The sequence below is a fragment of the Lolium perenne genome, chromosome 5 (genome assembly GCF_019359855.2).
Source record: "Lolium perenne isolate Kyuss_39 chromosome 5, Kyuss_2.0, whole genome shotgun sequence".
NCBI lineage: Eukaryota > Viridiplantae > Streptophyta > Magnoliopsida > Poales > Poaceae > Lolium > Lolium perenne.
Window position 1 is genome coordinate 256,096,727 of NC_067248.2, and position 72,089 is coordinate 256,168,815.

The 72,089-nt window shown below is 42.8% G+C and overlaps 1 protein-coding gene and 3 long non-coding RNA genes across 6 annotated transcripts; all 4 read right to left on the minus strand.

Moving 5' to 3' along the window:
• Positions 1 to 9,474: 9,474 nt before the first annotated feature.
• On the minus strand, positions 9,475 to 12,777 carry LOC139831857 (uncharacterized). Its single transcript, XR_011746154.1, has 4 exons — positions 12,699 to 12,777; positions 11,740 to 11,813; positions 11,475 to 11,587; positions 9,475 to 9,874 (listed from the first exon to the last, which is right to left on the minus strand). It is a non-coding gene; the product is annotated as an uncharacterized lncRNA (long non-coding RNA).
• Positions 12,778 to 26,515: 13,738 nt separating this feature from the next.
• Positions 26,516 to 30,512, minus strand: LOC127302792 (uncharacterized). Of its 2 annotated transcripts, XR_007853108.2 has the most exons (6): positions 30,167 to 30,512; positions 29,982 to 30,078; positions 29,740 to 29,816; positions 28,781 to 28,854; positions 28,516 to 28,628; positions 26,516 to 26,913 (listed from the first exon to the last, which is right to left on the minus strand). It is a non-coding gene; the product is annotated as an uncharacterized lncRNA (long non-coding RNA). The 2 variants fall into 2 exon arrangements; XR_011745796.1 differs by lacking the exon at positions 28,781 to 28,854 and having other exon boundaries at positions 30,167 to 30,509.
• Positions 30,513 to 36,662: 6,150 nt separating this feature from the next.
• On the minus strand, positions 36,663 to 38,767 carry LOC139831136 (uncharacterized). 2 transcript variants are annotated; one of them, XR_011745797.1, is made up of 5 exons: positions 38,416 to 38,767; positions 38,231 to 38,327; positions 37,989 to 38,065; positions 37,030 to 37,103; positions 36,663 to 36,877 (listed from the first exon to the last, which is right to left on the minus strand). It is a non-coding gene; the product is annotated as an uncharacterized lncRNA (long non-coding RNA). The 2 variants fall into 2 exon arrangements; XR_011745798.1 differs by having other exon boundaries at positions 38,294 to 38,327; positions 38,416 to 38,765.
• A 15,789-nt stretch (positions 38,768 to 54,556) lies between these two features.
• Positions 54,557 to 54,913, minus strand: LOC139831824 (uncharacterized). The gene has a single exon (XM_071821168.1). The coding sequence runs from the start codon at positions 54,911 to 54,913 to the stop codon at positions 54,557 to 54,559; it is 357 nt and encodes a 118-aa protein (XP_071677269.1).
• Positions 54,914 to 72,089: the final 17,176 nt, after the last annotated feature.

Sequence of the window (72,089 nt, forward strand, 5' to 3'; positions counted from 1 at the left end):
CTTGTCATTTACTCTTGACAGACTTTCATAATGGACTAGTGGCACATCCGCTTATCCAATAATTTTGCAAAAAGAGCTAGCAATGGGGTTCCCAGCCCCGATTAATCAAACTTCATTAATAATTCTCTTCACATGTTTTGCTCTGATTCATCAGTAAGCAACTTAATTTTGCAAATAGACACTCCTCCATGGTATGAGATTGATGGTAGGCACCCGATGATTCAGTTAGCCATGGCCTGTGTAAGAAAAGGTTGGGGGGAGTGTCACCCATAATAAAAACTAAAGTACATGTGTAAACAAAAGAGAAGAGGGATGATCTACCTTGCTGGTAGAGATAACGTCCTTCATGGGAGCCGCTCTTGAAAGTCTGGTTGATAAGGTAGTTAGAGTACCCATTACCATTCGTTGACAACAACAAACACCTCTCAAAATTTTACTTTTATGCTCTCTATATGATTTCAAAACTTGAAAAGCTCTAGCACATGATTTATCCCTGCTTCCCTCTGCGAAGGGCCTTTCTTTTACTTTTATGTTGAGTCAGTTCACCTATCTCTCTCCACCTCAAGAAGCAAACACTTGTGTGAACTGTGCATTGATTCCTACATACTTGCATATTGCACTTGTTATATCACTTTGCATTGACAACTATCCATGAGATATACATGTTACAAGTTGAAAACAACCGCTGAAACTTCTTCTTCCTTTATGTTGCTTCAATGCCTTTACTTTGAATTATTGCTTTATGAGTTAACTCTTATGCAAGACTTATTGATGCTTGTCTTGAAGTACTATTCATGAAAAGTCTTTGTTTTATGATTCAGTTGTTCACTCATGTCATTACCATTGTTTTGATCGCTGCATTCATTACATATGCTTACAATATTATGATCAAGGTTATGATGGCATGTCACTTCAGAAATTATCTTTGTTATCGTTTACCTGCTCGGGACGAGCAGGAACTAAGCTTGGGGATGCTGATACGTCTCCGACGTATCGATAATTTCTTATGTTCCATGCTACTTTATTGATGATATCTACATGTTTTATGCATATTATATGTCATATTTATGCATTTTCTGGAACTAACCTATTGACGAGATGCCGCAGTGCCAGTTCCTGTTTTCTGCTGTTTTTGGTTTCAGAAATCCTAGTAAAGAAATATTCTCGGAATCGGACGAAATCAACGCCAAAGATCTTAGAATCCCCGGAAGCATCCAGAACACCCGAGAGCCGCCAGAGGAGGGCCTTGTGGGCCCCACACATGCAGGTGGCGCGGCCCAGGCCCTGGCCGCGCCACCCTATGGTGTGGTGGCCCCACAAGCCCTCTGACGCCTCCCTTCCGCCTATTTAAAGCCTCCGTTGCGAAAACCCTAATACGTTCGACGAAACCCACAGAAACCTTCTGTAGCCGCCGCCATCGCGAAGCCAAGATCTGGGGGACAGGAGTCTCTGTTCCGGCACGCTGCCGGAGCAGGGAAGTGCCCCCGGAAGGCTCCTCCATCGACATCACCGCCATCTCCATCAACGCTGCTGTCTCCCATGAGGAGGGAGTAGTTCTCCATCGAGGCTAAGGGTTGTACCGATAGCTATGTGGTTCATCTCTCTCTCTATGTACTTCAATACAATGATCTCATGAGCTGCCTTACATGATTGAGATCCATATGATGATGATTGTAATCTAGATGTCGTTATGCTAGTCAAGTGAATTTTACTTATGTGATCTCCGGAGACTCCTTGTCCCACGTGTGTAAAGGTGACAGTGTGTGCACCGTGTGGGTCTCTTAGGCTATATTTCACAGAATACTTATTCACTGTTATGAATGGCATAGTGAAGTGCTTATTTATATCTCTTTATGATTGCAATGTGTTTTGTATCACAATTTATCTATGTGCTACTCTAGCAATGTTATTAAAGTAGTTTTATTCCTCCTACACGGTGTAATGGTGACAGTGTGTGCATCCGTGTTAGTACTTGGCGTATGCTATGATTATGATCTCTTGTAGATTATGAAGTTAACTATTGCTATGATGGTATTGATGTGATCTATTCCTCCTACATAGTGTGAAGGTGACAGTGTGCATACTATGTTAGTACTTGGTTTAGTCGAATTGATCTTTCATGCACTCTAAGGTTATTTAAATATGAACATTGAATTGTGGAGCTTGTTAACTCCGGCATTGAGGATTCGTGTAATCCTACGCAATGTGTTTATCATCCAACAAGAGTGTAGAGTATGCATTTATCTATTCTGTTATGTGATCAATGTTGAGAGTGTCCACTAGTGAAAGTCTAATCCCTAGGCCTTGTTCCTAAATACTGCTATCGCTGCTTGTTTACTGTTTTACTGCGTTACTACTGCTGCGTTACTACTGCTGCGTTACTACTGCTTGTTTACTTTCCTGGGCAAAGCACTTTTCTGGTGCCGTTGCCACTGCTCATATATATTCATACCACCTGTATTTCACTATCTCTTCGCCGAACTAGTACACCTATTAGGTGTGTTGGGGACAAAAGAGACTTCTTGCTTTGTGGTTGCAGGGTTGCATGAGAGGGATATCTTTGACCTCTTCCTCCCTGAGTTCGATAAACCTTGGGTGATCCACTTAAGGGAAAACTTGCTGCTGTTCTACAAACCTCTGCTCTTGGAGGCCAACACTGTCTACAGGAAAAGGAGGGGGCGTAGACATCATTGCTATGCATGTTCATCTTGTCTGAAGTAAGAGTGATTTATCATGATCAAATGGTTTGAGTATGCATATTGTTAGAGAAGAACATTGGGCCGCTAACTAAAGCCATGATCCATGGTGGAAGTTTCAGTTTGGACAACAAACCTCAATCTCTTATGAGAATATTATCTGTTGTTGAATGCTTATGCATTAAAGAGGAGTCCATTATCTGTTGTCTATGTTGTCCTGGTATGGATGTCTAAGTTGAGAATAATCAAAAGCGAGAAATCCAATGCGAGCTTTCTCCTTAGACCTTTGTACAGGCGGCACAGAGGTACCCCATTGTGACACTTGGTTAAAACATGTGCTATGCTATGATAATCCATGTAAATGCAAGCTAATTAGGACAAGGTGCGGGCACTATTGGTATACTATGCATGAGGCTTGCAACTTGTAGGATATAATTTACATAACTCATATGCTTTATTACTACCGTTGACAAAATTGTTTCTTGTTTTCAAAATAAAAGCTCTAGCACAAATATAGCAATCCATGCTTCCCTCTGCGAAGGGCCTTTCTTCTACTTTCATTGTTGAGTCAGTTTACCCATTTCCTTCTATCTCAAGAAGCAAACACTTGTGTTAACTGTGCATTGATTCCTACATACTTGCATATTGCACTTGTTATATTACTTTATGTTGACAATATCCATGAGATATACATGTTACAAGTTGAAAGCAACCGCTGAAACTTAATCTTCCTTTGTGTTGCTTCAATGCCTTTACTATGAAACTATTGCTTTATGAGTTAAATCTTATGCAAGACTTATTGATGCTTTTCTTGAAAGTACTATTCATGAAAAGTCTTTGCTATATGATTCAGTTGTTTACTCATTACATTTACCATTGTTCCAAATCTCCGCATTCATTACATGTGCTTACAATAGTATTGATCAAGATTATGTTGGTAGCATTGTCACTAAGAAATTATCTTTGTTATCGTTTACCTACTCGGGACGAGTAGAACTAAACTTGGGGATGCTTGATACGTCTCAAACGTATCTATAATTTCTTATATTCCATGCTACTTTTACGATGATACTCACATGTTTTATACACATTATATGTCATATTTATGCATTTTCCGGCACTAACCTATTAACGAGATGCCGAAGAGCCAGTTGCTGTTTTCTGCTGTTTTTGGTTTCAGAAATCCTAGTAAGGAAATATTCTCGGAATTGGACGAAATCAACGCCAAGGGGCCTATTTTCACACGAACCTTCCAGAAGACCTAGGGGGAGACGAAGTGGGGCCACGGGGCGCCGCCACACTAGGGCGGCGCGGCCCAGGGGGGCCCGCGCGGCCCTAGCGTGTGGGGTCCCCGTGAGCCTCCCGACTCCGCCCTTCCGCATACTTAAAGCCTTCGTCGCGAAACCCCCAGTACCGAGAGCCACGATACGGAAAACCTTCCAGAGACGCCGCCGCCGCCAATCCCATCTCGGGGGATTCAGGAGATCGCCTCCGGCACCCTGCCGGAGAGGGGAATCATCTCCCGGAGGACTCTACACCGCCATGGTCGCCTCCGGATTGATGTGTGAGTAGTTCACCCCTGGACTATGGGTCCATAGCAGTAGCTAGATGGTCGTCTTCTCCCCATTGTGCTATCATTGTCTGATCTTGTGAGCTGCCTATCATGATCAAGATCATCTATCTGTAAAGCTACATGTGCGTTTGTTGGGATCCGATGAATAATGAATACTATGCTATGTTGATTATCAATCTATCTATGTGTTGTTTATGATCTTGCATGCTCTCCGTTGCTAGTAGAGGCTCTGGCCAAGTCATTGCTTGTAACTCCAAGAGGGGGTACTTATGCTCGATAGTGGGTTCATGTCTCCATTAAATCTGGGGGAGTGACAGCAACCTCTAAGGTTGTGGATGTACTGTTGCCACTAGGGATAAAACATCAATTCTATATCTAAGGATGTATTTGTTGATTACATTACGCACCATACTTAATGCAATTGTCTGTTGTTTGCAACTTAATACTGGAAGGGGTTCGGATGATAACCTGAAGGTGGACTTTTTAGGCATAGATGCATGCTGGATAGCGGTCTATGTACTTTGTCGTAATGCCCAATTAAATCTCACACTACTCATCATATCATGTATGTGCATTGTTATGCTCTCTTTATTTGTCAATTGCCCAACTGTAATTTGTTTACCCAATATGCTATTTCTTATGGGAGAGACACCTCTAGTGAACTGTGGACCCCGATCCATTCTTTTACATCGAATACAATCTACTGCAATACTTGTTCTACTGTTTTCTGCAAACATCATCTTCCACACTATACATCTAATCCTTTGTTACAGCAAGCCGGTGAGATTGACAACCTCACTGTTAAGTTGGGGCAAAGTACTTGGATTGTGTTGTGCAGGTTCCACGTTGGCGCCGGAATCCCTGGTGTTGCGCCGCACTACACTCCGCCGCCATCAACCTTCAACGTGCTTCTTGGCTCCTACTGGTTCGATAAACCTTGGTTTCTTACTGAGGGAAAACTTGCTGCTGTACAACATCATACCTTCCTCTTGGGGTTCCCAACGGACGAGTGCTTTACCATCACAAGGAAGCTACTACGCTCACGTCTACTGTGCGCAAGCAGTCACTCATATCAATAAGATCAAGGATAGAAAATATTTTGCAAAACACTTAGATTGAAATCAAATATTCTTACAATGGTTTGCAAATCACAAGGAGATCTTAAGGACAAACTGATGGCTATGGCTACAGAGAAGATGTGGGTGAAGGGTGGATCTCCTTTGGGGGTGTTGTGATGCAACCTGAGAACCCTCCTAAAATTGCAAAAGATTGTCAAGAAAATTGACCATCTGCTCTCTATGTTACCATCTCTATATTTTGAATCGGATATTTTGATTGTGATGAGCTCTCTTAGTGGAAACATGGAGGAGATGGTTTTAGCCTTTCTCAAGAGACAAAGGGCTTCGTTTCCCACCTCTGCCTCGAAAGTCATCGCCAAAAATAGGTGTTCTCCTAAGTGATAGGGTTGACCTTGTGAAAATAGTAGACCAGGAGGTGGCAGGTGCACTTGGGCCCATGGGCCTCTGTGGTCGGTCCATATCCCAGAGTAATTTTCCCTATTTTAAAATACAAATTCTAATTATATTTGCTCATTTACAAGAATGCAATGTGTCCTGGTATAATCCTCAAAAATAGGCATTTTGATGTAATATCAATAACATTGTAAATGTTGTGGTGGCCAGCAGGTTTGCTGAGCCGATGTCTTAATGGAATAGCAGGTTCCATGTCAAAAAAAAAAATCATCATGGTTGGTATAATATAATGAAAATTTAAATGTCTACTTGTTAGTTTTATGAAGATAATACACACACTTATCAGAATAAATGATTACCTTTAAGGAACCGTTACATAATTACCTTGTCATCATTAAACTATTTTTGTACAAAAGTGATAGATAGAAAAAGTGTATTTTAGCATTGTGACATGATTGAATGTGTATTTTTGAAACCAAAACATAAGGACAATTTGGCATAGTCACAAAATTTACCGTTGGCCGCTATTATTTCTTCTTGCTAGAAAATTTTATTACTTTCTACAGTACATCCTACGATAGTTGCAACACATTTTTCTTCAACACTCTTTCTTGCAGAAACAAAGTAGGGAAATGTGTCTTCTTCCGTAAGCAATCCCACATACCCCTAGTGTAAAGCCCTCATTGTGGCAGGCCTCACCACATTCACGCTGAACACATGCTGGAGTGGTATATTTCTTACTGAGCTCTTTGCAGGCGTGAGCCTCTGAACCTACAAGACAACAATGAAAATATGGTGCAGGGAAAAAAATAGACCCTACAATATTTTCAAGTGAAACAAGAAAGAAATGTACAACATGAGGTATAAACTTCACGTATATATGAATAGAAACGGATAAACCATACATTGAGGAAGTGCATTGTTTTTCAGGTGATTCTTTTAGAAAATATTTACCAGGAACCAAATGGGGTGGCATGAGTAGTAGCAAGCATAGAAGGATTTTCACGTTGACGGCTCCCATGTCTCAAGTAATACACAGTTAAGTAGGAAAGTAAGATAGCACACAATAGATCCGCATCCAAATGGTTTATGCCATCTCTTATAGCCATGGATGAGGATGAGGAGACCTGAAGAAAAATGAATGTCAACATATCTCATGTCTTGAAGATATGTGCGAAACAGTATTGACATTCTATCTCAAAGACATTGATCTATCTACATGATGCATTTATGTGCTCTACCTTTCTTGGTGATGCACAGTTATCTCCAACCTACTACTAAGTGTATCTTCTATACTCTTGTTCAAAAAAAAGTGTATCTTCTATACTCCTCTTGGGTAAAGATCTCCTTGTCACGTACAAGAAATATGTTGTCTTTCGGCACTCCATTTTTGTCACTGAATCGCCATTATATTTAATCTATGATTTTTTTATGAAAAAATAGATTGTCCAAAAATGGAGCGTGTGGAATTAACCAACATGACCTTCTACTTGAAATCATCATGATCGTCTATGAAGATATTGTATCCTCATAACATCTACGATGATCTAATATCTTCGTGGGCAATCAAGCCATGCGTAACAACCCAACTTTCATAACCTTGTGTCAGCAAAATTGAGGGCAAATAAAAACTTTTTGTGTTAACCTTTTGAAACAATATTTCTTGCGTGTTTGTCTTGTTGGATGTGTTATGCATATCTGTTTGAGTTGAATGTTGAACAAGATTGTGAACCAGCACAATCAAAGCAACACTATCTGTTTGACAAAAAACATTATCTTGGCAACTTCTCTCTTCTAAGTGATTTTACTTTTATTAGAAACAATTAGCCAAGATTTATTTTGACTCAAATGTTTTTCCAAACTAAGTATTTATAAAACTATAAGGATCTATAAATTGGTATGATCCCACCACCTTGCAAGCCTTTGTTTTATAGATATTTTACAAATGGATTTCAAACACCTTTAAAAAAAAATTAGAAAAAGGGAGATGTTACTGTTGTAAGGGTACATGTAGGGCGCGCCACCTGAGGCTCCCTCTCTAAAATCATCTAAAAATATTCTGTGAGGAGTCTCAATATTTTTAATTTTTGTTGGGTCCTATTTGTCGTTATCTTTCCAACAAAATTGGTTTAGGGAGAACCATGGCGCTATTATATCACTTGTGGAAGATGTGCCCGAGGGGAAAACTGTTAGGGAGCACTCTAGATTATTATATCACTTTTGGTGTCTTACCACGACAATAATTTTAAGAAGCCTATACTGCAGCAAACCTCTGGAATTATGGTTATGTTTAAACATGAACACTTCTACCATGACTATGAAACCTTTTTTCCAGTCAATTGGGAAGATTTGTTTGGGTTCTATTTGTCGTTATCTTTCCAGCAAAATCGGTCTCATCTCAATGGGAGTTCGGGAATATCGTGACAAGATCTTTTAGTTCTCGGAGAAAAGTCGCCATTTGAGATATTCATGCAACCCGGCATAGGGCCCGACAGTCCGAGTGCTGCTACCGAGCAGTCCGGCACTCAGCCCGGCATGCCGAGTGGGGTGGCATCTGGCTTGGGTGTGGTGCCGACCTTCCCAGCCTCCTGATCAGCCCGACCTCTGGCCCGACATGCCGGGTGCTGTTGTCGGTAATCCCGCTCCCCATCCCGGCCTACCGAGTGTGTTGCTGAGAGGCCCGACACCTGGTTGCCCGAGTTGCCCGAATCTTCCCCAAACGGCTAGTTTTTCTCCTTGGACTATATATATCCATTCTTCCTCCTTGAGGAGGTAAGGTCAACCACACTATTTGCTCTCTCTCTCTCCTACTCCATTGTTGTACCTCAAAAGCTTGCTTCCTCTCTATCCCTCCCATGATTCTTGCATCTTCTTGAGGGATTTGAAAGAGAAGATCTAGATCTATAATCTCCGCCAATCAATTCCTCCTCTAAGTGAGGGGAAATCTTGAGATCTAGATCTTGGAGTCATTTGTTGATTTTCTCCCTTGTTCTTCCTCTCTAGTTTCTCCATAGCAGTTGTTGCTTTGGTGGAGTTGGAGTGTGAAGGATTCAACCACCGTTGGTGTTCTTGCTTTTGCATCCTTGCATAAGTGTTGAGCTCTCCATTGCGATTTGTTCGAGTGAGAGACCATGAGCTTGTTACTCTTGGAGGGGTTACCTCGTAGTTGGCTTGGCGGTTGTTGCTCCGGTGAGATCTTCGTGGAAGATTGTGAAGAGGTCCGGGCTTACCCTTCGTGGAGCTTGTGAAGTGGTTGTGGAGGTTGTCATCTCCAGAGTGGAGGAAAAGCTAACCATAAGGGAAAGGCCTTTGTCCTTCCTGGTATTGGCTTGGAGAAGAAGGTGAGCATTTGTGGCGTTCGGGAGACCTTCGTGGTAGCCCGCATCTCTCCAACGTGACGTACCTCACCTTGTGTGGGGAACACGGGAATACATCTCCGTCTCCGTGTGCATCGGTTATCTCTATACCCGAGTTTACTTTTCTTGTGATAGCCATCGTGCTTGAATTACATATATCTTGCTATCACTTGTGCTTTATATATCTTGTGCCTATCTTGCTTACCTAAGTTGTTATTGTTGAACTTAGTTGAGCCTAGCATACTTAGGTTTTGTGATTGTAAAATAAATGTTAGTATGATTCTGCATTCTTACAAGCCAAATCCTTAATAGTTTTTAAAATGCCTATTCACTCCCTTCCTCTAGGCGACATCTCGTTCTTTCACCCGCCTCCACTATTTTCTGGAAAATCTTGCCAAAGCTTTGCTCTTTTCTTTAAAACCCTTCTTGGGCCCTACCCTGACATGACTGTGGGGACCCCGGACTAGCTGTCCGAAATTCCCTGTTATGTATACCGTTCACGATCCCATGATCAGTGCGCCGTGAACACATAACCGAACTGATATCAAATTACACCATCCATTACAAAGCGGAATAAGAAAATTACAACATGGTCACATGACCAATACTTACATAATAGCCTCGAAGGGCCTAACTAAACATCAGAGTAGCATCATCACTTCAGCAGCGCAGTACCCAAGTCATCTGCCATAACCCTACAGGCAACTGACTGGGAAGACGTTCCTAGCTCGCATAGACGTCGTCAACTCCTTCTTCATCTGTCGAACTCCTTCAAGTCTGGCCAAGTAAATAGCCAGGGACAAAGCCGTGAGTACATTTGAATTGTACTCGCAAACCACCAAGAGGGTGATAACAATTCTAACTAAAGAAGACAAGAGAGGAAGAGTAGTTTCTCTTGTGGATATAGCATGTGGAAGAGAAGAGATGTTTTTGGTGGAGATAGCATCCCAACTTCTCAATCGAAGGGGACACTCCAAGAATTTATCTAAGACATCTCTATATCTCTATTGAAGAAGAGTTCCTCTACATGAAAACACTAGGAAGGGTCACCCAATTTTTGTTTCATTTTCCTCAACCATCTCCACATGGTCGGCGCAACATCTTTCCCGTACCCTTCCGGTACTTCCAACACACGCATTTCCTTTGGAAATCATTTTCAAAACCAAAACTCGACACAGCTCGGTAACGGCCATCCCAACCGTCCATGACCGCGGACGCGGCTATTCGAATAGTTTTGACTCTGCAGAGTTTGCACACTTTCACCACAACTATCCGGATACCTATCGTGTGGGCATCATCCCCGCATAACGACATATGCCACGACGGATACCCGGACATAACCTTTCGCCCATTCGACTTAACACGAGGTCCTACCCTATGGAGTATGTACCTCCCCGGCACCGTGGCAGCTCACCTCCTCTTGAGCGTGGCTCCACCGCCAAGCCAGGAGACCCATAGTGTCTTCCGGACGGGTCAGCCCGAAGGCCTCCGTTATACTATTGTCCCAACCATGACAACCCGGACTCGGGGGTAACCGTACCCTTGTATAGTTGTGCGGTGCCTCATGCTAAGAAGAACAAACGTCAAGTTAAGCCCCATGCCCACGTTGGAGTAGCTATGGTTGCGCTGTGTAATTGTTCCGGGCGAATACAAAGAACCATGTGTCGTTTTTCTCAAAACTCAACTCACACACACACATTCCTTTTCTCAACCATCTTTGACAAGATCCTTTTTGCCTTTATAAACCATACACTTGGGTAAGGTTAACTCACCCAAGGTTTTCATAAACATTTACAACAAGGTAAACCTTGAGGGGTTCCCAACCTATAGTTTCATGAGTTGAACTAGTATTGCACTACGGCCGAGATGAGAGTCATCCCGCCATAGATGAGGTATAAAGGGGTAGTGGAGTGGATCATACTTGCTTAAGTTAAGCATGTATTATGACAACACAAGGAGGAATATACTCTCAGATTTGTGGTGCTAACTACACAACTTAGATAGTGGAGTGTCACTATCCAACATATTCTCCAAGATGGTACATGGCATACTCCTCTCAAGTTGAGAATACACCAAGATCATGACAATGATACCTCTATACTACAAATGGGGTGGGTGTGGTGTAAGTTACTATCTTGAGATGGAACATGCTCAAGTTGAGCATACAAGATAACCAAGTGGGATAGCACGGCCATGCTACCATGCATCCCATAACACAAAGACAAATAGTGGAGCATCACCACTAGGGAGTACCCCACTTGCAAACACACATAGATGACATAAATAGAGATAATAACACACATAGAATGAAGGTGCTTTGAACATCAACAAATGACATCCAACTAGACACCGGATCAGAGATCAAAAGATGGCTTGCCTTGGCTTATTTGTCCATGTACTTCTTCAACTCTATCAATATAAGAATCCCAACAATATAAATAAAATCCTTGTCCAATTCCACTTCTTCATCTTCTCCGGAATCGTTCGCATCTATCGCCGGAAAATATAAAGGAACACAATCAATCATATTGCACCAACAAAACAAACATACAACAACCATAATTTAACCATTCCATAAAGAGCTACCATACAAAGGACTTATAGATACCACAAACAACTTAAAGAGAACCCATTTTATTTACCTAGTAAAGGTATGAGAGTATCACAACTTAGCAATTGCCTCTCTCGGTATCACCATGGCACAAGCTAAGTACCCCTGGTAGATAACATCATAAAGAGGACAAGAACATTAGTTTGACATCAAATACTTTCACAAAACATTTTCAAACACTTTTGGAAAAGTAGAAAACAGTTTTCCTAATTAAATTTGCTCACTTAATCACTATACAAAAATAGGAAGCAAACCATATACCACATCATTTGAAAACTTAAACAAAACAAAAGAGATAATGTTAGGTTGCAGAGGTTTTGTTTTGCAAGCATAAAACAAAGGTTGCCCATCTCTACTAAAAAGAGATGGTCAAGGGTTTTAAATAAACCGAAAAAGTTTTGCTTCAACAATGCATGTCACACATATACAGTACTAACAACAACAAATATGTATGAACAGAGGCTAATAATATTTTTCCTAGATGGCCAGTACTAATACAACACTAACCCAATTGGAATCACCCAAAAAGGTTAATCCTACCATTTTAGGAATTTCTTTGAATCTGACTGTACAGAAAACAAGATCTGTAAGCCATAAATCGTAGAAAAATCCTAAAAATATGGGACCACCGGCATTTGAAAGATATTAAAACAGAGAAGCATACACAATTGGATTTGGGTTCAAATTGTTTCTGAAACTCTCATAAATGGATTGACAAGTTTACTGCATGTCTGTACCATTTGCTTTCTCACTGGAGTTACAGAACAGATAAAGGTTTGGAACTTGTTTGAAAAGATTAAGAAAACATTCAGTAGTCCTACAGAATTGGAATCACTCAATTAAGTTCAAAAATGGATTTTTGGTGATTTAAAAGCTAACAGTCATGTCTGCAGAATACACAGAACAAGTTTAATTCACCACAAATCGTACACAACTCATAAAAATATGAGGTCAGCTGCATCTGGAAGACATTGAAAAGGTGGTTCTTACCCAACTGGTTTCATTCAAAAATTCGTTTCCAAGCTCCTGGTTTCATTCGACAAAGTCAGATCTGACCAGATCTTGATCTGCGAACCATTTCAGTTTCAGGAGGTCAATCAAAGTGAAACCAATGCCAAAATGAAGGTACAGGAGAGGGCTTTCGCTCACAGTTGAGTTTGCTCAAAAAGGATTTGTAAAACGGAAGAAATCTAACAAACAGTGATTCTGCATGTTTGCAGAACTTTATTTACCATGCAAAATCCGTAACGAATTTGAGGATGAGACCAACGCCAAGTTGTAGATCTTTTCAATACCTATCTGTGGAACTTTGAATCACTGGATTTGGATCTGCACACGAGATTTGGCGGATTTTACAAGTTTGTACCAGAATCTGAAACAGCAAGATACAAAAATTACTGCAAGGTTTTGGACGAACTTTGCTCAAGAACTTCAGATCTGAGAATAGCTCAACCTTCTCCATGCTTGGACCAACATGCACCTGCATCAAGATCCAATCTTAGCAATGGAGGAAGAAGAAGAGGAGAGGAAATCAGCTAGGGTTGGGGGAAAAGAGAGAGAGATGCTCTCATGGTGAGGATGAGCTTGAGGGAGGAGGATAGCTTCATCTTGGGGGATTTCCATGGCCATGGCCAGCCATGGAAGCTAGGGGAGCTGCATTTTCGTGGGGGAGAGTAGGAGAAGAGTGTGAGGGAGTAGATAAGGTGGAGGAGTGAGTGGAGAGAAGAAAATGAGAGCAAGAGGAGTGGAGGTGGCCGGCCAAGGGCCATTTATAGAGGGAGAGGGGGTTGGCTGCCTCCTTTTTGATTGGCTAGGATGGGTGGCTGCCCATTTAATTGTTGGGGTAGTTGAGAGGAAAGTCTTGCAAGAGAAGAAAGTGAGGAGGAAAGTGGTTGTCCGAAATTTCCATGCCAACATAATTGGCCGGCTCCATTCTTGCCAAATACAAGTGAACAATGTGAGGGAGAGGCACAACATCCATGTGAATAGATATGTGCATGATATTGAGGAGAAAATGTCAAAGAGTGACTTTGATGATGATAAAAATAGGAGTAGATACATATAGATAAAAAGGAGTATGAAGGTGACATGTGCCATGAGAATAATCTCCACCACTTTGGTTGAGACCAACTTATGATGAAGATATTTCCCAAGGTATATTTGATGATTAGTAGCTTTTATAAGAATTCAATTTTGGAAGGATTGGGATGGACCACATGCAACAATGCATGTGCATGTCAAGGTAAATGGGATGGTGATGGTGGTTTAGACAATTATAGAGCAAGACTAAGAGACATGGTGAGTGAAGTAACCATGTACTCACAAGGATGAATATGGTGGCAGAAATCACCAATTCATGAGGTCAGGGTGATGATGGAAAAGAATAGAGGATTGAGATGGGTATGATGAGATATAACTTGTTCTTCAAATAAGAGGTAAATTGGAGTGATTTGAAAATATAAAATGATCATCCATTTGATCAAAAATTGGAGGATGGAGGGGATACAATGTGGTGGATCAGAGATGTGCATAAGATGTGCAAGAGTTGCCATTTGAAAAAGAGTTTAATTGAAAGGTATGGGACACACCTCAATTGTCTAGAGACAATTGGGAAAGAACCCAAGTGGAAATGGAATTTGAAAAGGTTGAGAGAAAACTAGTTGGAACATAGGAGTTCAAAATATTCTACTTGCTTTCTCAAGTTAGGTAGAGTTTTTCTCAAATGTAAAATAATCAAGAGGGAAACAAGAAATGGTATAGGTACCATAAACAAGCTTTTTGTTAAAACAAAGCAAAATAGAAATAATGTTTTATAAATCAATACTTGGTAGAAATGGGATGAAAAACAAAACCCATTTCAGTTCCTTGTTTTCTTTGAAGAGAAATCTTGGAAAGTTTTAATAAAACTAGAAGTAGTTTTGTGATTAAAACTAGAGAAGGAAAACTGTAGGATTTTTGAGGAGGGAAACTAATTTAGGGAGGAGTGTTCTCAAGGGTAGATGGTGGCTACAAAATGTATCCATCATTCCCACTCTTGGTTTTGTGAAGATTAAACTTGAATAAAAACAAGAGGTAAAAGTGAAGGAAGTGATCTAGAGTTGAATCATTGGATAGGGTATAAGATCAAGTTGAATATATGTGATGCAAGGGTAGAATGAGACATGCAGGATGTGGAAATTGTAGAGGGAGATGCACAGATGAGATCCATGCATTGAGATCACCAAGTTGTGAATTAAGGATGATTGAGCTATCTTGTACCACAAAGAGAAAAATCAAGATGGCACACCCATGTTGTCATCAGGAGAGAGGTTTGATGTAGTAAGAAGGAAAACAATTCTTCCTAAGCCACACATGTGTTTTATTTGGTGAGTTGCTTGTTTAACCACTAGGGGTGTCGTTCTATGAGGTAGCTCAAGACAAAATTCAACAAGCAAATCAAGACAATTCATCTACCAACAGATCAAGGCAATTCATCATAGCAAACAGATCAAGGCAATTCACCTTAATTAGTCTATGGAAAAAGTTTTTGTTCCCCCTGATTTTTGAAATAAGGACAACTAATCAAGGTTGAAAAAGTTGGGGTGTTACAGGTCTTCCACCCTTAAAATAATCTCGTCCCGAGATTACTAAGCGTAGGACTAGAGGGTGAAGGAGATATGCCCTAGAGGCAATAATAAAGTGGTTATTATTTATATCTTTATGTTTATGATAAATGTTTATATATCATGCTAGAATTGTATTAACCGAAACATTAGTACATGTGTGATATGTAGACAAACAAGAAGTCCCTAGTATGCCTCTTAAACTAGCTTGTTGATTAATGGATGATTAGTTTCATAATCATGAACATTGGATGTTATTAATAACAAGGTTATGTCATTGTGTGAATGATATAATGGACGCACCCAATTAAGCGTAGCATAAGATCTCGTCATTAAGTTATTTGCTATAAGCTTTCGATACATAGTTACCTAGTCCTTATGACCATGAGATCATGTAAATCACTTATACCGGAAAGGTACTTTGATTACACCAAACACCACTGCGTAAATGGGTGGCTATAAAGGTGGGATTAAGTATCCGGAAAGTATGAGTTGAGGCATATGGATCAACAGTGGGATTTGTCCATCCCGATGACGGATAGATATACTCTGGGCCCTCTCGGTGGAATGTCGTCTAATGTCTTGCAAGCATATGAATGAGTTCATAAGAGACCACATACCACGGTACGAGTAAAGAGTACTTGTCAGGAGACGAGGTTGAACAAGGTATAGAGTGATACCGAAGATCAAACCTCGGACAAGTAAAATATCGCGAGACAAAGGGAATTGGTAATATATGTGTATGGTTCATTCGATCACTAAAGTCATCGTTGAATATGTGGGAGCCATTATGGATCTCCAGATCCCGCTATTGGTTATTGGTCGGAGTGAGTACTCAACCATGTCCGCATAGTTCTCGAACCGTAGGGTGACACACTTAAAGTTGGATGTTGAAATGGTAGCACTTGAATTATGGAATGGAGTTCGAATATTTGTTCGGAGTCCCGGATGAGATCCCGGATATCACGAGGAGTTCCGGAATGGTCCGGAGAATAAGATTCATATATAGGATGTCATTTTATGTGAAATAAAATGTCGCGGAAGGTTCTATGGAAGGTTCTAGAAGGTTCTAGAAAAGTCCGGAAGAAACCACCAAGGAAGGTGGAGTCCACAAGGGACTCCACCTCCATGGCCGGCCAGCCCTAGTGGGGGTGGAGTCCCAAGTGGACTCCACCATAGGGGGCCGGCCACCCCCCACATGGGAGGTGGGAATCCCACCTTTGGGTGGGAGTCCTAGTTGGGCTAGGTTTGCCCCCTCCTATGGAAGGTTTTGGTTTCGGGTCTTATTCGAAGACTTGGACACCAACACTTGGGATCCACCTATATAATGAGGGGCCAAGGGAGGGGGCCGGCCACCCCAAGACCATAGCTTGGCCGCCCCCCCTTGAGTGGCCGGCCACCCCCTCCCAAACCCTAGCTTTGCTCCTCCACTTCATATTTCCCGCGTAGCTTAACGAAGCTCCGCCGGACTTCTACACCGCCACCGACACCACGCCGTCGTGCTGTCGGATTCAAGAGGAGCTACTACTTCCGCTGCCCGCTGGAACGGGGAGGTGGACGTCGTCTTCATCAACAACCGAACGTGTGACCGAGTACGGAGGTGCTGCCCGTTCGTGGCGCCGGAACCGATCGTGATCAAGATCTTCTACGCGCTTTTGCAAGCGGCAAGTGATCGTCTACCGCAGCAACAAGAGCCTCATCTTGTAGGCTTTGGAATCTCTTCAAGGGTGAGACTCGATACCCCCTCGTTGCTACCGTCTTCTAGATTGCATCTTGGCTTGGATTGCGTGTTCGCGGTAGGAAAATTTTTGTTTTCTATGCAACGTTATCCTACAAGTGGTATCGAGCCGTGTCTATGCATAGATGGTTGCACGAGTAGAACACAATGGTTTGTGGGCGTTGATGCTCTTGTTATCTTTAGTTTGAGTACTTTGCATCTTTATGGCATAGTGGGATGAAGCGGCTCGGACTAACTTTACATGACCGCGTTCATGAGACTTGTTCCTCGTTCGACATGCAACTTGTATTGCATAAGAGGCTTTGCGGGTGTCTGTCTCTCCTACTATAGTAAAGATTCAATTTACTCTTCTATTGAAAACATTAGTATCAACGTTGTGGTTCATGTTCGTAGGTAGATTAGATCTCTCTCGAAAACCCTAAACCACGTAAAATATGCAAACCAAATTAGAGACGTCTAACTTGTTTTTGCAGGGTTTGGTGATGTGATATGGCCATGATATGATGATGAATATGTATGAGATGATCATTATTGTATTGTGGCAACCGGCAGGAGCCTTATGGTTGTCTTTAAATTTCATGTTGAGTAGTATTTCAAAGTAGTTGTAATAGTTGCTACATGGAGGACAAACAAGAAGACGGTGCCATTGACCTTGGTGCTACGCCGACGATGATGGAGATCATGCCCGAAGATGATGGAGATCATATCCGTGCTTTGGAGATGAAGATCAAAGGCACAAGAACAAAAGGGCCATATCATATCACATATGAGCGCATGTGATGTTAATCCTTTTTATGCATCTTATTTTGCTTAGATCGCGACGGTAGCATTATAAGATGATCCCTCACTAAAATCTCAAGATAATAAAGTGTTCATCCTTAGTAGCACCGTTATTAAGTCTTATCGTTTCGAAGCATCTCGTGATGATCGGGTGTGATAGATTCGATAAGTACATACAACGGGTGCAAGACAGTTTTGCACATGCGGATACTAAGGTGGCCTTGACGAGCCTAGCATGTACAGACATGGTCTCGGAACACGTGATACCGAAAGGTAGAGCATGAATCATATGGTTGATATGATGAACACTATGAGTGTTCGCCATTGAAATCACACCTTTTCTCGTGATGATCGGGTTTAGGTGCGGTGGATTTGGTTCGTGTGATCACTAAGACAATGCGAGGGATATTGTTTTGAGTGGGAGTTCACTTAGGTTTTTAATTATGTTGAATTAAAATTTGAACTCAATTTGTCATAAACTTAGTCTAAACTATTGCAAATATATGTTGTAGAGATGGCGTCCCCAATCAATTTTAATCAGTTCCTAGAGAAAGAGAAACTTAAGAGCAACGGTAGCAACTTCACCGACTGGTTCCGTCATGTGAGGATCTTCCTCTCTGGCGGAAATCTGCAATTTGTGCTTGATGCACCGCTAGGTGACCCTCCTGCAGAAGATGAATCCGATGAAGTAAAAGCTGTTTACGCAACTCGGAAAACTTGGTACTCTCAAGTTCGGTGTGCCATCCCGTGCAGTCCGGAATCCGATCTTCAAAAACGTTTTGAGCACCATGATCCTCATGAGTTGATGAATGAGCTGAAAGCTATATTCGAGACTCATGCGGCCATGGAATGCTATGAAGCATCGAAACATTTCTTCAGCTGTATGATGGAAGAAGGCAGCTCCGTTAGTGAGCACATGCTCGCCATGACCGGGCATGCGAAGAAACTCAGTGACTTGGGAATAGTGATTCCTAACAGACTGGGGATTAATCGTGTCCTTCAATCACTGCCACCAAGTTACAAGAACTTTGTGATGAACTACAATATGCAGAACATGAACAAGGAGTTACCTGAACTCTTTGGCATGCTAAAAGCTGCTGAGATTGAGATCAAGAAAGAGCACCAAGTGTTGATGGTCAACAAGACCACCGGTTTCAAGAAACAGGGCAAGTCTAAAGGAAAATTCAAGAAGGGTGGCAAGAAAGCTGCCACGCCTCCTATGAAACCTAAGAACGGCCCTAAGCCTGATGCTGAGTGCTATTACTGCAAGGAGAAGGGACACTGGAAGCGTAATTGCTCCAAGTATCTGGCTGATCTAAAGAGCGGCCTTGTCAAGAAGAAGAAAGAAGGTATATCTGATATACATGTTATAGATGTTTATCTCACTAGTTCTCGTTCTAGTACCTGGGTATTTGATACTGGTTCGGTTGCTCATATTTGTAACTCGAAACAGGAACTAAAGAATAAACGACAAGCCGCTGAAAGATGAAGTGACGATGCGCGTTGAAACGGATCCAAGGTCAATGTGATCGCAGTCGGGACACTTCCTCTACATCTACCTTCGGGATTAGTTTTAAGCCTAAATAATTGTTATTATGTACTGCGTTGAGCATGAACATTATATCTGGATCTTGTTTAATGCAAGACGGTTATTCATTCAAGTCTGAGAATAATGGTTGTTCTATTTTTATGAATAATATCTTTTATGGTCGAGCACCACAAAAGAATGGCTTATTTCTGTTAGATCTCGATAGTAGTGATACACATATACATAACATTGATGCTAAGCGAATTAAACTAAATGATAATTCTACTTATATGTGGCACTGTCGTCTTGGTCATATTGGAGTGAAACGCATGAAGAAACTCCATACTGATGGATTACTTGAATCACTTGATTTTGAGTCACTTGATAGATGCGAAGCATGTCTAATGGGAAAAATGACAAAGACTCCATTCTCTGGTATGATGGAGCGAGCTACTGACTTATTGGAAATCATACATACCGATGTATGTGGACCAATGAGCGTAGCATCGCGCGGTGGTTATCGTTATGTTCTAACCTTCACAGATGATCTGAGTAGATATGGGTATATCTATTTCATGAAACATAAATCCGAAACTTTCGAGAAGTTTAAGGAATTTCAAAGTGAAGTAGAAAATCAACGTAACAAGAAGATCAAATTTCTACGATCTGATCGTGGAGGTGAATATCTGAGTTATGAGTTTGGCATGCATTTAAAGAAATGCGGAATACTTTCACAATTGACACCGCCGGGAACACCTCAACGAAACGGTGTGTCCGAACGTCGTAATCGAACTCTCTTAGATATGGTTCGTAGTATGATGTCTCTTACTGATTTGCCGTTATCATTTTGGAGTTATGCATTAGAGACAGCCGCATTCACTTTAAATAGAGCACCATCAAAATCCGTAGAAACGACACCGTATGAATTATGGTTTAATAAGAAACCTAAGCTGTCGTTCCTTAAAGTTTGGGGTTGCGAAGCCTATGTAAAGAAGTTACAACCGGACAAGCTAGAACCCAAAGCGGAGAAATGCGTCTTCATAGGATACCCTAAGGAAACTATAGGGTACACTTTCTATCACAAATCCGAAGGCAAAATCTTTGTTGCTAAGAATGGAACCTTTCTTGAGAAAGAATTTCTCACTAAAGAAGTGACTGGAAGAAAAGTAGAACTCGATGAGATTGATGAATCTATACTCGTTGATCAGAGTAGCGCGATGACGGAAGTTGTACTGTACCGCCTACACCGGCAACAGAGGAAGCTAATGATAATGATCATGAAACTTCGAACGAGGAAACCATCGAACCTCGCAGATCGACAAGGGAACGTGCCACTCCTGATTGGTATGATCCTTGTCTAAATGTCATGATTGTAGATAACAATGATGAGGACCTGCGACGTATGAAGAAGCGATGATGAGCCCAGATTCCAACAAATGGCAAGAAGCCATGAAATCCGAAATGGGATCCATGTATGATAACAAAGTATGGACTTTGGTAGACTTACCTGATAGCCGAAAGGCTGTCGAGAATAAATGGATCTTCAAGAGAAAAACAGATGCTGATGGTAATATTACTGTCTATAAAGCTCGACTTGTCGCAAAGGGTTTCCGACAAATTCAAGGAGTTGACTACGATGAGACTTTTTCACCTGTAGCGAAGCTAAAATCTGTGAGGATTTTGTTAGCAATAGCTGCATTTTTCGATTATGAGATTTGGCAGATGGATGTCAAAACGGCGTTCCTTAATGGAGATATTGAGGAAGAGTTGTATATGGTACAACCCAAACGTTTTGTCGATCCTAAAAATGCTGACAAAGTATGCAAACTTCAGCGTTCAATCTATGGACTGAAGCAAGCATCAAGAAGTTGGAACCGACGCTTTGATAAGGTGATCAAAGACTTCGGGTTTATACGGTGTCATGGAGAGGCCTGTATTTACAAGAAAGTGAGTGGGAGCTCTGTAGCATTCCTGATATTATATGTAGATGACATATTATTGATCGGGAATGATATAGAACTATTAAGCGATGTTAAGGGTTATTTGAATAATAGTTTTTCAATGAAAGACCTTGGTGAAGCATCGTATATATTAGGCATCAAGATTTATAGAGATAGATCAAGACGCCTAATAGGGCTATCACAGAGTACATATCTCGGACAAGATTCTAAAGAAGTTTAGAATGGACGAAAGTAAGAAAGGGTTCTTACCTATGTTACCGAGGCAAGGTATTGAGTAAAACTCAAGGACCGGCTACGGCAGAAGAAAGAGAAAGGATGTGTAACATCCCCTATGCCTCGGCACGAGGATCTATCATGTATGCCATGCTATGTACTAGACCGGATATAGCACATCTGTTAGTTTGACTAGCAGATATCAAAGTGATCCAGGAATGGAACATCGGACAGCGGTCAAGAATATCTGAAGTACTTGAAAAGAACTAAGGATATGTTTCTTTGTTATGGAGGTGACCAAGAGCTCGTTGTAAACGGTTACACCGATGCAAGTTGGAACACCGATCCCGATGACTCTAAGTCACAATCTGGGTACGTGTTTATATTGAATGGTGCTGCGATAAGCTGGGCAAGCTCGAAGCGGTGCACGGTGGCGAAGTCTTCAACAGAATCGAGTACATAAGCGGCTTCAGAGGCTTCATCGGAAGCGGTATGGATGAAGAGGTTCATTGTAGAGCTCGGTGTGGTTCCTAGTGCATTGGACCCATTAATCATTTACCGTGATAACATGGGTGCCATCGCCAATGCACAAGAGCCAAGGTCACACAAGAGGCTGAAGCATATCAAGCTGCGTTACCACTCGATTCGCGAGTACATCGAAGATGGAGAAGTAAAGATTTGCAAAGTACACACCGATCTGAATGTAGCAGATCCGTTGACTAAAGCTCTCCCTAGGGCAAAGCATGACCAACACCGAGAATGCCATGGGTGTTAGGTATATTACAATGTAATCTAGATTATTGACTCTAGTGCAAGTGGGAGATCGAAGGAGATATGCCCTAGAGGCAATAATAAAGTGGTTATTATTTATATCTTTATGTTTATGATAAATGTTTATATATCATGCTAGAATTGTATTAACCGAAACATTAGTACATGTGTGATATGTAGACAAACAAGAAGTCCCTAGTATGCCTCTTAAACTAGCTTGTTGATTAATGGATGATTAGTTTCATAATCATGAACATTGGATGTTATTAATAACAAGGTTATGTCATTGTGTGAATGATATAATGGACGCACCCAATTAAGCGTAGCATAAGATCTCGTCATTAAGTTATTTGCTATAAGCTTTCGATACATAGTTACCTAGTCCTTATGACCATGAGATCATGTAAATCACTTATACCGGAAAGGTACTTTGATTACACCAAACACCACCGCGTAAATGGGTGGCTATAAAGGTGGGATTAAGTATCCGGAAAAGTATGAGTTGAGGCATATGGATCAACGGTGGGATTTGTCCATCCCGATGACGGATAGATATACTCTGGGCCCTCTCGGTGGAATGTCGTCTAATGTCTTGCAAGCATATGAATGAGTTCATAAGAGACCACATACCACGGTACGAGTAAAGAGTACTTGTCGAGACGAGGTTGAACAAGGTATAGAGTGATACCGAAGATCAAACCTCGGACAAGTAAAATATCGCGAGACAAAGGGAATTGGTAATATATGTGTATGGTTCATTCGATCACTAAAGTCATCGTTGAATATGTGGGAGCCATTATGGATCTCCAGATCCCGCTATTGGTTATTGGTCGGAGTGAGTACTCAACCATGTCCGCATAGTTCTCGAACCGTAGGGTGACACACTTAAAGTTGGATGTTGAAATGGTAGCACTTGAATTATGGAATGGAGTTCGAATATTTGTTCGGAGTCCCGGATGAGATCCCGGATATCACGAGGAGTTCCGGAATGGTCCGGAGAATAAGATTCATATATAGGATGTCATTTTATGTGAAATAAAATGTCGCGGAAGGTTCTATGGAAGGTTCTAGAAGGTTCTAGAAAAGTCCGGAAGAAACCACCAAGGAAGGTGGAGTCCACAAGGGACTCCACCTCCATGGCCGGCCAGCCCTAGTGGGGGTGGAGTCCCAAGTGGACTCCACCATAGGGGGCCGGCCACCCCCCACATGGGAGGTGGGAATCCCACCTTTGGGTGGGAGTCCTAGTTGGGCTAGGTTTGCCCCCTCCTATGGAAGGTTTTGGTTTCGGGTCTTATTCGAAGACTTGGACACCAACACTTGGGATCCACCTATATAATGAGGGGCCAAGGGAGGGGGCCGGCCACCCCAAGACCATAGCTTGGCCGCCCCCCCTTGAGTGGCCGGCCACCCCCTCCCAAACCCTAGCTTTGCTCCTCCACTTCATATTTCCCGCGTAGCTTAACGAAGCTCCGCCGGACTTCTACACCGCCACCGACACCACGCCGTCGTGCTGTCGGATTCAAGAGGAGCTACTACTTCCGCTGCCCGCTGGAACGGGGAGGTGGACGTCGTCTTCATCAATAACCGAACGTGTGACCGAGTACGGAGGTGCTGCCCGTTCGTGGCGCCGGAACCGATCGTGATCAAGATCTTCTACGCGCTTTTGCAAGCGGCAAGTGATCGTCTACCGCAGCAACAAGAGCCTCATCTTGTAGGCTTTGGAATCTCTTCAAGGGTGAGACTCGATACCCCCTCGTTGCTACCGTCTTCTAGATTGCATCTTGGCTTGGATTGCGTGTTCGCGGTAGGAAAATTTTTGTTTTCTATGCAACGTTATCCTACAGAGGGGTTGTAAAGTTTAACTAAAGTTAGACTCCATTCTTCTGTAGATGTGCCATTGTTGAGAAGGTCGTTGCTTTATCTTCTAGGAGACATGATGGATTCCTGCCGATGGCGAGCTTCATGAAAAGGTTGACTACGCCATGTAGGTGTTGGATCTCTAGCTTCTTCATGATCCTAGCGGAGGTTCAAGACTGTGGGAGGGTTAGTGCACCCAGTGGTGCTTGAGCAGGGTTGAAAACTTTTTAGAGTTAGCCTAAATTTAGTGGAAGACGAAGTCTTCCACCCTTAAAATTGTTCATCGGGGAGGAGCGTTAAAAACTGTAAGCTTCGGCCACGGGTCTTGTCGGGCGCTCCTTGGAGAAGTCGTTGATGTCTTGTCTTGAGTCAACATCTTCAGTGGGCGTTGAGTAGTCCACAGTTTCGAGAGGGGTTAGTGCATCCTACGTTTCCAATGGTGTGCTAGAAAGGTTTAAAATGTTAGGGTTAGCTCCAACTTTTAGTGGAAGACGAAGTCTTCCACCCTTAAGATTTTTCATCGGGCTTTCGGAAAAACTTAGAGCTTCTGCCTTGCAGTTCTGTCTGGGGCTTCGGAAGAAGTCATCGGTCTTCCTTGTTCAGCTGAAGAATCTTCGGGGGCGACGTGCAGACCACCACTTCAAGAGGCACTCACGGTGTTAACTGAACCATATGGGACGCGCGGCGAGTTAGAAAGTTGAAGAAACGCCTGGTTGGTACCCATATGAAGCAGCAACAGGGGTCGTCGAAGACAATCTTCAGCTTGAGGGTCAGTGCTGATTTCAGTAACAACTAAGAAGTTAGCGGGTAAACTACGCCTAAAGTCTTGAGTCTTGGAGTATCTTCAGAAGCTTCATTTGATGAGGACCAGATGAACCATGTGGTGTAGCTCGGCTTTGACGCTATTGTTCTCTCAACTTGCTAGATGGTGTGTTCGAGGGTAGTTTCAAAAAGATATTCTCGCGGTTAGCGCGAGTATACTCCAAGGTTAGACCAAGTTAGCATGTCTTCTCGTAGAGGTGCAGTCACTCTTGAAGGTAGGGCTTCTTCTTTCTTGACGTAGTGGGGATGCTCCAGCTGATCTTGAAGGAAGTCAGCGTAGATAGGGGTCGGGTTAGTTTTCTTGACGGTTGAAAAACAACTTCCAACGGGTTTAGAGTTAGAGTCTTTCGTTAGTCTACCCAATTTAGCTAATAGTTAGCAATACATCGGCGAGGCAAACTTTAATCCTATCATTGCATGTGACACCCATACAATCATAACCAGAGACAAAATACCACTAACAGAGGCTACTGGTATTTTTCCTAGATGCACAATAAGAAAACAAGATCAACACAATTGGAATCATTCAAAAATACTTATTTTTCAATTTTTGAGACTCAAAATACTAACCAGAATCAGTGATCAAGTTTTATTTATTAAAAATCGCACAAAAATCCTAAAAATACAAGGTCAGTGGCATATGAAAGATAATTTCATACTGGTTCTAGTGCCATTGGAATCACATCAATCGGAGCTACCAAACTATTTTTATTAGCAAAACAGTACACTGGCAGATTTCTATTTTTAATTTCTGTTTTACAAATTTGCAAACAATTAGAAAGGGCGGGAATGTCTAAATAGCAAGACATACATGCACACAGCAAACAGATACAAACACTCAAGGCAGCACACTAGGGAATCTACAAGCAATCATCAAACCAGACATGGTACTCTAAGTACCCAGAAATTCCTAATGCACGGATTTATCTCAATCCAAGCGATTGAGTTGGTCCTATCCATCCTATTGGTTTGGGGCTGGTCACATATGTCGACGTATTCATATCGTCAGCATCCGCTTCAACTTGGATCCTTGTAGCGGTTGGAGTCGTTGATGTTGAGGCGGAGGAGAAAACTGTGTAGAACTTCTAGTCTCGACATCCCGGAAACATGAGGTCTTCGTAGAGGTAGCTGTTGGGGTGCTCCCGAAGTCGATATCTTCTCGTGGCTAGCCTAAAAATTACTAGTCAAGAAACTGAGGACTTGATCCCTGACGACTGCAAAAATTGCAAGTCCACGGAGGAACAAGGTCAGATTATGTGCACACTAAGTCGGCCTCCAGTCTTCAATAGTTGTTGTTGGAGATACGTGAGACTTCATAAAAGGTTGATCCATCTTCGACTTCGAGTCTCCGGGTCTGAGTCGGGGACATCGTCCAATATGTAGGTTTGAATTGGGTGAGACAATAGAGTAAGAATTTTCAAACCTTTTTATAAAGCGGAGGGATAAGAATTTAAAAGTTTTGAAGAAATAAGGGGAGTAGAAGCTATGCTTCCGGTTAAAGAAAAAATTTGTTTCGTAAATAGTTTTGCCCAAGTACTTGTTTCCTAACTAACGTCCATGCTAACTAAGGTCTCCTACAGTCAGGATGGCTCTGATACCAGCTCTGTGGGGACCCCGGACTAGCTGTCCGAAATTCCCTGTTATGTATACCGTTCACGATCCCATGATCAGTGCGCCGTGAACACATAACCGAACTGATATCAAATTACACCATCCATTACAAAGCGGAATAAGAAAATTACAACATGGTCACATGACCAATACTTACATAATAGCCTCGAAGGGCCTAACTAAACATCAGAGTAGCATCATCACTTCAGCAGCGCAGTACCCAAGTCATCTGCCATAACCCTACAGGCAACTGACTGGGAAGACGTTCCTAGCTCGCATAGACGTCGTCAACTCCTTCTTCATCTGTCGAACTCCTTCAAGTCTGGCCAAGTAAATATCCAGGGACAAAGCCGTGAGTACATTTGAATTGTACTCGCAAACCACCAAGAGGGTGATAACAATTCTAACTAAAGAAGACAAGAGAGGAAGAGTAGTTTCTCTTGTGGATATAGCATGTGGAAGAGAAGAGATGTTTTTGGTGGAGATAGCATCCCAACTTCTCAATCGAAGGGGACACTCCAAGAATTTATCTAAGACATCTCTATATCTCTATTGAAGAAGAGTTCCTCTACATGAAAACACTAGGAAGGGTCACCCAATTTTTGTTTCATTTTCCTCAACCATCTCCACATGGTCGGCACAACATCTTTCCCGTACCCTTCCGGTACTTCCAACACACGCATTTCCTTTGGAAATCATTTTCAAAACCAAAACTCGACACAGCTCAGTAACGGCCATCCCAACCGTCCATGACCGCGGACGCGGCTATTCGAATAGTTTTGACTCTGCAGAGTTTGCACACTTTCACCACAACTATCCGGATACCTATCGTGTGGGCATCATCCCCGCATAACGACATATGCCACGACGGATACCCAGACATAACCTTTCGCCCATTCGACTTAACACGAGGTCCTACCCTATGGAGTATGTACCTCCCCGGCACCGTGGCAGCTCACCTCCTCTTGAGCGTGGCTCCACCGCCAAGCCAGGAGACCCATAGTGTCTTCCGGACGGGTCAGCCCCGAAGGCCTCCCGTTATACTATTGTCCCAACCATGACAACCCGGACTCGGGGGTAACCGTACCCTTGTATAGTTGTGCGGTGCCTCATGCTAAGAAGAACAAACGTCAAGTTAAGCCCCATGCCCACGTTGGAGTAGCTATGGTTGCGCTGTGTAATTGTTCCGGGCGAATACAAAGAACCATGTGTCGTTTTTCTCAAAACTCAACTCACACACACACATTCCTTTTCTCAACCATCTTTGACAAGATCCTTTTTGCCTTTATAAACCATACACTTGGGTAAGGTTAACTCACCCAAGGTTTTCATAAACATTTACAACAAGGTAAACCTTGAGGGGTTCCCAACCTATAGTTTCATGAGTTGAACTAGTATTGCACTACGGCCGAGATGAGAGTCATCCCGCCATAGATGAGGTATAAAGGGGTAGTGGAGTGGATCATACTTGCTTAAGTTAAGCATGTATTATGACAACACAAGGAGGAATATACTCTCAGATTTGTGGTGCTAACTACACAACTTAGATAGTGGAGTGTCACTATCCAACATATTCTCCAAGATGGTACACGGCATACTCCTCTCAAGTTGAGAATACACCAAGATCATGACAATGATACCTCTATACTACAAATGGGGTGGGTGTGGTGTAAGTTACTATCTTGAGATGGAACATGCTCAAGTTGAGCATACAAGATAACCAAGTGGGATAGCACGGCCATGCTACCATGCATCCCATAACACAAAGACAAATAGTGGAGCATCACCACTAGGGAGTACCCCACTTGCAAACACACATAGATGACATAAATAGAGATAATAACACACATAGAATGAAGGTGCTTTGAACATCAACAAATGACATCCAACTAGACACCGGATCAGAGATCAAAAGATGGCTTGCCTTGGCTTATTTGTCCCTGTACTTCTTCAACTCTATCAATATAAGAATCCCAACAATATAAATAAAATCCTTGTCCAATTCCACTTCTTCATCTTCTCCGGAATCGTTCGCATCTATCGCCGGAAAATATAAAGGAACACAATCAATCATATTGCACCAACAAAACAAACATACAACAACCATAATTTAACCATTCCATAAAGAGCTACCATACAAAGGACTTATAGATACCACAAACAACTTAAAGAGAACCCATTTTATTTACCTAGTAAAGGTATGAGAGTATCACAACTTAGCAATTGCCTCTCTCGGTATCACCATGGCACAAGCTAAGTACCCCTGGTAGATAACATCATAAAGAGGACAAGAGCATTAGTTTGACATCAAATACTTTCACAAAACATTTTCAAACACTTTTGGAAAAGTAGAAAACAATTTTCCTAATTTAATTTGCTCACTTAATCACTATACAAAAATAGGAAGCAAACCATATACCACATCATTTGAAAACTTAAACAAAACAAAAGAGATAATGTTAGGTTGCAGAGGTTTTGTTTTGCAAGCATAAAACAAAGGTTGCCCATCTCTACTAAAAAGAGATGGTCAAGGGTTTTAAATAAACCGAAAAAGTTTTGCTTCAACAATGCATGTCACACATATACAGTACTAACAACAACAAATATGTATGAACAGAGGCTAATAATATTTTTCCTAGATGGCCAGTACTAATACAACACTAACCCAATTGGAATCACCCAAAAAGGTTAATCCTACCATTTTAGGAATTTCTTTGAATCTGACTGTACAGAAAACAAGATCTGTAAGCCATAAATCGTAGAAAAATCCTAAAAATATGGGACCACCGGCATTTGAAAGATATTAAAACAGAGAAGCATACACAATTGGATTTGGGTTCAAATTGTTTCTGAAACTCTCATAAATGGATTGACAAGTTTACTGCATGTCTGTACCATTTGCTTTCTCACTGGAGTTACAGAACAGATAAAGGTTTGGAACTTGTTTGAAAAGATTAAGAAAACATTCAGTAGTCCTACAGAATTGGAATCACTCAATTAAGTTCAAAAATGGATTTTTGGTGATTTAAAAGCTAACAGTCATGTCTGCAGAATACACAGAACAAGTTTAATTCACCACAAATCGTACACAACTCATAAAAATATGAGGTCAGCTGCATCTGGAAGACATTGAAAAGGTGGTTCTTACCCAACTGGTTTCATTCAAAAATTCGTTTCCAAGCTCCTGGTTTAATTCGACAAAGTCAGATCTGACCAGATCTTGATCTGCGAACCATTTCAGTTTCAGGAGGTCAATCAAAGTGAAACCAATGCCAAAATGAAGGTACAGGAGAGGGCTTTCGCTCACAGTTGAGTTTGCTCAAAAAGGATTTGTAAAACGGAAGAAATCTAACAAACAGTGATTCTGCATGTTTGCAGAACTTTATTTACCATGCAAAATCCGTAACGAATTTGAGGATGAGACCAACGCCAAGTTGTAGATCTTTTCAATACCTATCTGTGGAACTTTGAATCACTCGATTTGGATCTGCACACGAGATTTGGCGGATTTTACAAGTTCGTACCAGAATCTGAAACAGCAAGATACAAAAATTACTGCAAGGTTTTGGACGAACTTTGCTCAAGAACTTCAGATCTGAGAATAGCTCAACCTTCTCCATGCTTGGACCAACATGCACCTGCATCAAGATCCAATCTTAGCAATGGAGGAAGAAGAAGAGGAGAGGAAATCAGCTAGGGTTGGGGGAAAAGAGAGAGAGAGATGCTCTCATGGTGAGGATGAGCTTGAGGGAGGAGGATAGCTTCATCTTGGGGGATTTCCATGGCCATGGCCAGCCATGGAAGCTAGGGGAGCTGCATTTTCGTGGGGGAGAGTAGGAGAAGAGTGTGAGGGAGTAGATAAGGTGGAGGAGTGAGTGGAGAGAAGAAAATGAGAGCAAGAGGAGTGGAGGTGGCCGGCCAAGGGCCATTTATAGAGGGAGAGGGGGTTGGCTGCCTCCTTTTTGATTGGCTAGGATGGGTGGCTGCCCATTTAATTGTTGGGGTAGTTGAGAGGAAAGTCTTGCAAGAGAAGAAAGTGAGGAGGAAAGTGGTTGTCCGAAATTTCCATGCCAACATAATTGGCCGGCTCCATTCTTGCCAAATACAAGTGAACAATGTGAGGGAGAGGCACAACATCCATGTGAATAGATATGTGCATGATATTGAGGAGAAAATGTCAAAGAGTGACTTTGATGATGATAAAAATAGGAGTAGATACATATAGATAAAAAGGAGTATGAAGGTGACATGTGCCATGAGAATAATCTCCACCACTTTGGTTGAGACCAACTTATGATGAAGATATTTCCCAAGGTATATTTGATGATTAGTAGCTTTTATAAGAATTCAATTTTGGAAGGATTGGGATGGACCACATGCAACAATGCATGTGCATGTCAAGGTAAATGGGATGGTGATGGTGGTTTAGACAATTATAGAGCAAGACTAAGAGACATGGTGAGTGAAGTAACCATGTACTCACAAGGATGAATATGGTGGCAGAAATCACCAATTCATGAGGTCAGGGTGATGATGGAAAAGAATAGAGGATTGAGATGGGTATGATGAGATATAACTTGTTCTTCAAATAAGAGGTAAATTGGAGTGATTTGAAAATATAAAATGATCATCCATTTGATCAAAAATTGGAGGATGGAGGGGATACAATGTGGTGGATCAGAGATGTGCATAAGATGTGCAAGAGTTGCCATTTGAAAAAGAGTTTAATTGAAAGGTATGGGACACACCTCAATTGTCTAGAGACAATTGTGAAAGAACCCAAGTGGAAATGGAATTTGAAAAGGTTGAGACAAAACTAGTTGGAACATAGGAGTTCAAAATATTCTACTTGCTTTCTCAAGTTAGGTAGAGTTTTTCTCAAATGTAAAATAATCAAGAGGGAAACAAGAAATGGTATAGGTACCATAAACAAGCTTTTTGTTAAAACAAAGCAAAATAGAAATAATGTTTTATAAATCAATACTTGGTAGAAATGGGATGAAAAACAAAACCCATTTCAGTTCCTTGTTTTCTTTGAAGAGAAATCTTGGAAAGTTTTAATAAAACTAGAAGTAGTTTTGTGATTAAAACTAGAGAAGGAAAACTGTAGGATTTTTGAGGAGGGAAACTAATTTAGGGAGGAGTGTTCTCAAGGGTAGATGGTGGCTACAAAATGTATCCATCATTCCCACTCTTGGTTTTGTGAAGATTAAACTTGAATAAAAACAAGAGGTAAAAGTGAAGGAAGTGATCTAGAGTTGAATCATTGGATAGGGTATAAGATCAAGTTGAATATATGTGATGCAAGGGTAGAATGAGACATGCAGGATGTGGAAATTGTAGAGGGAGATGCACAGATGAGATCCATGCATTGAGATCACCAAGTTGTGAATTAAGGATGATTGAGCTATCTTGTACCACAAAGAGAAAAATCAAGATGGCACACCCATGTTGTCATCAGGAGAGAGGTTTGATGTAGTAAGAAGGAAAACAATTCTTCCTAAGCCACACATGTGTTTTATTTGGTGAGTTGCTTGTTTAACCACTAGGGGTGTCGTTCTATGAGGTAGCTCAAGACAAAATTCAACAAGCAAATCAAGACAATTCATCTACCAACAGATCAAGGCAATTCATCATAGCAAACAGATCAAGGCAATTCACCTTAATTAGTCTATGGAAAAAGTTTTTGTTCCCCCTGATTTTTGAAATAAGGACAACTAATCAAGGTTGAAAAAGTTGGGGTGTTACAGGTCTTCCACCCTTAAAATAATCTCGTCCCGAGATTACTAAGCGTAGGACTAGAGGGGTTGTAAAGTTTAACTAAAGTTAGACTCCATTCTTCTGTAGATGTGCCATTGTTGAGAAGGTCGTTGCTTTATCTTCTAGGAGACATGATGGATTCCTGCCGATGGCGAGCTTCATGAAAAGGTTGACTACGCCATGTAGGTGTTGGATCTCTAGCTTCTTCATGATCCTAGCGGAGGTTCAAGACTGTGGGAGGGTTAGTGCACCCAGTGGTGCTTGAGCAGGGTTGAAAACTTTTTAGAGTTAGCCTAAATTTAGTGGAAGACGAAGTCTTCCACCCTTAAAATTGTTCATCGGGGAGGAGCGTTAAAAACTGTAAGCTTCGGCCACGGATCTTGTCGGGCGCTCCTTGGAGAAGTCGTTGATCTCTTGTCTTGAGTCAACATCTTCAGTGGGCGTTGAGTAGTCCACAGTTTCGAGAGGGGTTAGTGCATCCTACGTTTCCAATGGTGTGCTAGAAAGGTTTAAAATGTTAGGGTTAGCTCCAACTTTTAGTGGAAGACGAAGTCTTCCACCCTTAAGATTTTTCATCGGGCTTTCGGAAAAACTTAGAGCTTCTGCCTTGCAGTTCTGTCTGGGGCTTCGGAAGAAGTCATCGGTCTTCCTTGTTCAGCTGAAGAATCTTCGGGGGCGACGTGCAGACCACCACTTCAAGAGGCACTCACGGTGTTAACTGAACCATATGGGACGCGCGGCGAGTTAGAAAGTTGAAGAAACGCCTGGTTGGTACCCATATGAAGCAGCAACAGGGGTCGTCGAAGACAATCTTCAGCTTGAGGGTCAGTGCTGATTTCAGTAACAACTAAGAAGTTAGCGGGTAAACTACGCCTAAAGTCTTGAGTCTTGGAGTATCTTCAGAAGCTTCATTTGATGAGGACCAGATGAACCATGTGGTGTAGCTCGGCTTTGACGCTATTGTTCTCTCAACTTGCTAGATGGTGTGTTCGAGGGTAGTTTCAAAAAGATATTCTCGCGGTTAGCGCGAGTATACTCCAAGGTTAGACCAAGTTAGCATGTCTTCTCGTAGAGGTGCAGTCACTCTTGAAGGTAGGGCTTCTTCTTTCTTGACGTAGTGGGGATGCTCCAGCTGATCTTGAAGGAAGTCAGCGTAGATAGGGGTCGGGTTAGTTTTCTTGACGGTTGAAAAACAACTTCCAACGGGTTTAGAGTTAGAGTCTTTCGTTAGTCTACCCAATTTAGCTAATAGTTAGCAATACATCGGCGAGGCAAACTTTAATCCTATCATTGCATGTGACACCCATACAATCATAACCAGAGACAAAATACCACTAACAGAGGCTACTGGTATTTTTCCTAGATGCACAATAAGAAAACAAGATCAACACAATTGGAATCATTCAAAAATACTTATTTTTCAATTTTTGAGACTCAAAATACTAACCAGAATCAGTGATCAAGTTTTATTTATTAAAAATCGCACAAAAATCCTAAAAATACAAGGTCAGTGGCATATGAAAGATAATTTCATACTGGTTCTAGTGCCATTGGAATCACATCAATCGGAGCTACCAAACTATTTTTATTAGCAAAACAGTACACTGGCAGATTTCTATTTTTAATTTCTGTTTTACAAATTTGCAAACAATTAGAAAGGGCGGGAATGTCTAAATAGCAAGACATACATGCACACAGCAAACAGATACAAACACTCAAGGCAGCACACTAGGGAATCTACAAGCAATCATCAAACCAGACATGGTACTCTAAGTACCCAGAAATTCCTAATGCACGGATTTATCTCAATCCAAGCGATTGAGTTGGTCCTATCCATCCTATTGGTTTGGGGCTGGTCACATATGTCGACGTATTCATATCGTCAGCATCCGCTTCAACTTGGATCCTTGTAGCGGTTGGAGTCGTTGATGTTGAGGCGGAGGAGAAAACTGTGTAGAACTTCTAGTCTCGACATCCCGGAAACATGAGGTCTTCGTAGAGGTAGCTGTTGGGGTGCTCCCGAAGTCGATATCTTCTCGTGGCTAGCCTAAAAATTACTAGTCAAGAAACTGAGGACTTGATCCCTGACGACTGCAAAAATTGCAAGTCCACGGAGGAACAAGGTCAGATTATGTGCACACTAAGTCGGCCTCCAGTCTTCAATAGTTGTTGTTGGAGATACGTGAGACTTCATAAAAGGTTGATCCATCTTCGACTTCGAGTCTCCGGGTCTGAGTCGGGGACATCGTCCAATATGTAGGTTTGAATTGGGTGAGACAATAGAGTAAGAATTTTCAAACCTTTTTATAAAGCGGAGGGATAAGAATTTAAAAGTTTTGAAGAAATAAGGGGAGTAGAAGCTATGCTTCCGGTTAAAGAAAAAATTTGTTTCGTAAATAGTTTTGCCCAAGTACTTGTTTCCTAACTAACGTCCATGCTAACTAAGGTCTCCTACAGTCAGGATGGCTCTGATACCAGCTCTGTGGGGACCCCGGACTAGCTGTCCGAAATTCCCTGTTATGTATACCGTTCACGATCCCATGATCAGTGCGCCGTGAACACATAACCGAACTGATATCAAATTACACCATCCATTACAAAGCGGAATAAGAAAATTACAACATGGTCACATGACCAATACTTACATAATAGCCTCGAAGGGCCTAACTAAACATCAGAGTAGCATCATCACCTCAAGAATAAGAAGTACCCAAGTCATCTCGCCATAACCCTACAGTAACCGGCGGGAAGACGTTCCTAGCTCGCATAGACGTCGTCAACTCCTTCTTCATCTGTCGAACTCCTTCAATTCTGGCCAAGTAAATAGCCAGGGACAAAGCCGTGAGTACATTTGAATTGTACTCGCAAACCACCAAGAGGGTGATAACAATTCTAACTAAAGAAGACAAGAGAGGAAGAGTAGTTTCTCTTGTGGATATAGCATGTGGAAGAGAAGAGATGTTTTTGGTGGAGATAGCATCCCAACTTCTCAATCGAAGGGGACACTCCAAGAATTTATCTAAGACATCTCTATATCTCTATTGAAGAAGAGTTCCTCTACATGAAAACACTAGGAAGGGTCACCCAATTTTTGTTTCATTTTCCTCAACCATCTCCACATGGTCGGCACAACATCTTTCCCGTACCCTTCCGGTACTTCCAACACACGCATTTCCTTTGGAAATCATTTTCAAAACCAAAACTCGACACAGCTCAGTAACGGCCATCCCAACCGTCCATGACCGCGGACGCGGCTATTCGAATAGTTTTGACTCTGCAGAGTTTGCACACTTTCACCACAACTATCCGGATACCTATCGTGTGGGCATCATCCCCGCATAACGACATATGCCACGACGGATACCCAGACATAACCTTTCGCCCATTCGACTTAACACGAGGTCCTACCCTATGGAGTATGTACCTCCCCGGCACCGTGGCAGCTCACCTCCTCTTGAGCGTGGCTCCACCGCCAAGCCAGGAGACCCATAGTGTCTTCCGGACGGGTCAGCCCCGAAGGCCTCCCGTTATACTATTGTCCCAACCATGACAACCCGGACTCGGGGGTAACCGTACCCTTGTATAGTTGTGCGGTGCCTCATGCTAAGAAGAACAAACGTCAAGTTAAGCCCCATGCCCACGTTGGAGTAGCTATGGTTGCGCTGTGTAATTATTCCGGGCGAATACAAAGAACCATGTGTCGTTTTTCTCAAAACTCAACTCACACACACACATTCCTTTTCTCAACCATCTTTGACAAGATCCTTTTTGCCTTTATAAACCATACACTTGGGTAAGGTTAACTCACCCAAGGTTTTCATAAACATTTACAACAAGGTAAACCTTGAGGGGTTCCCAACCTATAGTTTCATGAGTTGAACTAGTATTGCACTACGGCCGAGATGAGAGTCATCCCGCCATAGATGAGGTATAAAGGGGTAGTGGAGTGGATCATACTTGCTTAAGTTAAGCATGTATTATGACAACACAAGGAGGAATATACTCTCAGATTTGTGGTGCTAACTACACAACTTAGATAGTGGAGTGTCACTATCCAACATATTCTCCAAGATGGTACACGTCATACTCCTCTCAAGTTGAGAATACACCAAGATCATGACAATGATACCTCTATACTACAAATGGGGTGGGTGTGGTGTAAGTTACTATCTTGAGATGGAACATGCTCAAGTTGAGCATACAAGATAACCAAGTGGGATAGCACGGCCATGCTACCATGCATCCCATAACACAAAGACAAATAGTGGAGCATCACCACTAGGGAGTACCCCACTTGCAAACACACATAGATGACATAAATAGAGATAATAACACACATAGAATGAAGGTGCTTTGAACATCAACAAATGACATCCAACTAGACACCGGATCAGAGATCAAAAGATGGCTTGCCTTGGCTTATTTGTCCCTGTACTTCTTCAACTCTATCAATATAAGAATCCCAACAATATAAATAAAATCCTTGTCCAATTCCACTTCTTCATCTTCTCCGGAATCGTTCGCATCTATCGCCGGAAAATATAAAGGAACACAATCAATCATATTGCACCAACAAAACAAACATACAACAACCATAATTTAACCATTCCATAAAGAGCTACCATACAAAGGACTTATAGATACCACAAACAACTTAAAGAGAACCCATTTTATTTACCTAGTAAAGGTATGAGAGTATCACAACTTAGCAATTGCCTCTCTCGGTATCACCATGGCACAAGCTAAGTACCCCTGGTAGATAACATCATAAAGAGGACAAGAGCATTAGTTTGACATCAAATACTTTCACAAAACATTTTCAAACACTTTTGGAAAAGTAGAAAACAGTTTTCCTAATTTAATTTGCTCACTTAATCACTATACAAAAATAGGAAGCAAACCATATACCACATCATTTGAAAACTTAAACAAAACAAAAGAGATAATGTTAGGTTGCAGAGGTTTTGTTTTGCAAGCATAAAACAAAGGTTGCCCATCTCTACTAAAAAGAGATGGTCAAGGGTTTTAAATAAACCGAAAAAGTTTTGCTTCAACAATGCATGTCACACATATACAGTACTAACAACAACAAATATGTATGAACAGAGGCTAATAATATTTTTCCTAGATGGCCAGTACTAATACAAGACTAACCCAATTGGAATCACCCAAAAAGGTTAATCCTACCATTTTAGGAATTTCTTTGAATCTGACTGTACAGAAAACAAGATCTGTAAGCCATAAATCGTAGAAAAATCCTAAAAATATGGGACCACCGGCATTTGAAAGATATTAAAACAGAGAAGCATACACAATTGGATTTGGGTTCAAATTGTTTCTGAAACTCTCATAAATGGATTGACAAGTTTACTGCATGTCTGTACCATTTGCTTTCTCACTGGAGTTACAGAACAGATAAAGGTTTGGAACTTGTTTGAAAAGATTAAGAAAACATTCAGTAGTTCTACAGAATTGGAATCACTCAATTAAGTTCAAAAATGGATTTTTGGTGATTTAAAAGCTAACAGTCATGTCTGCAGAATACACAGAACAAGTTTAATTCACCACAAATCGTACACAACTCATAAAAATATGAGGTCAGCTGCATCTGGAAGATATTGAAAAGGTGGTTCTTACCCAACTGGTTTCATTCAAAAATTCGTTTCCAAGCTCCTGGTTTAATTCGACAAAGTCAGATCTGACCAGATCTTGATCTGCGAACCATTTCAGTTTCAGGAGGTCAATCAAAGTGAAACCAACGCCAAAATGAAGGTACAGGAGAGGGCTTTCGCTCACAGTTGAGTTTGCTCAAAAAGGATTTGTAAAACGGAAGAAATCTAACAAACAGTGATTCTGCATGTTTGCAGAACTTTATTTACCATGCAAAATCCGTAACGAATTTGAGGATGAGACCAACGCCAAGTTGTAGATATTTTCAATACCTATTTGTGGAACTTTGAATCACTCGATTTGGATCTGCACACGAGATTTGGCGGATTTTACAAGTTCGTACCAGAATCTGAAACAGCAAGATACAAAAATTACTGCAAGGTTTTGGACGAACTTTGCTCAAGAACTTCAGATCTGAGAATAGCTCAACCTTCTCCATGCTTGGACCAACATGCACCTGCATCAAGATCCAATCTTAGCAATGGAGGAAGAAGAAGAGGAGAGGAAATCAGCTAGGGTTGGGGGAAAAGAGAGAGAGAGATGCTCTCATGGTGAGGATGAGCTTGAGGGAGGAGGATAGCTTCATCTTGGGGGATTTCCATGGCCATGGCCAGCCATGGAAGCTAGGGGAGCTGCATTTTCGTGGGGGAGAGTAGGAGAAGAGTGTGAGGGAGTAGATAAGGTGGAGGAGTGAGTGGAGAGAAGAAAATGAGAGCAAGAGGAGTGGAGGTGGCCGGCCAAGGGCCATTTATAGAGGGAGAGGGGGTTGGCTGCCTCCTTTTTGATTGGCTAGGATGGGTGGCTGCCCATTTAATTGTTGGGGTAGTTGAGAGGAAAGTCTTGCAAGAGAAGAAAGTGAGGAGGAAAGTGGCTGTCCGAAATTTCCATGCCAACATAATTGGCCGGCTCCATTCTTGCCAAATACAAGTGAACAATGTGAGGGAGAGGCACAACATCCATGTGAATAGATATGTGCATGATATTGAGGAGAAAATGTCAAAGAGTGACTTTGATGATGATAAAAATAGGAGCAGATACATATAGATAAAAAGGAGTATGAAGGTGACATGTGCCATGAGAATAATCTCCACCACTTTGGTTGAGACCAACTTATGATGAAGATATTTCCCAAGGTATATTTGATGATTAGTAGCTTTTATAAGAATTCAATTTTGGAAGGATTGGGATGGACCACATGCAACAATGCATGTGCATGTCAAGGTAAATGGGATGGTGATGGTGGTTTAGACAATTATAGAGCAAGACTAAGAGACATGGTGAGTGAAGTAACCATGTACTCACAAGGATGAATATGGTGGCAGAAATCACCAATTCATGAGGTCAGGGTGATGATGGAAAAGAATAGAGGATTGAGATGGGTATGATGAGATATAACTTGTTCTTCAAATAAGAGGTAAATTGGAGTGATTTGAAAATATAAAATGATCATCCATTTGATCAAAAATTGGAGGATGGAGGGGATACAATGTGGTGGATCAGAGATGTGCATAAGATGTGCAAGAGTTGCCATTTGAAAAAGAGTTTAATTGAAAGGTATGGGACACACCTCAATTGTCTAGAGACAATTGGGAAAGAACCCAAGTGGAAATGGAATTTGAAAAGGTTGAGAGAAAACTAGTTGGAACATAGGAGTTCAAAATATTCTACTTGCTTTCTCAAGTTAGGTAGAGTTTTTCTCAAATGTAAAATAATCAAGAGGGAAACAAGAAATGGTATAGGTACCATAAACAAGCTTTTTGTTAAAACAAAGCAAAATAGAAATAATGTTTTATAAATCAATACTTGGTAGAAATGGGATGAAAAACAAAACCCATTTCAGTTCCTTGTTTTCTTTGAAGAGAAATCTTGGAAAGTTTTAATAAAACTAGAAGTAGTTTTGTGATTAAAACTAGAGAAGGAAAACTGTAGGATTTTTGAGGAGGGAAACTAATTTAGGGAGGAGTGTTCTCAAGGGTAGATGGTGGCTACAAAATGTATCCATCATTCCCACTCTTGGTTTTGTGAAGATTAAACTTGAATAAAAACAAGAGGTAAAAGTGAAGGAAGTGATCTAGAGTTGAATCATTGGATAGGGTATAAGATCAAGTTGAATATATGTGATGCAAGGGTAGAATGAGACATGCAGGATGTGGAAATTGTAGAGGGAGATGCACAGATGAGATCCATGCATTGAGATCACCAAGTTGTGAATTAAGGATGATTGAGCTATCTTGTACCACAAAGAGAAAAATCAAGATGGCACACCCATGTTGTCATCAGGAGAGAGGTTTGATGTAGTAAGAAGGAAAACAATTCTTCCTAAGCCACACATGTGTTTTATTTGGTGAGTTGCTTGTTTAACCACTAGGGGTGTCGTTCTATGAGGTAGCTCAAGACAAAATTCAACAAGCAAATCAAGACAATTCATCTACCAACAGATCAAGGTAATTCATCATAGCAAACAGATCAAGGCAATTCACCTTAATTAGTCTATGGAAAAAGTTTTTGTTCCCCCTGATTTTTGAAATAAGGACAACTAATCAAGGTTGAAAAAGTTGGGGTGTTACAATGACCCTCTGTGAGCACATGTTCAATAATTTCTTCTTGATTTTCTTGATAGTTGGTTGTATTGCCTTTGTTGACTATGTGCGCTAGATTGTCTTATGTGTGACTCTGTTTGACTTTGATTGAGTTGCTTGTTTGCATATAGGTCTACAAGTGGGAATATGGCACAAACTTTATATACAAATATCATCTTAAATATTGGCCAGTGTGGTTATGGCGTCTGCCAGCGCCGCCTCCTCCCACGCTTCGTTTTTTGTAGCTTCCGGGTCGATGTCGAACTGCGGTGACGGAGGTGGTGGTGGAGACGGTGGTGGAGGGAACTGGCTGGCGCCGGGACGGTTCGTCATTGCGTAGGTGGTGTTTATGCGATGTGGGTTGTGCTTGCGGCGGATAAAGGGGTGACGACGGCTGTGGTGGCTACCATTGAGCTGGGGAGGCCTTTTATAGACACCGGCGTCGCCGGAAGAGGCGGGAAGAGGCTAGAAGCGGCGAGAAGAAAGCGCGGGAACACGCGGTGTCGTGCAGACGTCAGCGACGCGTGGAGGCTGCGCAGCCCCTTCGTTCGCGAGCCGTTGACGAGTCGTTCCCGCCACTCCCCGCCTCGCATTTCGTTGTGTCCGGCGTGCCCGAGCGTCCCCTGTGAAGCGGGGATGGGCTCGGGGTGCCGAACACCGTATTGAACTGCGCCGAATGGAAGGAGGCTTTATGAGACGCGGCTGAAAACGAAATTTTGTTCGGTGCATCCCAAATCTCTTTGAGAGATGCTTCGGGAGACGCGGTCGGAGATGATGTGAAACCATCAGTATGTAATACACGCGATTGTCGGTGTCCATGCATGTGCTCTTGAGAATACTTCCCCGATCACCATCTCGATCTTCCCCACGATTTCCTCAAGACTTTTTGAGCATTGCCTTTTCTTCAACACTGCCCACGAATTGATTATATTACAAACTCTGACGATCACGCAACATGGATCATTAGGGAATTTGGACGGCAGGCGTCCCTTGAAAATACCAGGGAACTTGGTGATCACCTCCTCAGTGACGGTGTCACCCTCGTTGATGATGCCGAGTTGCCGACGCGGCAGCAAAGAAGCTTCTACGCCATGGCCGCGATGGCAATAATGGATTTCTTGCTGCGAATCCTCAGGCTGATACGCCGGAGCGAGAACCTGGTGACGCCAGCGAGCGTCTTCCATCTGTTCGTCGGTGCGATGGGCGGCGAGGACCATGCCGGGTCAGGTAGCAGGGGCGGCTGGCTGGGGACGAACAGGGCCCCAGGCTTGTTGAGAGCGGCGTTGGCGTCCAGTGGTGGACTAGAGTGAGGGGTTGTGCGTGGAGGGGTGGCGGTCTGGTCACCGTGTACCGAGGTTGTAGGCTTGCGGCCACAGTGCTCGTGGCCGTTGGCGAAGCCGGACCTGGAGTTCCCAGTTCCGCAGGCGCACTGGCATCGGCACTCATGACTTATCGGCGTCGGCGTGGCACGCACCCAGGTGCGAGTCGAGGCAGCGGGAGGGGTGCCAGAGCGGGTGGTGTCGTGGTTGCCAGAAGGCCAGTGAGGCAGCCGGCAACGCGGGGAGTCCAGTCCAGCGTGGTCACCGTGCACGGGCGCGTCGAGGCGCAGGAGAAAGGGAGCATTCAAAGCGCCTGCCACTGCCAGCGGCAGTATCAGGAGCTGCAGCCTCCCATCGGCGTCCATCACCACTTCTGTCGGTGCGGCTATTGCCTCTCGCCCTCTCCTGCCATCACGGCCGTCACGGCGGCGTTCATCGTCTCTTTGGCGGTCATCAGTCCTGCGGTCACCGGCAGGTGCGCCGTGCACGGGAGCGGCCCCGGAAAAGCCGATCCACCCAGGAGTGCTGGTCATCGCGGTAGCCGCGGGGCTCGTCGTGGTCATCGTCTCTGCTCCGGTCGCGCTCGTCATCCCGACGGTGGTCGTTGCCGCGGCATGGACAACTATGGGTCTATGGCGAATGACGCAGGCAGTGAACTACAGTGGGGATGCCCACGCCCAAATCCGGCGATTGTTTCATCCGGATTGGACGTAAATCTGACATGAGGAGCGCCGAAGTTCCAGCCGTCCCCCCGGCACGACACCCCCAACTTGGGGCATTTGACATATTTCAAACAAATTCGACATAAAATTTAACAAGTTCGGCAAACAAGATTCAGAAAATTGCTGAAACAATTTCGGTGAAAAGCAGTACAATGTTTAACAAGTGCTGAAACAAATGAAGCACACAATTTCACAAGATTTGAAACAAATAAATAAAGCACAAACTAGTTGGCATCGGCGTTGGCGTTGCCTCGGAGCGTCCATATGTGCTCCACCAGATCATCTTGCAGCTGTCGATGCATTGTAGGGTCTCGGATCTCCTGGCGCATAGCAATGAAAGCGGCCCATGATGTCGGCACCTGGTGATTAGGCTGTGCAAGAGGTCCCTCTCTCTCATATGGTGCTTGTTGCTCAGCCAGAGGAACCGGATGTTTTCGCTCATTTTCAATAATCATATTGTGTAGGCACACACATCAGTTCATCACCTCCCACATCTGATCTTTGGACCAAGTCATAGCGGGGAACCGGACGACAGCAAATCTCTGCTGGAGGACACCAAATGCACGCTCGACGTCTTTTCGGCAAGCTTCTTGTTTCTTCACAAACTCGCAAAGTTTGGGGTGCTAGGTTTCGAGATAGTCTTCACAAATGTTGCCCACTTTGGATAGATACCGTCTGCAAGGTAGTATCCTTTGTTGTAGTGCCGACCATTGATCACATAGTTCACCGGGGGAGCATGACCCTCAACAAGCTTGGAAAAGATCGGGGAGCAGTTTAGGACGTTGATGTCACAGTGCAGCCGATTTTGTGACCCTTGTACATTCCCTGCCACGCAAACGGACAGTTCTTCCATTTCCAATGCATGCAGACAATGCTTCCAAGCATCCCTGGAAAACCCCTGGCTTCATTTGTTGCAAGGATCCTCTGAGTGTCTTCGACAGTGGGTGTTCTCAAGTAATATTCCCCGAACACTGCTATGATGGCCCTGCAGAACCAATAGAAACAATCAAGGGCGGTGGACTCCGCCATCCGAAGATAGTCATCTGCACCATCACCGGGAGCTCCATACGCCAGCATCCTCATAGCCACTGTGCACTTCTGCAGTGACGAAAATCCAACCAAACCAGTGCAATCCGCCTTGCATCTGAAGTAGGGATCAAAGTCTCGGATGGCATACACAATTTGCAGAAATAGCTTTCTGCTCATCCTGAAACGACGCCGGAAAACACTCTCACCATGCAATGGATTGTCGGCGAAGTAGTCGGCGTACAACATGCAGTAGCCCTCCATTCGTTGTCTCGGCTTGCACTTCCGGCGACCTGGTGCCGACCCACCACGTCGACCAGTTGCCAGTCCGGCGTACATGCTTGACAAGCAGCCGAGGATCATCATGTGCTCCTCGTCTTGGGCGGCGGCTGCCATCTCTTCTCACATAAGCTCGACGAACATCTGCTCCTCCTCTTCGTCCGAGTCCATGGCCGGCGAGGCAAATGGACGAACACCTGACGGGCGTGGTCGAGGCAACCCGAGCCGCCAGCGACGAGGAGTAGGCCAAAGTCGGAAAACAGGCCGGCGGAGGAGCAGCCAGATAGGCCTTCGTCGAAAGACGGCGGAATATAGGCAGGTGGAGAAGGAGGGACGGCGGAATCTGGGCAACAAGACGGCGGGGTGGTGCCGGCGGCGAGAGAGATACGAGGGGTGGGGGAGATTTTGAGCGAGGTTGCGGTGGGGTTCGTGTGTCGAGTCGCCGACAGATCGGGCCCTTCCCCGTTTTTCACTCGTCCGCAGTCCCCGAGCGCTCCCCGGGGGACCGGGGATGGCGTGGGCTCGCCGGATGGATGAAGGGCCAAATCCGGACGAAAACGAGAAACCGGGTTCGCGACTGGGCCGAATTACGCCGTCCGGATGAGAAAAACGTCGCTCGGGGGCCTCGTCGGGGAGACGAGTGGAGATGCTCTTACAACAACTATGACAACTCGCGCAACAGCAGCAGTGTCGGTAGTCAGTTTCGGTACAAGCACCTGGTAAACAGAGTATTGGCAAAATGTCAACTATAAAGACTTACATGTCAGTTGTGCTGGAAGATGGCGTTCATCCAAGCTGCTGGGTAGCATGTTGATGGCTCATCTGCGAGAGAAACATCCTTCATCCTGAAGAATTACACATTGTTTGACAAAATCTTACAACTCTAGATGCAGTTATGTCCAATTTTGTTGAAAACGAGAGCACAACTTTCTTATTGACATATGTTAATTTTTTTTCGATATGGGAGCATGGCTCCGGCCTCTGCATCAATAGATGCACACAGCCATGTTTTTATTAAAACAAAGGTTCAAATAAATATCCTTATTACAACCCAGAGACATCTAAAACTGTAACAGTAACCAGTCAACCAAAGATGAAAATAAAACAAAATATATCCATCTTCAAACTTCGATTCTTTTAATGTGCCGCCATCCAGTAGCCTGGAAATAGCAGTCCCGTGCGACCGCCAATAGTTGGTTGCAACCAATATCCATAATATCCCGCTGGTCCTCCGGGAGAAGGTATGCCCATAGTTGTATCCAATGCGCCGCACGAAGAATAACCTGCAAAAAATTGGTCCCCTTATGTTTATTAAACACAATATCATTTCTACTAGTCCATATCGACCAACAAAGTGCAGAAATGCCAATACGAATATGTTCTTTATCTCGCTTATTCACCCCATTTAACCAATTACCAAACATGTTAGTAATATTTGTTGGAGGAGGAATGTTATAAGCAAAAGATACCATTCTCCAAATCAGTTTTGCAAAAGGACAAGAGAGAAACAGATGATCAACCGTCTCATTGTTATCACAGAAACAACATTTTTGACAACCTATCCATTTTCTCTTAATCAGATTATCCTTAGTAAGTAAAACCTTATTACTAAGAAACCACATAAAAATCTTTATCTTAAGGGGTACTTTAATCTTCCATAGGTATTTTCTCAGAAATCTAGTATGTCCATTCATAGGATCAAGATACATAGATTTAACTGAAAATAAACCCGAGTCTGTTAGTTTCCAAACAAATTTATCATTATCATTTGTCAATTGTACAGACATTAGGCGTTCACACAAGTTTAACCACAAATTCCACTTATGTTCATTAAGGTATCTCCTAAAACCAATATTAATAGGAGATTGACCCAAAACCGTACATACCAACACATTATTTCGTTGGACAATATTGTAAAGAGACGGATATTGTTGAGCTAATGACACCTCACCAAGCCAAACATCTTCCCAAAACCTAACCATCGACCCATTTCCTATTTTAAAAGAACCCCTCTTGAAAAATTCATTTTTCACTCGCATTAACCCCTTCCAAAAAGGAGAATCAGTTGGTTTTTCTTCCACTTGAGACAAAGTTTTATTCTTAATATATTTGTTATGTAACAATTGTTGCCAAACTCCATCTTCAGTTAATAACTTGAAAAGCCATTTGCTTAACAAACATTTATTTTTCAATTCAAGGACTTCAATACCGAGACCCCCTTGATCCTTTGGTCTACAAATGATATTCCAACGAGATAATCTATATTTCTTTTTGTGTTCATCAGATTGCCAAAAAAATCGGGATCTATAAAAATCAAGTCTCTTCCTCACTCCTTTAGGAATCTCTAGAAAAGATAACATAAACATTGGTAGACTAGTGAGAACGGAATTGATGAGGATAAGTCTATCACCATAAGATAGCATTTTACCCCGCCAACATCCTAATTTTGCAGCAAACCGATTTTCCACTGGGTTCCATTCAGAATTACGGAGCATTCTATGGTGTATCGGAATACCTAGGTACTTGAGTGGCAGAGATCCGGAAGCACACCCAAAAATTTCTTTATATTGATGTTCCATATCCGATGCTTTGCCAAAACAAAATAATTCACTCTTATGAAAATTTATTTTCAAACCTGATAACTGCTCAAATATGCACAGAATGAGCTTCATATTAACCGCTTTTTCTAAATCATGCTCCATAAATATGATAGTATCATCTGCATACTGCAACACCGACACACCCCCCTCCACCAAATGAGGAATTAAACTACCCACATGACCAGCTTCTTTTGCCCGTGCAATTAAAATAGCTAACATATCAGCTACAATGTTGAACAAAATAGGAGATAGTGGATCCCCTTGTCTCAGACCCTTCCTAGTTTGGAAATTATGACCGATATCATCATTAACTTTTATGCCGACACTACCCCCTGTACAAACTGTTTCACACGGTCACACCAAATGGGATCAAATCCCTTCATCCGCAAGACTTGTTGAAGGAAAGGCCATTTCACCTTATCATATGCCTTCTCGAAATCAATTTTAAAGAGAACCCCATCCATCTTTTTACGGTGTAATTCATGTATCGTCTCATGCAAAACAACAACTCCTTCCAAAATGTGTCTCCCAGGCATAAAAGCCGTCTGAGTAGGTTTAACCACAGTGTGTGCCACAACCGACACACGGTTGGTAGCCACTTTGGTAAAAAAATTAAAACTGACATTAAGCAGACATATAGGTCTATACTGCTGAATTTGTATTGCGTTCTCTTTTTTTGGTAACAATGTTATAATCCCAAAGTTTAATTTGAACAAGGGAAGCCCCCGGCCTGAAAATGGCCGAACATGGCCATGAGATCCTTTTTAATGACATCCCAAAATCTCTGATAAAACTCTGCAGGAAAACCATCCGGCCCAGGTGATTTGTTATGTTCCATTTGGGTAATGGCTTGAAAAACTTCTTCCTCGGTAAAATTTGCTGTTAGGAGAACATTCTCCTCCTCAGATAGCTGTGTGATGTCATCAACCCGATTTTCTATCATCTGAACATGGTTAACCTCAGGTGGTCCAAAGAGTTTCTTGTAGTATTCGGTAATGTAGACTTTTAAGTTATCATCCCCGACAATTGTACCTTCTTCTTGCTCTAGTTGGAAAATTTTCTTCTTCCTATGTTTGCCATTTGCAATCAAATGGAAGTACTTTGTATTATTGCCTCCCTCCTGTATGTATTTTACTTTAGCCCGTTGTGCCCATTTAATCTCCTCATCTCGTCGAATTTTATTCAATTGCTCATTTGCTTGTTTTAACTCAGATCTCTCCCTCTCATTTAGGGGAAAAGTCTCTGCTTGAATATCTAGGAAATCTATTACGTTTAACAGACGTTCTTTTTCTTTTTTGTATTTTCCACTTAAATTTTTTGCCCATCCCCGCAAGAATCTTCGCAAATGTCTAATTTTATTTTGCCAAGTTTGCATCGGCGTTTTGCCAATAGGACCAGCCGCCCATTCAGTTGCAACCAACTCATCAAAACCATCTTGCTCAAACCAAGACAACTCGAATGAGAAACGCGCCGTATTCCCCCTATGGGCCTTACTACCTGAATCAATAAGCAACGGAGTGTGATCCGACCCAGATCGAGATAAAGCTCTCACCGAAACCAGTGGGAATTTTTGTTCCCACTCCACACTTGCTAACACACGATCTAGCTTCTCACCGACATATGTTAATTGAATCAGAGCAAGTTCTGGGGACCTGGATTCAGCAAACTAGGATTGCTCAGGTGGTCTGGAGTCTAGACTGGGACTTGACACCGTGCTCCCATGAATTGCTGACAAATGTAGTCTCTAACCCATCTAAGTTACTTTCTGTTTGAGCTTTTGCAAGAAATGATGGTAATCTAAAGCTTTCTTATGCACATGTTGTTCTCATGACTTTCTTCTGGTTTAGGTGTCTAAATTCAAGCAAAGAGATGAGGTTGAACATGACTTTCATCTGGTTTAGGTGTTGCTCGTTGAGGTAGTGCTCCTGTTTCAGGTATTGGTCCGGGTTCTTTCTTGACATTCACATTCAAGTTCAACCCTCTTTCTTTCAAAAAAAAAAATCAATTATTTTCTCTTTAACCATATTTTGAAAGAAGTCTGTGAACAATTTCTAGGACCTAGGTCAAACTTTCCACAATTTAGATGCGAAATTCGGAACAATTCATTCAACAAAAGCAAAATTGAAACACCAAATTAAATCATGGAGAGGGAGAGAAGCTTGCAGTAATGCAATGGAGCAAAAACTCTAACGCTGTTTTCGTTATCCGTGGGTAATGAAAATCAATCCCTCGAGAATCGCTTGGAAAAAAATAATGCAATGGAGCAAACAGAAGTGCCCGGAGCTCGAATGCTAGTTGCTGCGTGCGCCAGAAACATCCGCTTTGGCTGCTACCTGCTGCTCAATGCTAAACGCGAGCGGAAGAAGCCGGCGACCAGCCTAAGCTAAGTTGTGGGCGAGGACGAGACGAGCCCCACCGGACCACCGGCCACCCACGGCTGCTAACCGGCCGCCGTCCAAACAGGTCGGGAGTCACGAGACGAGGAGAGATTGAGGAACGGGGTGAGAAGAGTCCAGAAGAAGCTCGTCTCGGGCTCTCTAGCCGGGCGAAACCTATACACCGACCAGATGGGTGTATACCATGCGCCGCACACCTCGCACGGTACGGGCCCGCCCATTTCGGGTGTTAGTTGTTTTTTAATCGTTTTGTCTATTCTATTATGTTCTGTTCTTTTTTCTTTTTTTTTCTTTTTTCCTTTTCTAGAAATTGTTTAAATCTGAAAAATGTTCGAATTTGAATATTGTTCAAATCTGAAAAATTCAGATTTTTGTAAAATTATTTCATTTCAAAAATTGTTCAGATTTAAAAATTGTTCAAATCTGAAAATGTACAAATTTGAAAATTGTTTAAATCTGAAAACTATTCAGATTTTTTTTAAATGATTTCATTTTAAATAATGTTCCAATTTTTAAACTATTCAAATCCCAAAAATGTTCAGATTTTTATAAAATGATTTCTTTTTTAAATTGTTCAAATTTGAAAATTATTCAAATCTAAAAAAATGTTCAGATTTTTACAAAATGATTTACTTTTAAAAAAGTTTCAAATTTGAAAATTGTTAAAATCTGAAAAATGTTCAGATTTTTTAAATGATTTCTTTTTTAAAAATAAAAGAAACAATAGAAAAAAAGAAACATAAAAGAAAAAACATCTTACCTGATGTTGGGCCATGGCCTAGCTAGTACCCGTGGTTTGCAGGGGTGTGTGGCAACTGCTTGAGCACCGACTAGCTCGGTGGATAGCGCCTACCTTCTAGCCCGGTCATTGCTTCTCTTGTCGATGGCTCAGCTCGATATGGATAAATTGGCTATATAGGGGTAGTAGAGAATTTGCAATTTTGCTTGGGTGGGGGGGGGGGGGGGGGCATGGTCCATGTTGGCCTCCGTGAAGGTCTCCCTGTGGCGAGACCTACCCACAAACCCGTCGGTTGTGCTTGTCCACCGCTTCGCGAGTTATGTCATCTGAGTTTAGTCCAGTTTTGCTTACAAGATGTGTGTTTACAATTCTTAAAATTTTCGGAACGAATTTCATAATACAAACAAAGAAACAAAAGGAGACAAATCAACCATGAATGTTGTCACAAGTAGACAAAAGTGATAACAACACTATTCACATATGAACCATTTTTGTATCTCTATTTGTATTTTTAATTTGATTCTGAAAATTTTATAGGTCATCAAAACACATATTATGAGCACTCACAAAATTTATTTGAACTTTTTAGACTTGTAAATTCGAAATTTGAAGAGAAGTATCATGGAAGTATTGAGTACTAGTGCTGCCATGCTGGAAGGTGGTGTTCATGCAAGTTGCGAACATGTTGGTGGCTCAGCTATGCCGGATACACTTTTTTGACAAAAGGAATACATTAACATAGTGGAGATACCGGTTACACCCAATTGTGTGATATACATGCTTCGTCATGAAGACTTACATGTCATAATGGATAAATCTTGCAACTATAAGGGCTGTTCGGTCCAAATTTTGGCCAAATACATGGATTGCATTATTGATATCTATAGGATCAAAGCAAGTTCCCTGGACTTGGATTCTACCCTAGGATTGGAGACACACAACTATCTTTTTTATTCACTTGTGTGAGTTACAACTTTGCTCCGATAATTATTGTTAGCTCTAGAAACCTTTTTAAGATATTCCTTAGACAAGTATAACCCACCTATAAAGCTTATTAACTGATGAAGAAATGCAACATTTTCAATATTATTGTTTAGATCCGAGAAAAATAGGTTTAATTGACAAAGGTTTTCATGGCGTTGTTCGAAACAAAAAAAAATATACTACTTCAATAATGAACATTACTTTCGATTCAAACAAAATTTAATATAGACCAAGGGTATTGCAATGATACACATTTGAACTATAAAACGGAAGGTTGAATCTTAAAATTTATTGGCATCTTTATGACCGTTATTTTTCTATGTATAACAAGAAGCATACTAGCTAGTTTAAATAAATTATAAATAAGTAAAAAAAAGAAATTGTCTACATAATAACATTCATTTAACCAAAAAAGGGTTCTACTAAGTATACACCATTGTTCTCTTTATCTTGTTTGTAGGCCCCTTCGCTCAGGGATATACTTTATCTCATGAATCGTCTTGATGACAAGAGGGATAGGATTCTTGATATTATATCAAGGATCGAGAAATTGGTCCATAGTGGCCACAATTGCTGCCACTTTTTCCTTCATGACTCAGAATCTCTACAACACACCTTCGGAGCATGTCTGCCCATTTTCGGGCATCAATGGATTTGACTGCCCGGGTATCCCATTGAAGAATGTTTTGCTGCAGTGCTCTCTGTTGCTTGTAAATCAACTGTTGTGCTGTTCATATCACTTGGCGCACTTTCCGTTCTATTCTGCAAGGACATCCTCTATAAGGACACCGCACATCTATCACTTACTTAGTTGCATGTTACGCACGATATTTAGACTTTCTGTGTGGGAGTGGTGTTTTGGAACATGGGAGCATATGCTCCCTCTATTTTGAAATTCATCTTACAGATATTTTGAATTTTAAAAAAATTGAAACGAAAAATTTGCACGTACATCTTCACGTGCTACACGCTCACAAAGTTGTTTCATAAAAAATGGACTTGTCATGTGACGTGTGTAAAAAAGACGAAACTCAGTGCTAAAAAAATGCTTTTTACAAGATAAATTTTCTCTTTTTTACGTAGACCGCAAAAAATATCGATTTTTCGTGAAACTTGACGAATGCACCTATATTATGGAGATGTACATGTAGAATTTTTTATCAAAAATTTTCGACAACTCGAAATATAATTTTTTGGTATAGGGAGCATATGCACCCGGGAGCATATTGTATTGTCTGCCAGGCTTAGTTTGGAAATGTGATGACAATAGGCCTGCTGCTACCGTTGATTATGCTGTATTGTCAATACTTATGAGACCATTTGCCTCGAAGAAGCTCAGCATGGTTATCCTGAGGGTATTGACTGCTACCATATTCATGTACTGCTGTTAACTTATTTCCTTATTGACTACTTCATACAGTGATGTCGTGCAATGCTCCTGTTGGCTATTCCTGAGAACATGTCTGTGAACGACAGGGCAGGACTATTGTTGTCTTTTGTTACTGAAAATTGTGCAGCTCCAAGTTTTCGTGAACTGAATGCTGTGTTCAAAAGGGTGAGCCTGAAAGTAAGTGCTGAACATTTGATGAGTTGATAGACTATATTATCTCTGCTCAATACTTAGTGTCTGTCCCCCATGACATTGCAGTCTAACTTCTGCATTGCAATGTTATGTCTTTGTGACTAGGCTTCTTGAATAGCTCGTTTCAGTTTCCTGTTCTAATTTAGAGAACTCCCATCTATGCCATTTATTATCCACACTCTTTATTTGAAAATGGTGCTCTGATAAATTTTGATTTGCCATGTATTGTTGGATATATATAGATGCTTGAGGTTATCCATCTTGCTGATGTATGATTCTCTGCACTGTATTATCCTTCTTTGTGATGCAAAAACCTAAAGCTCTGAAATCTAATATAGTATTGCTAGTTGTTTGTTTGTGGTACCAACTGGTGCACTCAACCTTAAAATAGTACTTTGTTTATTGTTATTGGACTGTGTGCTATAGTGTTACATAATTGTTTATGTATGATCCTCTGCTACCTCACCATGTGGATTGGTATACAACCTAGTCTATTGCTCTAGTTTTTTATCTGTCTACCAATCGTCTGTCTATTGCTCTAGTTTTTTATCTGTCTACTAATCGTTTGTTTCTCTTGTTTTTAGCTGTCTACCAATCCTTCTGTTGCTCTTGTTTTAGCTGTATACCAATTGTCTGCTGCTCTTGCTTTTATCTGTATATCAATTGTCTGTTGCTATACTATAGCATTAGCTGTCAAAATATCTTTGGTGATACTGCTTGTATTTTCTTTGTCTCGACAGGAGGTGAACTACCTCGACATCAAGGAGCTGCTGGACCTGACCTGCCAGACAGTTGTTTACATGATCAAGGGCAAGTCTCCCGAAGAGATCCACAAGATCTTCAACATCAAGAACTGACTTCACCCGAAACATTGGCATGACAATATTGTTGAACCACCAAAGGGGCGCTGACATGATCAACCGCAAGACTCCAGAAGAAATCCGCAAGACCTTCAACATCAAGAACGACTTCACCAAAGAGGACGATTATCAGATCCGGTGGGAGAACCAGTGGGCCTTCGAGTGAAGGTCATCGCCGTGACAACTAATGTGAGTAACCAACAAAAAGAGGAAACATGGCGTCGTTAGTGCCTAGGAGCAGTTGTTAACCGTTTGGTTTGAAAAACTATGCTATGGTGAAGTTGTAAGTTCTGGTTTCGGTCGATGGGTACATCATACCATACCATTCGCTTAGCTGACTCTGTTCCGTGTTGGTGGTGATATTTTGGTGCACTCTTGAACCTGGTGATGAGGGAAAAATGCTGGTTATTCTGCAGTAAGAGCATCTCCACCGGCAGCCCCCAAATAGTCGTCGGCAGGGGCGTCGGTACTGCTGTATGGGGGGCGCCGGCAGTGCATCCTCCATTTGGGGACGCTGTTTCCACATCGACGCCTCCCAAACGGCGGCCCACAATTTTTTTTCTTCTTTTTACAATATTTTAAAACAACATATCAATCACATTTTATTCATACAATCACACAAATAGAATTAAATTATTCATACAATCAATCAAACAAATAGAATTAAATTATTCATACAATCAATCAAATAAATAGTACTTGAATTATTCATACAACCCAACAAACAAATAGTACTTAAATTATTTATACAGGCAAACAAATAGAAATAAAATCATGCATTGTTGGCTGCTCCTCTCCTCGCCCACAAATGCGCAGCTAGATCCGCCTTCAACTGTGCATGGACATCTGCATCTCGAATTTCATTGTGCATATGAAGAAAAGCAACAAATTCTTGGGGTACATGCTCTACCTTAGCTAGTGGCCCTTGATAATCAAATGGATGATCATCCTGCACAGGTGCGTCACGCTCGCTCTCAATGATAATGTTGTGGATGATCACATAGGCATTCATCACCGCCCACATCTGTGCCTCAGACCAAGTGAGAGCAGGGTACCTGACAATAGCGAAACGCTGCTGAAGCACCCCAAAAGCACGCTGAACATCCTTGCGTGCTGCTTCCTGGCATGTTGCAAAATAGGCTTCCATCTCGTTTGATGGAGAGGGAATTATCTTCACAAATATAGCATATGTCGGGTAGATACCATGAGCTAGATAGTACCCCTTGTTGTATGTGTGACCGTTTACCTCTAAGGTCACGGCAGGAGCTTGTCCCTCAGCTAGCCTGACAAACACCGGAGAGCGCTGCAGCACGTTGATATCATTGTTTGTTCCTGCCATGCCAAAAAAATGCATGCCAAATCCAAAGCTCATGGTCTGCCACCGCCTCAAGAATGACACTCACAAATATGCCCCTAGTAGATCCCCTGTCAAGCAAAAGGGCAATTCTTCTAGCCCCAATGCATACAGTCAATGCTTCTGAGCATCCCAGAAAACCCTCTTGCTGCATTCTTTTGCAGGATCCGAGCTGTATCATCTTTTCTTGGTGCTCTCAAATAGTTTTTAGCAAACACCGCTATGACGGCTCGGCAGAACCTGTAGAGAGTCTCTGTACATGTCGACTCTGCCATCCGTAGGTAGTCATTGGCTGTATCTGGAGGAGCTCTGTATGCAAGATAGCGCATTGCAGCAGTGCACTTCTGAATGGAGGTGAAGCCCCACAAACCTATGCAATCTTTCTTGGCCATGAAGTACTTGTCGTACTCCCTTACGCCGTGAACAATCTTCAAGAACAGGTCCTTGTTCATCCTAAACCGGCGCCGAAATTCCTTCGGCGAATGAGTCGCGTCGTCGTTGAAGTAGTCGCGTCAAGCAGCATTGCACCGGCTTCACGATGCCGGTTGATGTTCCTCCTCTTGCCTGCCTTTGAGCCGCCACGCCGAGGCACGACGAAGAAAGGCTGGCGAACGCACAGCATGTTCGTCAGAATCAGCTTCTGCTGTTGCCGCCGAACAGCCTGAGCGTTCTGCTCCTCCGTGAACAGCTGCACCATCATCTCGTCGTCGCTGTCCATCGCGGCAATCGGACAAACACCTTGCGGGCGGGGCGATACTATCGCGGTGGCGGCGAGCTCTGTTCCGGGCGAAACAGCGGCCGTCGGTCGAGGGGGTGGCGACCGTGTCGATGGACGGCGGTTCCTAGATAGTCAGCGGTGTCTATTGCAAGCAGGGGCGCGGCAGCGACGACGACGGTGGTGATCTAGAGGGGTGGGAGTCGGCTCGGGCGTGTGTAGGAGGCGGGAAATCGGTGTGTCTGGCTGCCAGGCGGAGCCCACGCTCGTTTTCAGATGTGCCGCGAGGTGCCGGCGCGCCCGATTTGCGCTCTTAGCGGAGGGGCCGGCACGGGGTTGCCAGCGATTCTATTGGGCTCCAAAATTGACTGGCGCCGTTTGGGACGCACCGGTGCGAGACCATTTTCGCTGTCGGCCCTAAAATGCTATCGGGACCGCTATCGGGGACGCCGGTGGCGATGCTCTAATGCTAGTTCCATCTTGTCTTTGTGAGCTTTGCTTTGTTTCTCGGATGGGTTACCAGCTGATTCATTGTTTCTTGTGTGCATCTTCTGCATTTTGTTGCTGCACTTGTTCAGTTCGTGTTTTGCAACAGCAGGTTGAATGTTTTTTGTTTGCCTGCTGACCAAGCTCCTCTTGAGCCATCAACATCCAAAAAGAGCCAAAACCTGCCATGTATGTCAGGAGCTTTCTTGTGTTACAACAGTATTGCGCAAGTCTGGAATTTTCCCGACCACCTGAAGAAAATGTGTTCCTTGACCACGAAGCTGGTTAAAGTGTGTCACTTGCGTACAAACCGGTACGGAAAAACACCAAGATATCAAGGCGAGGCGGCTCCAAAATCCATCTAGGGTTTCGTTCCTCTCGCCGCCGGTGACGCTGCCGGTCCGCTTCGCCTCCGGTGGCCTTGGGGTCTTGGAGGTGTGGCGGACCGCGGCCTCTCGCCGGCGGGAAGGTTTCAGTTTTTCGTTTAGTTCATTTTCGGTGTCTTTTTCGGGATGGTGAGGCGGCGGCTACTTCCTGAAATCAGAATAAGGTCCTCCCCGTCATATCCTCGCTTCGGTGGTGCATCTAGCGCCAGCGGAGGGCGCGTGAAATTGTGTGTCCGGCGGATCTCCCTTGATCCGGTCGTCTTTCGTGTTCGATTGTGTAGTTTCAGGTCAGTCTCTTCCGATTTACGGTTATCATCATTGGCGATGGTTGCTGCTATGGTGCGTTGGTCCTTTGGGGCCTTAGCACGACGACTTCCCGTATGTCTACTACAACAAACACTACTACGACAAGCTTTGTCTGGCTCCGGTGATGGAGGGGTGGGCGGCGCGCCTTCGGCTCATGCTAGTGTCTGTAGTCGTCGCTAGGTGGTCCAATGATCTATTTGTAATTTTTATTACTTTTAGATATCTTTGTACTGTTGTTGATGACTATTAATAGATCGGTGGAATTTCCGGAAAAAAAAAGTGTGCCACTTGCATTCACATTTAGAGACAACCAGTTTGCCATGTGCGAAAATTCGCGTCCTAAAAGACCTCACTGCTATACAACATGAGTACTGGCGGGCTGCCCTAGCTAGCGCTCGAGCGCTAGGGAGGAAATGAGCGCTCAGTTTTCAACCAAAATATTTTTCCATTTTTGGCAAAATTTGGACTGTAGTGGAGGCTATTAAAGGAAAGTTTTGCATGCATGTAGAAACAGACGAATTTGATGACGTAAACGAGAATCTTTCCGAATTTGAAAATTTAAAACATTTTATCTCACAAACGACAACTTCGATTTAAGATCTGTTTTCACCTATGAGTCAGTCTCGTCGAGATTTTTAAAACTAGCACCCATGTTAATATGTTTCGACGATTTTTTTTCGGGCTAAAAGTTATCAACCCTTTCTATTTGAATAATCAACCCCCGTAATTGAGTGATCAACGGTAAATGTATAAAATTATCAACCTGATGCAGGCTATTTAGAAAAAGTTCTGCATGCATGCACAAAATAGACGAATTTGTTGATGTCAGTGGAATCTTTTCCAAATTTGAAAATTCAAAACGTTTTAACTTTCAAACGACAACCCCAAATTAAGATCCGCTTTCACCAATAAATTCGTCTCGACGAGATCTTCAAAACTAGCATCCATGTTAATATGTTTCGACAAACTTTTTTTCTGCCTAAAAGTTATCAACCCTTTCTATTTGAATAATCAACCCCTCCGTATTTGAATGATCAACGGTAAATGTATAAAATTATCAACCTGGTGCAGACTATTGAGAAAAAGTTCTGCATGCATGCACAAAATAGACGAATTTGCTGATATCAGCGGAACCTTTTCCAAATTTGTAAATTCAAAACGTTTTAACTTTCAAACGACAACTCCAAATTAAGATCTGCTTTCACCAATAAATCCGTCTCGACGAGATCTTCAAAACTAGCACCCATGTTGATATGTTCCGATAAACTTTTTTTCGTGCTAAAAGTTATCAAGCCTCTCTATTTGAATAATCAACCCCTCCGTACTTGAGTGATGAACGGTAAATGTATAAAATTATCAACCTGGTGCTGTTGAGGAAAAAGTTCTGCATGCATGCACAAATAGACGAATCTGCTGATGTCAGCGAAATCTTTTCCAAATTTGAAAATTCAAAACGTTTTAACTTTCAAACAACAACTCCAAATTAAGATTCGCTTTCACCAATAAATCCGTCTCCACGAGATCTTCAAAACTAGCACCCATGTTGGTATGTTTCGAGAAAAAAAAAATCGGGCTAAAAGTTATCAAGCCTCTGTGTTTTGAATAATCAACCCCTCCGTACTTGAGTGATCAACGGTAATGTATAAAATTATCGAACCCAAAGTTAATTTTATTTTAAACATTTTAGCGAATATTATTTTTGTTTAGAAGCTATCAACCCGGTGTCCTGTTATTTATCAACAGTAAATATAAATAACTACCAATCCTAAAAATCTCGCTTCATTTTGAATATTTTGGCGACTCTTTTTAGTTTACAAGTTATCAACCTGGTGCTCCGTTATTTATCAATGGTAATTATAAAAAAACTACCAGCCCTAAAAAGTATTTCATTTAGAATATTTTAACGAACATTTTTTTTATTTTACAAGCTATCAACCTGGTGCCTCATTATTTATCAACTGTAAATATAAAATAAATAATAACCCTAAAATGTATTTCATTTAGAATATTTTAGCGACTCTCTTTTAGTTTACAAGCTATCAACCCGGTGACCCACTATTTATCAATGGTAAATATAAATAAATGTCAACCCTAAAAAATTAATTTAATTTAAAATATGTAGCGACTCTTTTCTTGTTTACAAGTTATCAACCCGGTGCCCCGTTATTTGTCAACGGTAAATATAAATACCTAGCAACCCTAAAAAGTAAATTTCATTTAGAATATTTTAGCAATTTTTGTTAACTTACAACTTAAAACAATACTTAATTTCAGTAGCAAGTGGTAGTTCATTTGAGTTGCAAGTGGATCTTCCCACCCGTTATTTTCTCCCTTAAAAACCACTGGCCCGAAAAAGAGAATTATAAAAATTAATCCAGAAAAACATGAATTACCGTACGAAATAACAACATAAAGGGAATTGCAAAAAAAAGAATTGTCAAAAGGGAATTGCAAATAAAGATAATTGAAAGGATGCGTCGTGCTGAAAAAAAAACAGCGAGATGCTCTGTGCATGATTGCAGCAACTTGTGAGAGCTAGCCTCGTGCTGAAAAATTGGCTCATTAAATGCAAACCCATGAGATACTTTATGCTTGCATGCAGTATGAACGCTTTTGGCTGTATGCAACTTGCAAGTGAAAACATGAGCTGTTAGTGTGAACACAAAGCTACATATGTGAACGTAATTAAACACTACAGGACAAAAAGGGAATTGATTTCGCGCATGGCGCGAGCGCTGCCGCGCTAAGAAAAGTGATCGCTCCAACGATCGATTGACATGGAGGGGATTTGAGTACTGGCGTAGTTAGGCAAACAGACATACAGGGGGTTTTTTTTTTAAACAAAGGAAGGACCCCGAAGGGTCCAGGCGTTGGATTGAGCAGGTTTATTGCCCCAGACGCAGCTACTGAGGTATCGCAACTTCAGTCGGTTGTTTTCATCACAACTCACACGACGGCAGCAGGTTTGATATCGCTTCACTGTTATGTTTGTACTTCGTAATCTGAACGGCACTTTCCTGCAACTGCCTTAGAGCATCTCTAGCAGAGTACGAAAAAACACAAATCGAAAAGAAAGGATTCAGTCTCCCGAAAACGAGAGTTAGTCCGTTTTTGGCAGTGGCGCAGAACAGAAACCGTAAAGACGAACCGAAAACATGAAATTAGAAATCTCGCGGGAGAATTCATCGATGAACACATATAGACGATAGTTGTTGCTCCGATTGAGCACCAAACTTTACATAATTCAAACTAATAACCTAAATTAACTAATATCCGCAATAGGGCGATCTAATTTTGCCCAAAAATCGGCCAGACGGCCTCTACGCGCGACGACAGCGGTGGTGGCGGTGGAAGGCGAGGCGGTGGACGCTTGGAGCTCCTAGTCGTCGTCGAGCTCGACGATCTCCAGCTGGAAGCGGCGTGCGCGTTCTTCACGGCGCACCGCCTCGTATTCCTGGACTTGCCGGACGGCGTCGGCCTCCTCGCGGCGCCAGCGTCGACGGGCCTACGCGGCGGACACGGCCGCCACCTGAGCGACGACCGCCTCCTCCTCCTCCTCGTCGTGGACGTAGTCCTCGGCGGACACGACCGTCGCCGCCGTCTGCGCGACGACAGCCAGCTCTGCCTCCTCCTCTTCTTCTTCCTCCTCCTCCTCCTCCTCCTCCTCCTCCTCCTTCTTTGACTCTTCCTCTTCCGACTCTTCCTCTTCCTCCTCCGACTCGGACCAACGGAGGCGTCGCGAACCGCCAGTGGAGGACCCCTCGCCTCCTAGCGCGTACTTGGCGAGCTTCCCCGAGGGCGTGAGCCCCCTGTTGGTCCACCGGCGGGCGCTGCGCTTGCGCGCGCCCTCCGAGCAGACCCATTTCCTCCGCTCCTCCTCGGTGCGGAATACGGGCGGATGCGGCGGAGACTCCCCGCCGCCCAATCTCGCGGCTGGGCTGCCAGCACCTCCACGGGAGGCCATCGCGCGGCGGAGGATGGAGGTGCGGTGGCTAGCTGCGCATGGATTGCTTGTCGGAGCGGGGGACTGGCGGCGGCGGAGGAAGAGAAGACGGCGGAGGGGAGTAGGGTTTGCTAACCGAACTCCCCTCGGCGAACCCTTTTAATAGGGTCCGTGCGGGGAGTTGTTCGGGCCCCTGAACTTCCAATTCGGGCCGGCCCACTTTTTCGGGCGCTGATCTGCGCCAGTTTCGGCCCGAACCCGTAAATCCGCCGGAAAAGTTCGGTTCCGGCGGGATTTGCGGGCTCTGTTAGAGATGCTCTTACAAAGTGAGTCAAGCTAAAACGACCTTCGCTTTCAGTCGCCCAAACATAAGCTTTTGTTTTTTTATTTAGTATACTCCCTTTTAATTGACTTGGGATTGAGTATAAAGGTATATTAAATTCGAGTCAACTAAAAAAGATTGGACGAAGTATAGTTGATAATTTGGGACATTGACTTGAAGTTACCTTCAAAGACTTGTTTGGTGGCGTTTAGGGTTTCTTCGCCTCTCATCGGAGCCATCGGCGATCTGCTCGCTTATGTGGCTTTTGGACCATGGATATGGGGTGGATCACATTTTAGGGTTTTAGTTTCGTGGGGCGGAGCTTGGATGGAGGTGGTGGCGTCTTTTCAATAAAGTCTTCCCGGCTTCGACCCCATCTTGAGGCTGATGTCAAGAAGCTTGTGCGAGTGGTGTGGTTCTCGAGGACTTCTTCTGGCTGGGGAAATCTCCGGATCATTATGGAATTCCATCGGTGGTTAGTCTTTCTTTTTGTCTCCGGGACGAATGTGGTCTTCTTGACCCGTTCGGTGACTTCCCGTCCGCAACCAACAACGTTTGGCCGACTCGGGGGGAGCGGCTGCGGCGGCGTGCGTAGACAAGGTCTGGAGGTTGGGCATCTCAGCATTTTCGTTGTAATTTTTCGTTTCTGTTGGGGTACTTTGTATTGTTCGATGATTTTCTTAATGCCAAGGTTCTATTGGTACAAAAAATAGGCTTGTTTTTCCCTTTTGCTGCAAGATTGTCCAGATGACCAACATGACCACAATTGCCACATGATTTAAGGTTTGCCCCACCCTAAAAAAATGGGCTGGATTCGCCACTGGTCTTAAACCTGCCCATCTGAACACAAGATGTTGACCACATCATACCGTATGAACAAGTGTTGTGGGTTTTCTTTGGTTAAATTGCAGAAAGAGTAAAATGCATCACGGTACCGGAGCTCGGAAAAGAAAATCGATACGGTCACCAATCTTAGAAATACGTGACCTACGGTAACTAAATACAGCATACCCATTATTTAGGTCACTGGCTCACAATGTAGAGACGTATTTGCTGGCATGGCAAGTTGTGGAGCCCGTTTGTCAGCCTCCCAACTATTTTCACGGAGCAGAATAATAAAACCTAGGATAAAGTAAAAAAATAAGAAAGGGCTAAATTGCAAAGTCAGCCAAAGATATACGGATTTCAATCCCCTTCACCGTGCGTGTGCAGGTGGCCGGAGCGGGGCTCGCCCGACCCACGGCCGGAACGTGCGACCCATCGTGAGCTACTTACTGTGTTGTCCGAGTCTTGCGTGGCCACACACCGCGCACAATCAATCCAGCGCGCCGGCCGGTCAGATGGCTAGCCGCACGTCACGCTGGGAGTTGTTGGTACACAGTTCGCGTTGCATAAATTCCGATTTTTACTTGCGAAATTTTGTCTTGCAAATATGTTTTTTTTTTTTTGCACAAAGGAAGGGCCTAGAAGGCCCCAGAGAACATCTCATTCCATACGTGGCAGGTAAAAGTTACAAAGAGGACCCTGTACATCTCTTGCCCAGGGAAACCAAAAATTTGAAGAAAGGCCCTCTAGATTTACAGAAAGCACCCTAGGACTAAAGAAGAGAAAGCGATCAGGTCCCTGAGTGCCGCCGCCACCAATCGCCGGCGACCACAAGGCGTCACCGCCGAGGATCCAGAGCAGAGTGCTCGACAGCTCCATTTCCGACGAGAAGACGATGCCGCTGGTCACCTTCAGATCACCGGGGACGAACCACTTGATGAAGAGAAGGCGCCGAGCTCCAGCAGCCGCGTCGATGAAGGCCTCCGCAGTGGAGGTTAAAGTATCACCGCCATGTCGGTAGAAGATCGCAGGAGCCATGAAGACTCGCGCGTGGATGAGCTCGAAGAAGTAGCACCTCGCAGGCAGGAGCATGCGCCATCCAGAGATCACCGCTTCACCTCCATCTCTATCAGCACCTCCATGGCGAGACAGAGAAGGAGAGAGGAGACAGATCAACTCCATCCGGCAGCACACCCAGACGAACCTGGATCTCGACGGAGATGCGAGCCACCAGCATCTGACCAACTCCCCCTCGCCTCCAAGGCCGGCCAGGAGAAGGTCGTCATGCCAGCTCACCAAGAAAACGCCGTTCTCCTCCTCGCCGCCACGGCCGGCCGGGAGAACAACTTCTTCATGGCCTCGATGCCACCTGCAGAGATCCGCCGCCACCTTATTGGGGAAGGTGGCTCTGCTCCTCCTCCCGCTCTGCTCCGACCACCGGAGACCAAGCAGAAGCAGCAGCAGCCCTACAAGGCCATAGATCTGGCGGAGATCTAGGCCGCCACCTTGACTACGGGACATACGCCCAGAACGCGGCAAAACGCCAAAGAACACAAAGAAACCTATCCGATCTACTCCTAGACTACTCCGGCGCCCATCCAAGACCAACTCCGACCGGCTATTCCGGCGGAGCGGCGCTCGGCGGCCCGGTCAACGGCGGGGAACCCTCAAGGGTACTGTAGTTGGACGAGAGCTGACCTGCTTCTAGCTACTAAATGACTCGGATAAGCGAAGATTTCGGTGGAGATTTGGCGCGTGTGCAAATATGTTAGCAGAACAAATCTTGTAACTAGAAATACTTCTCCGTTCCAAAAAAAAATGCCACATATTTATTTCAATTTAGATGTGTCTACACACTATTATATCTGCACATTTCCCCCTCCCCTGCTCGCCTTGTCTATAGTAATCTTAAGAGGGTTTCCTCTTTGACGGGGCCGCCGAGAGCCGCTCCGCCGGATTAGCTGGTCGGAGTGAGTCTTCGTTGGCACCGAATTTTTTTTTGTCTTGCAAATATTTTACAGCCTCTCAAAAAGATATTTAGCAGAAAAAATCTTGCAAAAGTGCCATATTTTAGTATAACAAATCTTGCAAATAGAAATACTTCTCCATTCCAAAAAAAAAATGCCACGTATTTGTTTAAATTTAGTTGTGTCTATACACTAAACTATATCTAGATACATCTAAATTTAAAAAAATTCGAGACATTTTTATACAGATGGAGTGTATGAACTAAAAACAATATCAAACATCTTATGTGGGGGTTTTCCCCTCTAGCATCCCACGGCTACGCCATGTGGGCCGAGCTCAGTGCGGCGGTCGGATCTTCCGGTCACAACCAAAGCCAAAATAATATTGTTCTAACGGTTAGCAAGTCACCGATGCCAGGCGAACCCTCTACAAAGCAGATCATTGCCACGAAGAAAAAAATGTCAGAAATGACGCCCTAGGTTCGGCTAAACAAAACCAGGGAGCACAAACCCTACACGCTCACCAACAAGGCTTAAATAAGCCCGTTGGTCGTAACTAGAGACGGACGACCAAGATGTACAACCACACCATCCTACCACTTGACACGATAACACCGTCGGACAAATCGAGTACAATAGATGTCGACACACCGAGATCCACCGCTCCAAGTGAGTAGCGACCGCTTAAGGACTTGCTTCATGCCTAGCGTACAACCTTGTTCATTGAGGACATGATTTGTGCATAGGGATTTGGGAAAGGATCCCGAGTTTCTAGATTTATTTTCGGAACATGCGGTGTGAAATGTACAATTAGTTTCATTAGACTTTTTTTGCGGGCATTGGCACATCGGACATGGGATCAGGTACGTGCTTATAGGACATTTTGTACTTAGTGACTTTTTTTTCGCGCGTGTTGCCGAAGTTCTATTGTTAGGATGAGGACTATGAATTGTTTCACACCTTGGACATAGATTACGGCCTGAAAAATGGATGTTTCTCGTGGACAAATTTTTGATACGTTTGGAAACAGATTAAAGTAGTATTATAAGCAAAATCACTCTCTGATGGTATCATCTTTACTATTAAATTGGAGTTGGTCGTTTGACACTCAACGCGTTTGGTGGTCGTCATTGGAAGAATCTGGACCGATCAATCTACATCCGACGGTCATGATAGGTCGTAGTAATCTTAGTTTAGCTAATTACGCTTCTCTGCCACCGACAAGTGAAAACACCGGTTGGAACACCACAGCCAATGCCTCGAACCATCATCCCCCGACCTCCTTCCGTGAAAAAATCCCCCAACCTCCTCCCATGAAACCCTAGCAAACAGTCCCGCCGCCGCCGCTCCCGTCTCCCTCATCCTACCCGCCCCAGCCACCCTCCCGCCGCCATGATGTCGACGCTGGGATCTTCGCCAACTTCTCCTTTGCGGTAGTATCGCGCTAGGAGGAAGACGATGGAAGAAACAAGAAGGGTCGACGCGGGCTCAAAGCGTCGCCGATGCGCACCTCTTCCTCCAACTCTACCTTTGCACATTCCCTACCCGACCTCCTCCCGTTTCTCCAACCTCCTCCCAGCGCACCACCAGGCGCCTCTGTTCTCCGTTGTCCTTCGATGCCCCGCTCAAGACATGGTCGGAGAAGGGTGGTGACCATCAGGTCGTGCGATCTCGCAGCGAGGCCACATGAATCGATGTTACCGCCGAAATCGAGCCCGCGGTTGTCCGAATTGAGGTCCCCGCCGGTCTCATCCTCGCTGCCGCCTCGAGGGAAATCGGTACCTCTCCGCCACGAATGGGACCTACGACAGGAGCTCCTCCCGCACGATACCCAGCTGCCGGACTGTGTTCGCAGCCACTGACTTGAGGTCGCGCCGTACCCTATGCCACGGACAGGACTTGCGAGAGGAGCTCATCCCGCAGTAACAAGTTCAGGTTCAGCTTGATTTCTCACATCAAGGGATGTCCCCGCTGTGTAATTTACCATGTCTACATATACAAAACTGCTATTTAATTTTGTTCAATGTCAATAACTTCAGTGTTCTACACTACTTTTTTGAGTATTACTATGTTTATGTGAGGCTTGACAAACAAACTTGTAAGCTTTATGGGTTGGGATCACTAATCATGATCATGATGCAGGTGACTCAAGTTGTAGAGAAGGATCAAAGAAATCTAAGCGTGCATTCTTACCAATTCAGATCAAAGAAATCTGGCTAAAGATACATAGATTTTGTTTAACTACAGGAAAATGTTCTAAAATTGACATACTATTTAGCTCTTAACGCTGCATGTGTTTTCCAATGGCAGACGACACTTGCTGTGAGCACACTGTAATTACAAACATTGATGTTTAATTTCAGATGGTGCATGGTTGCAGATTCTGACCCTTGTGAGCAGCTGTAGAAGAATAAATGTACGGCAGTAAATCTTTTATCTGTATATCTCCAAAGTGAGACCATATCTTCGGTTTGGTACCCCATAGGAATCGGGTAACTCCTTGACTAGCTCAAACAGGGTTTTTAGCTTCCTTTTATCATGGTAGGAACTTGGAACTATGGTTCAGGAGAAACAACAGCTAATGGTGAATCAGTTTGCGAGCCCTGCGTGAAGAAGGTCCTTCAACCAAACGGCTGAGATAGGTAGATAGCCAAGGACGCAATGAGACTGTATGTCTGTCCAACTTTCGAAGAGAAGAAATTATTCGCGTCAATTAATACAATGGTTTTTTTGGGGAATGATTTGATGCAACAAAGTTATGAAAAATTATATTTTCCTCTTTGTAGGGATGACTGATCAGATGACTATGGAAACCAAATTTAAAGGGCTTTCATAGTTATTATTATGCATGTTAAGGTGTTTTTCTGAAGTTGGCCCTGATTAGCAAGCTGGTGAGAAAACCATAACGTAAGTATGTTAAGATGATGTATCAATGTTTGGCTTTCATATTCAATGATTTTCTCATTGTTCGTTGTTGTTTGATAAAAAAAACCTCTCATTGCTTGTTATAGTGACAATGTTGTTGAAGAGCCTAGCAAACAGGGGGCCAAGAAAAAGTGAAAACTAGCCATAGGATGATGTTTTGAAGTCAGATAGAGACATCCCAAACACACACTTTTGGCAATGGTCTGACCATTTATTCAAACAACAGTGTTGGGCAAACCAGGCGGTAAAAAGGAAAGGAAAAAGGTAAACAATTTCGAGGTTGCGCCATTTAGAAGACTTTCTTATGCTCTGATTATATGTACATTTTGGACTGTTACTGACAAATGAATCCATCCTTTGGTTGCTTATTGATTGATCTGGTTGCACAAATGCATGTGATTATTCAGGTCAGGTCTGCCATGTGCTCTCTTTGATACCAGTGTTAAGTGTCGTTTTTTCTCTCTCTCTTTTAGCTTCTAAACATGTGAACCATGAAAACATGCTTTATTATTTTTCTCACGATCAATGGACACGCAGTATGGGTCAACTAGAGCAGCACATGTGTTTGCGCGAGGTGTAGAAATATTGACTCATATTTTAAACCTAATGTTTCTCCTTTTCAATATGTTGTGAGTAATATATGGTTAGTTAATTATGATTATAATAGCGAGAAACTATAAATAATTGGAGGTGGAGGCTAATTCGTGACTTTGATTCAAATGTACGATGTCTTTTCATTCAACATGAATATATTATTTTCAGGAGCTAAAAATTTGGCAAAGGGATGACGACAATCCCCACAGCAGGTGTTCTGAACTTTTCTTCTTTGAATCAAGAATAGATAACGTGGTCTTAGTTTATGCTTACTACTTGCCAAACTTATTGCTCAATATTCCTTGTAAGAACCTGCCCTTATTCACATTGTCCAATCTCTAACCTTAGCTGAAAGGAAATGACTACAAGCAGCACTTGGGTAACCCCTAGCTGAAAGAAAATAACTACAAGAGTCATTGTCGATCCTAATTTTTTTTGACCAGGAACCAAATGTTATCTTTAAAGGACTCAGTGAGTTCAATACCTAAGATGCTCAGACTTGAACTATGTGAGATTAAAATAAGAAAAAACAGGGAAACAGTTTCATAAATTAATCAGACATGCAATTTCTAAACTGGTAATCCTTTGCTTGCTTGGTTGATAAAATCTGTGGCATCCTTCATAAGTGGGTTCTTGAATTGGCAGCAACAATAATTAATCTGGTGTCATATGCCAAATTATATATGATGTTCATAAGTTCAATATTGTCTTAGGTAAAGTGAATAGACAACATGTCTTTTGCTTGATTTCATCTTATTGTTCTTGGAATGCCACTGCAATCTATGCCAGTAGGATAACCAGAAGTGTCGGTACTGAAGAACATCAATTTACTTGTAAGATATCTCTAAAATTTTGGACGGGAATGGCATGTTTTGAAACATTGTTGGAAATAAGGAAAAATGTCGTAGAGGATCTGCAAATTAAGGTGTAGAGGATCTTTTTAACATATTATTTCTTTCTAAGGCCGCATCCAAGTGATGATATGAATTATGAAAGACTGGAGTGGAGATGAATTGCCAGTGTTTGTGTATTGTCTGATGAAGTCAGTCTTGGCTAGAGTGAATTGATGGATTGATTCATGGAATCATTATGTAATGTTTCCTAATGAGCTTTTTCTTGTGTTAACTGGACTCTGCGCTTGTGACAATGTAGTATGGCATACATATTTTTCTTTAATGAATTTGCTCTAAGACTGATTTGGTGCTTGTTTAGTTCCATCAGTTAGTAGTGTCCTTTTTTCTTCAATTAGGAAAATATCTCAGGACGTATTAGTTCCATGTCACCCTTCCCTGCATTACTATCTTTCCTACATCTTACTCTAGGAACTACTTTTACCTGCCGCACAAATTGCTATTTGATTAGTGTTGGTGTATTAGTTAACAAAGCCCAACAATCTGAATGCCCATGTTTAATGCGGTTGTTGCCCACTGCTGTATTTGTGTTTGAATCCGATGGTGGATTTATGCTAAACTTGTTTGTGATTATAGAAGAAACTTTGACATGAAGTTTCTCTTTTACCTTATCCTGGTGGTCCAGAATTTTGTAGAGTTCAACCATGTCACACTTGCAAGTTCTTCTCTTGCGAAACTTCACGCTGCCACAACACATGATGGGGAAAAAGTTTTTGTTAAGGTAGCAATAGTTATAAGAAAATACTGAAGTTTGTGTCGAATTTACTTATGTTTACTTTGAACTTCTACATTATGACAATACATTTCATACTCTTTCACTATTTGACCGTTGTCTTGACTTACATGTTCAACATGACCACTTGACAGATACCTCCATAATAGATATCACCACTATGGATTTTATTTGTGAATGCGTTTTTAACATACCACCTAAAAATCTTGTTGCATGATACTCTTGGTCGATTTAATTATGATAGAGAAACCTTCTCATAAATCATTAGCTAGGTCAAGGAGGATACTAATGTTTCCATCTTGTTTAATTGCACATGTTTCCTGTGTATACTTAGCACTAAGGAGCTCGACACCGCCATCATACCTAGGGAGAAGCCTTGAGGCCACGGCCGCCTCTGCTGGCCGAAGAGGAGCAACTGTAGGGAAAGAAGATAAATAAGAGGAGCTACTTCATTACCCAGCCCGGGTACAAGGAGGATGACATCGTTGAGATCTAGGCCTTCAGTGAGTGTTAGTTCCATATTTCGGGGTCAGCTTTCATAGGGATGCGGATCGAAGTGCACGTGAAGCGTTCAGTGGCCACTATTGAAGAATGATTAGAAATGCCATACAACATTGCAAGTTTGTCTAAATTTAGATGTATCTAGAGTTCTAAACACTCTTTAGTGTATTGATAGATCTGAATTGAAACAAATCTATGCATCCTTGTATAAATAGAAGAGCGTGTCTTTTCCAATATTCTAAAGTGGCTGCACCAATCTTAAAGCAATAATGTATGTCCAGGAGGTACGGAGTGTGGGATGCGGAATGTGTTTGGTTATTTTACTTTTCTACATTATGATCATATGTGGAACGGTAAAAAGTGGTTTGTCTAATTAATATACATGGTGGGTATCTACGTTGCGCTTTTCCTATTTTTTCCAGGAGAGGTAAATGCTGATGACAAGTCTTGTTGTGCAGGATGGTTTCGAGCTTAGGATTTTTCTTCTTTTGGTACGCTTGGAAGAAAAAATATTCCTAATATTGTATGATGGTATCTAAGAAGCATCGAAAAGTAGGTTTTAAAATATAAAATAATTAGTCGGGTGCTTATTTCATATTTAAACGATGTCAATTATAGTGGTTGTCAAAACATACTTCAGATTGGTAGAATTTTATGAGCTTTTAGAATATCTTGTGGTTATCTTTTTGATGCATGTAATTTTCTGCATCTATTTTATAAACATATTGTGTGAAAAAAGTAGAAGCCGTAGCAACGCACGGGCATTCAACTAGTATTCATGGTTTGCGGGTTACATTTGCAACAAGTTCCTTTTAATCACTCTCTAGTAGAAAGAAAACCTCCTGCCGCTGCCTGCATGGAGGGTCGCAACGCAAACGCAGTTTTACATGTTCTGTTGGGTCCGACCCAGCGACCACGCGCCCCTCCACCGGTTGGTGGTTAGAGCATCTCCAGTCGCGTCCCTCAAAAAACGTCCGGCACAAATGATTTGGGCCACGTTTAGGATCGCGCCGGACAAAAAGAGATCAAAAATCTGTACAGAAAAGAGACCCTTTTCAGCCACGTCCCTCAAACAGCGTCCGAATGCATGCATTTTAATAGAAGGGACCACCCCATGTGGGAAAAGTAGGTGAGAGAAAGTGTGGGGAAAGAGAATGGCATGTGGGGACTAGGGGCTGCATGCATGCATATGGGCTCTCATTTTGTGTCCGGCGTCCCCGATCATAGAGTCTCTACCGGGGACGCCGGACACAAAATGAGGCGCTATTTAGCTTTGGGGGACGCGACTGGGACGCGATTTTCTCCATTTCTTGTCCGCCGTCCCCCAAACGCCTGGAGATGCTCTTAGACCCAACCGCGTCGCAATTTGTAGACCCGGCGCGTGCGACCACGGGGTCCGAGAGTTCCAGCACCAAACTGGCAAACGGCGAACATTATACCAAGAAAAAAAATAAAAAAAAACAAGTCCAAAGATAGTCAAGAGGAAGTTGTACCTAGTAATGCCTTTTTCGCAAAATCTACAATACGTGTTTGCGTACGTACTCGTTTAGTAGTATGCATGCATCATAGCATACGATCCATCAAATGGACCATAGATTTAGCGAGTAGTTTTTTTTTTTTTTGCGGAAACTACATGCTGTATTTGATGCCAGAAATTTTGATAAAAAACAACCACTTGACCAATAAACTGTTAAAAATGACCACTTTTCAAAAGAAAAAAAAAGCCAAAACATGATGGGGTTCGTGACTCGTTGTCGCATGTCGGATTGGCCCATGGTCACAAACTCATCTTTTTTCAATGTGGAGCTAGTAAGTAGAAATTTGTTGCCTTTGTGGCACAAACTAGTTATTTTAACATTTTTTTAAAAAAAAATCACCAACCAATAATTAGTAACCCATCTTTTAGAATAATAGGGGTCCTCCCTTATTCCATTCGGAAATATGAAGTCGACAGAAAGTAACAATGTCAACAAAATGTTCTACAGTAACATTTTGATTAAAACTTTGAAAATTGCGGTAATTGGAATAATATGAAGTATGAACTAACTAATTAGAAAGTTTTAAACATTTTGAACTGGCGGCCTGGAAGTTTTGTCACCTTTTGGGAGATTTTCCCAAGATTTTATTATTCTTTTCAACCGTTTAAGTTCTGAGACACGCCGCCTGATAACGTTGACATGCAGTGCCACAGCATCACTTTCTCATGGGCGCCGGTCGCTAGATGTGTTGATAATCATCTTAATCTGTAACTATCCGCAACCAGTTAGATTAATAGTTGGTTCTCAAAAAAAAAAAAACAGGCAAAATGAGCAACAATTTGTGAAGTTTCCCCTATAATTTCTGTAGTTTCCCCTATAATTTGCTAAAAAGGAGCTTTCAGCTACTCGTGACATTGCGGTCAGAAATATAGTGTGAACTGCGCTCCTTCATCGGTCCACACGGCGATCGATCACCGGCGCCGTGTGAGGTTGACGAGACTAGTCACTGACCGACTGACGGATGGAGCTCGTCGCAGATCAGCCCACACGTCGATACGATTTAAGGGCGCAGTGTACATTACAAGGAAATGCGACGATTTATTATGCTCAGTTTCAGTTCACTGAATTTAACAATTTCTGAACCAATGTACTCCTATGTCAACTTCAGTCAGTTGCTTTTCAATTTCAACGCAACTCATGCAACGGCAGCAGCTACCATGGACGGCAGGCGTCCCTCGAAAATCCCAGCGAACTTGGTGATCGCCTCCTCAGTGACGGCGTCGCCCTCGTGGGTGATGCCATGGCCGCGACGGGAACGATGGATTTCTTGCTGCGAATCCTCGGGCTGCTACGCCCGAGCCAGAACCCGGTGACGTCAGCCAGCGTCTTTCATCTGTTCAGTGGTGGACCGGAGTGAGGCGGTGTGCGCGGAGGGGTGGCGGTCACTCTAGCCACCGTAGACCAGAGTTGCAGCCACAGTGGTCGTCGCGGTTGGCGAAGCCGGGCGTGGAGTTCCCAGTTCCGCTTTCATGCGCA

Excerpts from the sequence above, each read along its gene's own strand:
- LOC139831824 (XM_071821168.1), bottom strand. The coding sequence starts at position 54,913 with ATGAACAAGGACCTGTTCTTGAAGATTGTTCACGGCGTAAGGGAGTAC.